The sequence below is a fragment of the Quercus lobata genome, chromosome 9, assembly GCF_001633185.2.
Source record: "Quercus lobata isolate SW786 chromosome 9, ValleyOak3.0 Primary Assembly, whole genome shotgun sequence".
In the NCBI taxonomy this organism is placed as follows: domain Eukaryota; kingdom Viridiplantae; phylum Streptophyta; class Magnoliopsida; order Fagales; family Fagaceae; genus Quercus; species Quercus lobata.
Window position 1 is genome coordinate 37440427 of NC_044912.1, and position 71047 is coordinate 37511473.

Genomic DNA, 71047 nt, shown 5'->3' on the forward strand with positions numbered 1-71047 from the left:
TCAACGTGTTCTTCGTGGTTTTTATATCTCTTTTTCAGCATCACTCACCCGCAAATCCCTACTCTCTTTCAGTTTCATGGGGTTTTCTCGCAGACCCATTTCGCATTCCACCCGAATTCCCACAAACCCAGTTCAGATTAGTGGGTTTCATACTTGTTCTTCGTGCCACTCTTACTCTCACCTGTTGAGTTCTAGCCATGGAGCCGAGTTTAAGAATTTGGGCCGTTTTGAAATGCGATTTGGGCAACTGGGTTTTGATCATTTTCTAGTTTCTACAGTTTCGAATGGTGGGTCGGGTGGCTATAGAGGTTCTAGTGGCTATGGGCAACTGGGTTTTTATTTTTATTTTTTATTTTTTATAAATTCAAGGAGTTAGCCAAAGGGTTGAGGGAGGCAATGGGGAAAACTTCTATCTTTCTTTTCTCTCTATTGTGAACCCATAACCACTGGCCACCGTGATTTCTGCAAAAAAAAGAATAAAGCACACCCATGAATCTATAGTAAGGTTGATCTGGTGAACCTATACCAGTAACTTAATTCGATAGTAACCCATCAAAAGCAAAAGTGATTTATAATGGAATAAACCAGCTGCCTAGATTGAAAAAAGAAAAAAAGAAAAGAAACTTGCAATAACATACAAAGAGATGGGAGTCACCTCAATGTGTAGAAGATATAAATCAGAGTCTATAACCAGGTTTTGTTCCTTATGAAATATCCATCGTGGCACAACTTTATTAATCCAATGACCATAGTTTCTTGGGAAGCTCCATATCAATCTGCTACTCCCTGGACTAACTGGAATGGAAAAATTTAAAAAAAAAAATTCCTTCTGCACAGATGTATCCTGCATCAACCAAGATTTACATAAATAGAAGTACTAAGGAACGAAAAATGAAATACATAAGTAAGAATTAACCAAAAATTTTGTTTATCATCTATGTATAAAAGATTAATCAATCTAATAGATAACCTTTCTGGTTCCAGCTGATGATTCAGATCCATTAGCTTGATCCTTAGGCTTAAGAGATGCATAAACCAGGTATGGGGCAATAAATGTGCATCTTCTCCATTCCTGAAACTATACTATATTGAACCCATTGCCGTCCAACTTTTCAATCTTAAATTCAATCGGTGTGCACCCCTCTCTATCAGCCTCCGCTGTGAAGGTAACTTGGTTTCAGTCATAAATAAAGAAATCAAAACTTATTGGCAGAACATAAGGATTATTCAAAACTTCACTGTTTTTGGATGGTAGAATTTCCTTTACTCCATAATGTGCATAAGGAACATGAGCAGGATCCATAAGATTCTCAATCAATACCTCATATCTGAATTTGTAAAAAATCAATATATTCCCAATCAGATCTGCTAAAGAGAAAGGAGGTAAGATATAAAAAATAAAAAATAAAAAAAAGAAGCAAAGCCCAAATTTAGGTGCCCAACTTTTAGTGATACACACATTTGAAAACCTTCCATATGATATATATGCCAAATGAAAAGAAAGAAGAAACCATTTACAATCAATCAAAAAGATATGAACTTTCTTATGACATTTGCCAAAATGAAATTATAAAATATTAATACTTTGTCCTTCAGCATTACAGGTGCCTAAAAGTTATAAAACATATAGCAGGAAAAAAGGCCAGATATGGTTTCATAAGTAGAAAAAATAGAATCTATATTTTCCAAGATAACAGGTTTTTGTCAGAAGATAGTGGCAGACCATACCCATTAGGAATATCTCTATTTCCCATTAAGTTAGTATATGAAGGATCATCTATTTCTGGAATGTAGGGGAGTTTCTTTTCCACAAGAATATCTTTGTATAAAAAAAAAAATAAAGCACACCCAAATGCAAAAACCAACAAAACCCACAAATGGTGACACAAAACCACCAAATGGAGAGCCACAACTCATTAATGGCGAGAAAATTTGTAACCACTTATGGAGAGCCAGAACCATCGTGATGAGATGAAACCACCGGGCCAGGACAGGCTGAAAAAGAGATATAAAAACCACGAAGAACACGTTGATCTCATCACAAGTCTCTCTCTTGAAAAGTTTCTGAGTTTTGGGTGTTTTGATTCGCGTTATGTTGTGTTTTGGTGTTAAGAGGTGTTTTTGTAACAGCTGGGCTTGAGGTGGGTTACGGAGATTGATGGAAACATACCACAGGTGGGTTAAGTGATACTTTTCAAACCACGGGTAGGCAAAGTGATTTTCGCCCTAACCACAGGTGGGTTATGTGTAATTATCCCTTTTTTTTTAATTCCTTCTTTCTCAAAAAAAAAAAAAAAAAAAAGTCTCAAAATTGAATCGATTTTTTACAATTTTATTTATTTATTTATTATTTTCCTTGGATACTAGGGAAGACATTGTGTAAATGTAGTAGTAGCTATTGCTTTGATTAGGTCGGTTCTGGTGGCTTGGGATAAAAGTACAGAATTTTTTATGTAATTTATATACCACTTCTTCCAAAGTATTCCTTCTAGATCCATTTTTATTGAGAGGCATCTCAAGGTACTTGAAGTTTAATTCCATTGACTCGAGTTTGAAGAATCTTATGATTTGGCAACATAATAGTGGAAATTTACAAATTCACCATTTGGCCTTACAACTCCTTTATATTTAGTCAAATATTCCTACACTTTATTTGCATTATCCTATTCCTGGGTATCCTTTACAAAAATAATTAGGTCATCTGCAAATAGCAAATGACTAAACTGTCTAAATCTAAAACAACCATTGCCTAAATTAAATCCCCTAATAATACTTCTTTCTGATTTCGCCTTTCAAAAAAAGCCTAGAAAGAACCTCATCACTAAGTATGAAAAGGAAAGGAGGGTAAGGGTCACCTTATCTCATATCTCTTTCAATATAGATAATTCTGAATGGTGATTCATTAATCAAAATAGAGAAAGTCATAGTTGAAATACTCTTTTTTTTTTTTGGGTGTAATTCAGCTTTTATTCATTACACAAATTATAAAGGGGGGTCCCAAAAAAAGAAAAAAACTAGCATAGGCTCCCTGCTACAGCAACCAAGATACAAAACTAACTACAAAACCAAAGCCAAAACAAATGGCAAAGCAAAACATACTAACAACTAAAAAAAATACATCATTAAGGCATCCAAACCAACACCTTTAGCACAGTAGCACACCGACAACACAATAGCACTCTGGCAAAACACATCAGCATAGGATTTCTAGGATCAAGTTAAAATACTACTTGGATCAATCCCCCAATTACAACAGATGGTAGCCAAAACTAACTTCTTGAACTTGGTTCTAAACCTTAGCCTAGCTTTGACATCCTTAATGATGCTTCTCTTTAGCTATTCTTTAGTCTAAATTCTTTCTTCATGAACCATGTCTTTCCTTCGTAGCCAAATGTGGTAGACTGTTGCCTACCATGCAAGTTTGCAAACTATTACTCTTAGCCCCTTTCCTTTTAACTCTCTAGCCCCCAAGCAATCAAGTTCTCCCACACAAACAACATTTGAAACTAGACACAACTTCATCATGTCATCCCAAATTCTTCTAGTGACAGAACATTAAAAAGAGAGATGATCTCTACTTTCAAGGCAATTTCTAAAAAAAAAACACATAAGCTATCACCTAAGTATCTCCACTTGGCCATTCAATCTCGTGTGGACAGCTTATTGATTACAACTAACCAACCAATAAACGAATTATTTCATGATAGTTAAATGGAACAAAGCAACTTCCATCACTCAACTTCGCTAGATTTATCTCTAAGCTCAGTAGGGGTGTTCGCAGTGCTGTGTGGTGCGGTGCAGTTTTGGGCCATTTTTAGTACCGCACTTTGTGGTGCGGTTTAACTAAAATCATAACTGCATCGCACCTTATTTTTGCTGTCACATGTGCGGTGTGGTGCGGTTTAGAGTTTAGCCAAAACCATAACCGCATCACACCTCATTTTTGCTGTCACATATGCGATACTATGTATAAGATGCGGTTTGAAGTCGGTATATTTTTCAAATTTTGGGCTTTTCTTACTCGGCCCAAAACTAATTTTTCCCTTTTTTTGGGCCAAGTTTTAAATTATTGGGCTAGTTTTTCTTTATTTTGGGTTGGCTTTTCTAGTCAACACTTGCTAGAGTTATTAAACTTTTTTTTTTAATAGAAAACTAGGGTTATTAAATTATTAATAATATATTTAATATTAAAAATAAATAAATATATTAATATATAGATAGGGTGCGGTGTGGTTATGCCATTTTGTGGGCGATTTTGGTATGGTTTTTGCGGTTTGTGTGGTTTATGCGGTTTGATGAACACCCCTAAAGCTCAACATATGTTGTAGCACAAGAAAACTTCCCAAATTTAGTAACTTGACAAAGGGTTGTATCCTTATCTTTATGCTTAACATGAAATAGTTGACTCTAAATAGTTAAAAGGGCATCAGATCTATCTGGCCTCCAATTCCATTTATTATCTTTTAACACAAAATCCACTTTAGCTTTAGGATTACTTGTAGCATCATAAATGACACAGAAGCTATAACCAAAACCCTAGCAACATCATAAATACTTTTTTTTTTTTTTTTTTTACCAAAGTGATCCAATCCTTACCAAAACCAAATCTATTTCATATTTTTATGATGAAAGACCACTTCATAATTTTTCTCCATGTCTACCTATAATGTCAAAAATCCTTGCTTGCCTTTCATTTTTCTCTTTGCATGGGTAATCTCTTTAGCAATTACAGGTTTGTGTTGGATTACCCTTATTGAGACAAAAACTCATTGTCAAGGGGATATTCATTTTCATGGCTATCAAGGCTCTTAAGATGAGAGTTATCTCTTTTCTCTATAATGGTTTGGGGAAATCTTAGACATCTCAGATGAAATTCATGTCTCTTCGCATCTTTTTAAGTAATGTTTGTTAATATTTGGCTACTAGTCATTGAGTAGAATCAGTCGACCTAAAAATTAAATAAAACAAATTATATTATAGTGATGCTAGTAATATTTAAAAAAAGAAAAATCAATTAATATATATATATATATATATATATAGATAGATAGATAGATATAGATAATAGTAATCTAAGTTATAGGTCTATTTTAGCCAATCAAATAAATCTATAAAGTACGAGGGTGTACAAATAAGTATCAAATTTATATTATTATTTATTTATTTATTTTTAGAAGAAAGACATCCACTTCATTAAATCAAAGAGGTATTGATTGATATGAACTATATGAGAAATATCTGATGGTATATCTTCCATTCAGACAGGTAATATGGGCAATATAAGTGCTCACGTAGTGAGAGAGTGTGCAACAAAATTCCCTTGATAATGTACATAAGAAAAATTAATACAAGAGAAATGAGAAGCCAAAAGTTTTATGTCTTCGATTAGATGACCATGCAATGCTAAGGATGACTTAGGGTTTATAAGATCTTTAAAAATAATCTTTGAATCACCCTCAACAGTTGCATGCGTGAATCGTAATACCTACTTCCAGTGCAAATTTCATAGTATTTATGGCTACTAAAGCTTCAACTTGTGCTATACTACATGGGATGGGAATTTGCTAAGATAAAGATGCTATAACCAGACCCTCAAAATCACGAATGACTACCCTAATTCTTGCTTTGTTCTCCTTAGTAAAAATTGCTCCATTGAAATTGACTTGGAAACAATTTGAATCCAGCGGTTTCTATTGAACTTGCCGAGTAAAAGATTAGTCGAGTAGAGCTCGTCTTTCGTTCTCTTGAAACTCTAATTATTTGATTCATTGGGCAAGCTTCTTGATTCATATGAAGTTGGTTACGCTGATTCCAAATAGCCCATACAATTTATTATTATTTGTATAAGAGTTGTTTAACATATTTAACACAAGATGCCATCTATATATATATATATTCAGGTATATTATTTAAACAAATTACATGACTCGATAGCAAAGTCATATAATTAAAAGTATACGTAGATATTCATTTCAATAGATTGCACGATTTTGAAGAGAATTTTTTTTTTTGAGAAAGTGATTTTGAAGAGATTAGTTAATAGAAAACGAAATTTAATAAAACTAAGGGGAAAGGAAATTTGTACTCATATAATCTAAATTTAATTGGTAAGAGTGAAACGCTAGAAAAGAATAAGAAAGCGGAGGGATTTAAGGAGAAATTTTAGGAGTAAGTAGCAGTAGATGTTCATGAATATGTTGACTTTTTATCTGGCATAATTAGAAAATAATTGATTGAAAGTGGAGATTCAGTAGTTGACTATGTAAAGTATATGGCAGATCTGGCTCCATAAATTAACAAAAAAAAAAAAAAACACATAAATGGGGGCCTGCGCTGTAGACCACTGAAGAAATTTTATGCAATGAAAAAATATGTTATTTAAGTAGACCCAATTATTGTGTCTATCCAAATTATAGTAGATTACAAAGACCTTTAGCAAAATAACCAAAAAAGAAAAGAAAAGTAGACTATGAAGACTTCTTGAGGCATACTATTTTCCTTTTTCAGTTTATTGAAAGAAAAAAAGATTCAACTAATGAAATATTTTTGTGATATTAAAAAGAAAAATGGAACGATCATCTTGAGATTGTGAAAGACTTATCTTTTTTTTTTTTTTTTTTTTTTTTTTTTGAGAAACAAACACACACACAAGGAAGAGGGAAAGATAGTTGTGGCATGCTTTTGTGAAAGACTTATCAGAATGTAAATATAATATGATGAAAACTACAATGAGATCCATCATCTATTAAAAAAAAAAAAGTAATTCACATTTCAAACACTAGAATTTAGGGCCTAAGAAATTAAATTATAGTCATAAAAGTAAAAAATAAAAAACTTAAACTTTCAAAAGTCACAAATTAAATTCTAAGTTTTGGGGTTCAACTGATGAGACATTAATAATAACATTATTTGTGGTGTCCTATGTCCGTGCTTCGAATCTCATCTCCCCCTTTTCTCTTTATTTATTTAAAAAAACCCTAAGTTTCAAAAAAAAAAAAAAAACAAAATGAAGTCTAGTTTGTTATTTTTTTTTTGAAACTTTAAGTTGAATTTATTACTTATAAAATTATAAGGTTTAATTTTTTTTCTTTAAACTCTTTGTTTAATCTCTTACTTTTGAACATTTTCTCAAATTTTTTTTTTTAAAGTTATATGGTTTAATTTGTTACACTCCCTAAACTATAAATTTTAAGATTTTTTTTCCTAAAAATTACAATACCTATTAAATTAGGATTGTTCTTTTTTTAGGCCAAATTAGGATTAATCTTAATGGTTCAAGAAAAAAGAGAGTTTTTACTTAATTAATGATAGAAAAACGACTTATAAACTTTTGAGTATAGTTCGTGGTATAGTTTTATGTTATAACCTATTTCTTCTTTCCTGTAACTATGTTTGTTTGTGTTTCCAACAAAAAAGAAAGTTATATACAATTAAATTAGGTAAATATAAATATAAATACAAATACGCGTAGATTAGATTTTTTCTTGCATCGTTTTTTATTCTTTTTCTTGATTGCCGTTTGTTGAGTTTTTATTTTTATTTTTTTATTTTTTTATTTTTGCCATAAATATTTTAGATTTGTTGGGTGTTGACATCTTTTTCATCAAGCTGCTTTTCAAATAAAAAATGTTAAAGTTGTTACAGAAGTCTTGTAATTGACATAACAATAAATATGATTGATGTCAATTAAATAAGATAATTAATAATTTTTTGAATAATTTTTATAATTAATGATACATAAATTTGTAGTATAAAAATGTTAAAATTATTACAAAAGTCTTGTAATTGACGTAATAATAAATATGATTGATATCGGTTTAATAAGATAAGGGTTATGTTAACGAGTGCCCTTTGGTCACTCATTAATAATTCATTTTAGGAAAGTTTTGATACCACTTTTAAGGGAAATAAAAAAAGTTGTCAAAATATTAATTACTTTTTTTTTTTTCATTTCCCATAAAAATTTTCTTTAAATGGATTATTAACTAGTACCTTAAGGATACTCGTTAGCATTTCCTATAAGGTAATAAACGATTATTTGAAATTTTTTTTTTTTATAATTAAGACACGTAAGTTTGTAGTTTCACTCTTGCAAATATATTTCTAAATTTAGTTTTTTCTTTTCTTTTCTGGTAATGAAATTTTGGTAAAACTATGGTCAAAATTTTTATTTTTCTTTTAAATGTTGTCCCCACTACATCCCCACCTATCCAATTTCATTGATGAGCATGATGATGGGGTTAGTGCTTATTTATTGACTCGAACAGCGCCAATAGCAACCAATCATTCACTAACAAAATATTATAAACTATTAACAAAAAACAATTAAAGGGTACCAAACCCATGTATAAACAGTCTCTCAACTCTCAAGTCTACTTCTCAACGTAATATATATATATATATATATATATATATGTTTTTTTCTTTTTCCACTTATTTATTTATTTTGGGTTTGCCATGGTTTCTTTTTATAGTTTTTACCCTCCCAAACCATTTGAAAACCCCAAGAAAGAGACCCTCCTTGATGAACTCAACTTTGATTCTTCATCATCAGACCAAATCCCAATTTTTTTTAGTATTTTATAAAATATAAATATGTTTCAAACCAAACCCACGTTTTCTCTTCTCTTCTCTTCTCTTCATTTCTTTGCTCTTGTCTTCTCTCCCCATATGGTCAAAACACACACTCCAACTCTCAATCTTTGATTTCTTAACAAAAAAAAAAAAAAAACTATTTTTTAAAATTTTTCTTGGAATGCTCTCTTAGTTTTTATTTTTGGGTCTTAAATTTTTTTTCCTTGCACAGTTTGTTGTGTAATTATATATGTCTGCATGACTCAATCATATGATATGGGTATTGCTTTCTCTTTATTTGGATATTTGTCAGATTCCACAAAAAAAGATAATCTTGAAATGGGTTTGTGGCTTTGTTTGATTCTGATGTGTTCCATTCACTGATTCACTGTCCTTGGCGCTTCTAGATCTGTTTGCGGCTCTGCTCGATCCACTGCTTTTCTTTTTTCTTGCTTTACCATTACCCACAAGGTCAGATCATGGCAAATATATATAAATTTTTTTTCTTCTTCTTTGGAAGTTTATAGTTGTTGCTTTGTTTCTCTACTTTCAGCTTCCTATTTCTAGTTGATGAGAGAATTTAGTTGCTTTGAACTATTTAGTGATGCACAAAAGAGTTGGCTTTTGTGTTGTACACTAGTTCTATGAAAAACAAAACACAATAGGGTCTCTCTCTACTGTTTAATGCTTTGAGTCTGAGAACTTGATGATGCATAGGTACCAGAATAACAATAAGGTGGTTGGGGGGTTTACTGGGTTTTTGCCAATTAGGCTGAATTCTTTGATTCTTCTATATTTGGTCATGGTGCATAGTTACATAAACCCTCCATCTCAGAGGTATATGATATAAGTCCTGAGAGTGTGTTCTAAGTAATGGGTAACGGCACTTCTCGTGTTGTTGGTTGTTTTGTGCCATTTAGTGGGAAAAATGGTGTTGATATAGAGTTCTTAGACCCACTAGATGAAGGATTAGGCCATTCCTTCTGTTATGTTAGGCCATCAATTTTTGAATCTCCTGCCATTACCCCTTCAAACTCAGAAAGGTATACTGTTGATTCAAGTACTCTTGATTCGGAAACGTTAAGTGGGTCGTTTAGACATGACATGATAGATGATCCCTCGGGGTTTCATAGACCAATCAAGAGCATCCCGGAAACCACATTTAAAACCATTTCGGGTGCTTCAGTCAGTGCCAATGTTTCTACAGCTCGGACTGGTAACCAGAGTGCACTGTTTTCCAGTGATGTCCAAGAGCCTGCTGCATCATTTGATTGCACCTCCTCATTTGCTGCAATCCCTTTGCAGCCTGTACCTCATTGCTCTGGACCATTGAATGGGTTCATGTCTGGACCTCTTGAGAGAGGTTTTGCTTCAGGCCCTTTGGAAAGGGGAGGTGGTTTCATGTCTGGGCCAATTGAGAAGGGAGTAATGTCTGGTCCACTTGATACTACTGATAAATCTAACTTCTCTGCACCGCTTGCACATGTTCATCGAAGACCAGGCCTCCAGCGTCTCATGAGGAGTGTGAGTGGGCCAATGAAGAGTGCTTTCTCCCGGACCTTCTCAAAACATTCTGTTGGGCCTGGTTGGATGCAACGGTTTTTCTTGCACCCAGTGTCTCAATTGGCCTGGCATCCCAAGGAGCCAAAGTTTCGATCAGAAGCCTCGCGAAACTGTCCTGAAGGAGGCCCATCGGAAGGGGAGTACAGATGTACTCAAAACTTGCAATGGGCTCATGGAAAGGCTGGTGAAGATAGGGTTCAAGTTGTGCTTTCTGAAGAACAAGGATGGTTGTTTATTGGGATATATGATGGTTTTAGTGGGCCAGATGCTCCAGATTTTCTGATGAGCCATCTTTATAAAGCTATAGACATAGAACTGGAAGGACTGCTTTGGGATTATGAAGATAAACCTCTTAATGATCCTTTGAAACCTGAACTCCATAGCACTGGAAATACAGAAGTGGCTTCAGAGCTCTGCAAGGAGGACCAGCTGAATCCTTCTTGTAGTGGACTTTCTTGTAGTTTAGAGGAATCATGTATCCCAGGAATTGTTAGAGGTCAATCTTCTAACTTTGAAATAGTTGAGGAAAATGAGGAAGTTCGGATCAGTTTTGAACCCAATTGTGAGAAGCCCAGCGTCTCAGGAATACCAGCTACTTCTGTTCCAATTGCAAATTTGACAGGTCAAGGCAGAAAAAGCATGCGGCTCTATGAGCTACTTCAGATGGAACCTTGGGATGGGCAAGGTTCTATGTTAATCTCAGAGGTTGGGAACCGAAAAAAGGTTTCACGGGATTGTCAATCGAGCCAAGAAACTTTGGATTCTAGGGAAACCTTACAAGAAGATCAAGTAAGATCTTGCTCATTGAACCCCAAAGGAGATACTTGTAGCCTTCGGGGTGAAGATCCCACTACTTCAGGTGAGGATCAAGCAGTTAGGGTTGATTCCATTAATCATGGTGCTGTCACTGCTCTTTCTGGTTCAAGACAGAGGCAGAATACTAGAAAGTCATTAATCAGTTCAAAGATTAGAAAAATGTATCGGAAGCAAAAGTCCCTGCGTAAGAAACTTTTTCCTTGGAGTTATGATTGGCACAGAGAGGAGACTTGTGTTGATGAGAGAATGATTGAACCCTCGGGACCTATTAGGAGATGCAAATATGGTGTTATTGATCACGATGCGGTTTTAAGAGCAATGGCTCGAGCTCTTGAGAGGACTGAAGAGGCTTACATGGAAATGGTGGAAAAGGCTCACGACAAAAACCCAGAGCTTGCTTTGATGGGTTCATGTGTTCTAGTGATGTTAATGAAGGATCAAGATGTGTATGTCATGAACCTGGGGGATAGCCGTGTGATCTTGGCTCAAGAAAGACCAAATGACCGTTATCCTAATTCAAGTTTTTTGAAAGATGATGCAAGGCATGGGAATAGATCCAGGGAGTCATTAGTGCGCATGGAGCTGGACAGAATATCAGAGGACTCTCCAATGCATAATCAGCACGGTCAGGTTAGCAAGTTAAATAAAAACAGGGAGATTTCGATGTGCAGATTAAAGATGAAAGCAGTTCAGCTTTCCACTGATCACAGCACAAGTGTTGAACAGGTGTGTTTCCAGTTTTGTTAATGGTTCAATATGATTGTTTTTACTTGCCTTTTTTCTAATGAATTTATATTATTTTGGTTTGTGGATTCTATCTTTGATGTTTCTCAAGTACTCTTTTTTTCTTTGTGATTTTGTAAATTATAGAATAGTGCCAATGGCTTGGGCCAATTGGCATCTCCATCACCCATAAGTATGGGGCGGTGGGTTAGGCTGGGGGTTAGAGTTTCCTTAGGTGTGAGTAAATTACTCTGCAAATGAAAAAAAAGGGACAAAAATCTAAAACAGTGCTTTGTGCCTGTCCTCATTTGTGTTTCTTCATTTGAATGTCACATTTATAGAACTTATGGACTATGGCTACCAAAATGTCCTCTCCATATTACGCTTACATTTTTTGGTTCCGTTATACTGGGAAAAAAAACATATATCTTGTAAATTATTGCCATTTTGGTTCGTGTCTTGAATTTAATTTCTAGTTTCTGTGTACTTTACATGTGATCATGAAATACTTGTCATGCTCTGTAACAGTAATTAGTCATTTGGTGAAAGAACAGTAGTAGTCATTGCACAGTAATTGAAACTAAATGGCAGAATTTCGCTGCCAAATCCATGCCAAATGGTGGTTTAACCAACCAGTTGTCTGGAGTTTTGTTCATAAATTGAGATAAACTTCATATGTAACCTGCTTTCATATAGGTTTTTTTTTTTTTTTTGGTTTGGGGGGGGGGGAATTAGATTAAATTTTAATAAATGGTATATATCTAAACCCAGAAATGGATTGAGGAAGAAAAATTGTGATGAAATTTTGTAATTCTGTACCAACAATTTGTGCTCTTTTATTGCCTGCTGCAGGAAGTAATTAGAATTAGGGCAGAACATCCGGATGACAACCAGGCTGTATTCAATGATCGAGTGAAGGGACAATTGAAGGTCACCAGAGCATTTGGTGCTGGTTTCCTGAAGAGGGTCAGTTGCTCTTGTAAATTTGACGTATTTAAAAAATTGTTTCTTAGCGGCAGAACATTCTTAGGAAGTTTATTTCTTTGAACATTTCAGCACAAATTCAGCTATATGATGGATATGTTATGTCTGTGTACCTTTTGTACTTATGCCTGGCTAACTGATAAGGTTGCTAGATACCTGAAAATAGAGAATGAAATGCAACTGCAGGGAAACATGCATATATTATATTATAATTTTTTGGTTATGTATCAAATAATGATTGCTGTTTTAAATATTCTGGTAACATGATTATTTTTTCCCAAGTTTATCAGTAGGTTTTCTGAATAGAAACTGATCATGCTTGCTTTGTACCTGTTGTCCACTTTGGGCTCTATCTTTGATAGTGCTAGAACTATTATTGGTAAGGGTCACACAAGCATTAGATAAATTACATGGTACTCGCATGTTTTATAATGTTATTATCTGTATTTGACCTCATGTTGGATGGTTTACTCTTGCTGACCCCAATTTAATTGAGATTTAGGCTTAGTCGAGTTGAGTTAGACAGTTCACTCTTGTTTGCTTCAATATGGATTGTGTTTTCTACCAAGCGCTACTTTGCTTATAATGCATCTTAACATAATATGTGACCACAATAAAGTTGAGATCAAGTAACTCTTAAGTGGTGGACAAAAACCACTGTGCATCCTTTCATCTGTGGCTGCCTGAAAGAAGTGTCATTGATGTCTAACTTTGACCATATGTTTTCAGCCCATTTATTTTAGATTTATTTTTGTGTCATTGCATTGATTTATAATTGAGGGAAATTTTTTAATATTTTCGCTTGTTGGATGCAGCCAAATTGTAATGAAGCTCTGTTGGAGATGTTTCAGATTGATTATGTGGGAACTGTTCCTTATGTCAGCTGCATTCCTTCCATTCGTCACCATCGACTGTCTTCAAGTGATCGATTCCTGGTTCTCTCTTCTGATGGACTTTACCAGTACTTTAGCAATGAAGAGGTAATTGCCCATGTAACTTGGTTCATGGAAAATGTTCCTGAAGGTGATCCTGCTCAGTACCTCATTGCAGAGCTTCTCTTCCGTGCTGCCAAAAAGAATGGTCAGTTGATTAACATTAACTTACTAGTCCTTGTTTTAGCAGTTCATGAAAGCTTAAATTGAATCACACTTGTTAAAAAGAAAAATGAAAAAGAAAAACCTTCAATGCGATGAGAGGAGTAGAATGTACACTCTTTCAGTTTAGCATGCACAAGGGAACACCTTGCCTTTGTATGTTCCAGCAAGCACAGTTTCGGGCTGAAGTAGTGGCAAATTTCTGACACAGCCTGATAATTTGTTAGATTATTTTGGAAAGGTTCAAAGCCAGTTTAGAGAAAGTTGATATTGTTGTGAATGATATTTCCTCAGATTGAGGTGCTTTTGTATATTTGCTGCAGGAACTTTTGTTTTACAGATTGAAGACTAATTGGGGAAAACACCATGAAAGAGAATTTTTATGGAAGAATGGTACTAATTGTTATTTGATTGTATTAGCTTTCTTATTCTTATGAATGCTTCTTGATGATTGTAGGAATGGATTTTCATGAATTGCTGGATATTCCTCAAGGGGATCGACGTAAATATCATGATGATGTTTCTGTTATGGTGGTTTCACTGGAGGGAAGGATCTGGAGATCATCTGGATAATTGTTTCACATTTACTTTTTTTTTTTTTTTTTGGCTCCTCTCTTGGCTAGGCTTTTTTCACATTTGCACATTGCATCAACAATGTCACAATTTTCGGGCAAGGGGTAAATCATTAATGCATTCAGAATCTGAATCAGAGTCTCAACTTTTTGAGATAGAAGTTTTTTTTTTCCTTTCTTCCTCCTTTATGTTTAAGATTGGTATACATAAGGCAGGATGATCTAACCATGTTGCTAAAAGGCTGTCATAGATTTTCACCATTCAAGGATACTGTATACTTCATATTCATCTTAATGATACTTGGACGGTGGTTGGGCATTGACCAAGAAGCCATGAATACATGGTTGTTGCCTGGCTTAATTTCACTTCACCTTCACTACATGTACACTTCAGTTCTTCATTCTGTTTAAATTTTTTTCTGATTGTACTTCAAATCAATTTGATTTACCAATTAAAACAGTCTGGAAAGACTGTGGCTAGAAGATTGACAAACAGTCTTTATTACCTTTAGTACTCAGAATTATTTGTGGAAATTAAGACCAGAATGTGCAGTTAAAATAATGCCATTGATGGATTCTCTCTCATTCACTCTGTCTCTCTCTCATTAGTGTTACTCCATACTTGGAAGGAAATTTTCACCTATATTTTATGTTATTCATCTTTTTCTTTTATATTAAATGTATATATCCTCAGGACCTATGATGAAATATTCATGCCTTGTTTATTAATTTGGAGACCGTAAAACAGATGGGTGCTTTTCCTAATATCTTTCTCAGATGTTGACATCTATGTGGCTTCCATGTAACAACTTTTGTTAATTGACTCATGAGGTGTAGTAGTTTGGTGAAAGACATTGCTTTGCCTATACAGCCTTTTTCCTATTATCTGTTTTGACATATGCCCCCTTTTCTTTTTGGGTAAGTAATCAAATTGCATGGATTGCCTCTTCAATTTCCTTTAGTAATGCTACTATATTCTCCAGTAAATTGTGGTATCAAAAAAAAAAAAAAAAAAAAAAACTTCAGTAATGTAAAACAATGTCATTGCCACAGTAATTTGTACCACTCTTACTCTAGATGCAAAACATTATGATTTGGCAAGAAGCAAGTTCTATTAGTTTGTCTTCTACATAAAGAATAACTGCGGAATAACTGCAGATTACTTTATCTAAAGATTGTATTATTACTTCTCTTTTCGAGCTGAACCTACAAGGCTACAACACAAGATGCAAACAGCTTGACCATCCAACTACTGCTGAACGGAAGCTTGTTAACCAACTCTGTACGTTTCAACTATACTCGAAGTCAACTTTTTCGTTGAAAATCACACATCAATTACTCTAGAGACAAAAAAATTTCGCAAAAAAATTCACAGCATGGTATGTAAAATTTTGGCGAAAGTTTGTGGACAACTTTTATTCACAGCTTTTGATGCAACTTTGACGTGGTTGACAATGAGTGATGAAGAAAAAATAATTGATATATATATATATATATATACGGTTTTTGATGCAACTTTGACGTGGTTGACAATAAATAATGAAGAAAAAATAAAACAATAATTCATTATAACATCAAAGTTAAATAAAAGTTATGATACTAAAAGAACTTGTCAAAGTTAAACAAAATTTATGATACTAAAACTAAAAGAAATTAAAAAGGTAATGTCAGTAATGAGATTAGATGAGAAGTAATATAAACTTATTCATTTCAAGTGGTGCGAAAAATGTGGTGTTTTTTTATTTTATTTTTTATTTTTTATTGTCATCTTCAAGCAAGGTAAATTTTTGTTCGAGTAAGTTGGAAAAGAAAATTCATAGTACAACGAAAGTAAAAGCTAACCAAGCGGTAGTGGTGCTGTCCCATCCAAAGGGCCCATTCCTCCAAGGTAAGTTGAATTAGATTTGGTGAATGCTGCAAATGTTTACTACTATGTCTATATGTCTTGGCCAAAAAAAAAAAAATTGCCTCTTTTGACTGTACGAACGTGGCAAACATGCTCATCGTCCTTATCACATTACCATCTCTAGCGAACCTCACCTCATTGAATTGGCTATTTGGGTTTGTCACTTTGGAAACTTCTCTCTTGGGTAGCAAGTTTACTCTTCTATAAACCCAACAGGCAGTTGGCTGTGTCCTTTGATTTGTCTAGTTTAACTTACATATATAAACCTTAACATGCATTTATGTCACTTTCTTTTCCATCAATTAATTTCTCTGTCCCCATAATAAAATAAAGGTAATCGGTATGGCTATCCACTCGAGTTGCTTGAAATTAAAGTTGGAATCCTTATTATTCTCTGCTTAAGCATTACATTATACTCTCTTTCTCTCTATCTATAACCATACTTTGTTTACATGTATGATGTGTGTATAAATAAGCAGCTGGCCCTCCATTCTCCATATTCATTCCAAACCAAACATTCCACTCTTTTCTTAGTTTCACTACTATATCAGTCTCTGTTTATTTAGTATTAACCATTGCCACCTCTTAAAATTCCAAACATGGTGGCAAAAGTTCTTGCATATCTGATCCTCTTTGCTGCAATCTCTAGCACTGTCACATCCGATCCTGACACCCTTCAGGATCTCTGCGTCGCTGCTCCTTCTTCAGGTATGGTTAATGTTGCTTTTGGTATCACTCACTCAATGGATTAGACCAAATCTAAATATTCTCTCTCTCTAATTAGTGTAAAAGTCCATACATTGTTAGATTCAAGAAATCAAATCTTAACTAGGAAACGGATTCCTGTTCCCCAAATCTTGTGGTTGTTTATTTATAGTTTATACATCATTGACTTGTTGATTAAATGTACATTTTGGTGTATGTATGCATTATATGATAGGGGTAAAGGTGAACGGGTTTGCATGCAAGGAAGAGGCAAATGTTACAGCAGCTGATTTCTTCTTTGACGGCCTAGCTAAGCCAGGAGTTGTTAATAGCTCAGTTGGATCACTTGTTACAGCGGCCAATGTGGACAAGATTCCAGGCCTTAACACACTAGGTGTTTCACTGTCCCGTATTGACTATGCACCTGGTGGCCTTAACCCACCTCACACTCACCCTCGCGCCACTGAGATTGTGTTTGTGTTAGAGGGAGAATTGGATGTTGGGTTCATCACTACAGCAAACAAGCTCATCACCAAGACCATCAAGAAAGGTGACATCTATGTGTTCCCAAAAGCTCTTGTTCATTATCAGAAAAACAATGGTGACAAGGCTGCTTCTGTGATCTCTGCCTTTAATAGCCAATTGCCTGGCACTCAATCCATTGCTGCTACACTTTTTACGGCAACACCCGCCGTGCCAGACGACGTTTTAACTAAGGCCTTTCAGGTTGGTACCAAGGAGATTGACAAAATCAAATCAAAGCTTGCTCCCAAGAAGAGTTAGAGTTAGAGCTCACCTAATTTGCTCCCGGAAATTGTTTGCTCTACTCTTTTTTTTTTTTTTTTTTTCTCTCTCTCTCTCAAAAATAAAATCTATATGTGAGTCTTAAAATGGTACTCTGTAATAAACTAATAATTTGAGAAAAGCTGTTTATTTGTAACGATGTGCAATGCTATCTAGAATGGAAATTATCTAATCCAAAACCAAAGAAACTATATCGATTTAGCATACAAGGAGTTTAATTCATTTTCTTCAGGTTTGCTATGATTTGATATTCAAATCAATAATTGTTTTTTAAGGTATGAACAAGCATTCGACATTGTTGCGTACAGTACGGGCGAATTCTAATTATATAATTTGGGAGTGATTGGTTGAATGATAACTAGTCTGAAGTCGCTTATCAAAAAAACTTGTCTGAAGTTTGGTAGAACAACTTAAGAGAATGGAGTCGGTTAAAACATCAATTTATGGTAGGTAAAGACGTAAAAGTGTAAAAGCATTATGTGTTGCAGTCAGCAAGAACCCCTTTTTTTATTTTCTATTTTCTTGGCTTAGCATTGCAAAAAATAGAAAGCCACAAAGAACTCGATGGATAAAAAAGCTGTTACACACAATTTGTCTACATTTTTTTTTTTTAAAAACTAAAATTATGAGTTGAAAATACGATTTTAACTTGAAATTGTGTCATTAATTCACAATTTCAGTTCAAAAAAAGTATGTAACAAAGTTTGTGTAACAAACACTACTCTTTAATCTATATGTACTGTGATACGAGAACCCAAAATAAATCAATTTAATGGACTTCTAGTGGGAGATAGTAGTAGGCTAATAGCTTGGAAACAAATTTGTTCTTTTGTTTTTTTTCCCCACGAATGTTACACAAATAACTCTACCATATATCGCTTATGTGTGTGTAAAATATTCAGTTATTATGATTTATTATCTTGTTTATTATCCTTAATTTATCTAATTACAGTTTAAAAAAATCTCATTTTATGTATAATTATTTAAATACCACTTAAATCCCACTTATTAAAGGGATGTCACCTTTAAAAATAAACTAAAATAAAATGTCCTAAAAAAAAGGGTGAAATATAATGTAAAATCATTCACATCTAGTTGTTTAAAGGTTTTTTTAATCAAATTATATCTAGTCATGAAAAATAACCACTACATCCAACTAGCTAACACCCTTTAATTTTTTCAAAAAAGTTCCAATGCATGTCTATAGTAGGGATAGCAAAAATGCTCCACATATTGCCGATGCAGGTTTTTCCCATCTCAAAGAAGTTATTTGTAGAGACATGTTTTGCTCACCCTACCCTAAATTAGTGTATATATATGAGTTAAAATATATCTTTTATATGCATATTTTATTTCTTTAATACATATTCTATTACCATTAGACAAAACACTAGTTTTTTTTTCCTTTCTTTTTTAAGATTTTCACGATTGTTCCTCTCTTATTAGAGAGGAAAAATACCCCCAATCTAATCTACTTCCAACTTGTCTTGCTCCCACCTTGAATGGGTTTTTTCTTGCCTTAAAGAGAGGACGGGGAAGGGCTAGGGCACTCTTGAGCCAATCTCGCCCCCACCATGTTGCCATACCTACTCTATAGAGGCCAATATCATGCGCTTTCCATTTATTTTTATTTCACTCAATCTATACTTAAAAGGTTGTCTATTGAGATGGTGGACTTGGGTGTTTTAAATGGAAGGGTCAAAATCCCCTTCCCCATTGTAACTATTGAATTATCTAGAGGGAAAAAAAGATTAAGCAAAAAAATTGATAATAATATTTTAATAAAAATACATAAAACGTGAAAAGTGAGAAACAAAATACATTTGAAAAGTGAGTAATTAAAAGAGAAATTCTAAAGATACAACAAGATCTCACAACATTTTTATTTTGAATTATGGTGGGTTCAAGTATAATCTTATTTTATTTTGACTTATAATTAGTTGATAAATCAGCTTGTTGTGAAAAATGTTGTAAGATTTTATTATATCTATAGAAGAACTCATAATTAAAAAAAAGGATATTTTATTCTAAAATTTAAGAATGAGTCATAAATGGTTTTAGAGGAAGGAGACCCAAGAGTCTTGAGATACATCATTAAGCTCTAATCATTACTACTTGCTAGCTAGGCATTTAGAAAAATAAAAGGGGAAGGGGGGGGGGGGGGGGGGTTACACCCTATCAACTATTAGCCCAATCACATATAACCACCTAAATTATTAAAATGCACGATTGACCCCCTAATTTTATAAATACATTTCACTTAAAAAACCAATTTATCCATTAACCATATGTTTTGAAGGGAGGCGTAAATTTGTCTTTCAGTACTAAATTCCATAAGATTTAACACCAAAACAAATGGTAAAGAGGACATTAAAATAGAGTTATAGTTTTGGGATTAATCATGCATTTCGAACTTTTGATAGTTAGGGATCAAGTGTAATTTAAGTGATAGTTTAGGGTATAAAAGTGTTATTTAGCCCAAAAAAAAAGAAAAAAGAAAAAGAATGTGTGCGTTTTGGGAAGAGAAGGGAAAAAAAAATGTATACCAAAACGAAGCGTTGTAGTTGTAGATCAGATTTTAGTTTTTAGCCAAAAGGGTTTGAATTGATTTGGAAAGACGGAAGGAAGAGCAGAGAGAGCAAAAGAATCTAGTCGTTCGATTTGCAAAGGAAATCCCTTTTCCCTCCACCAATCTGACAGAGAAAGCTTCCAAACTCTCTTCCTTTTTCCTTTTGAGAGGTCGAGATGATGCAGCAGCAGCAAAAGAAGAAGAATTTCAGGAAAAGAAGCAGTATTCAAGAGGAAGAAGTAGAAGGGGAGGAAAACCCAGTAAAATCCGATGACGAACAAGAAAGAAGGTACCCCATCTCTCTCTCTCTCTCTCTTTCCCCCTTTTTTCTTTTCTTTTGGTTGTGTTCTACTTTCATATACTTAGTGGATTTCCTTTATTTTTCAATAAAAGTATAGAATGGCATTGGAGGAAGTGAAATTCCTGCAGAAACAGAGGGAAAGGAAATCAGGAATCCCTGCAATTTCTAGTACTAGTAATAATGTAACATCACAAACAACAACAAGCGGTGGCGCTGTCATTGGTGGTCTTGGGTTTGGACTTGGTTTTTCTAAAGTGGGTAACAATCGAAATATTGTTAACGACACTAATAATAAAAATGACGCCACCGATGCCGAGAAGGAAGACCTCGTACTTCAAGACAACTTTGCTCAAGAAACTGCTGTCATGGTTGAGGATCCCAATATGTAAATTTCTATCTATCACTTAAAACTTAGATTTTGTTGCTTAGGTTTAGTACATTAAGTTCCCTAAAGTGTTGAACAATGCAACCAGTTGTTTAAGTTTAATCTGGGAACCTAATGTAATGCGCCTAATGAAGTACCTAAGTTTTGCCAATTTTAAGATTAAAGCTATTGATTTTCAAAATTTTATTAATAGGGTGAAGTATGTGGAACAAGAATTGGCCAAGAAGAGGGGCAGGACAATTGAATCCACGGATCAAGTTGAGAACGAATTAAAGCGTGCTGAAGATGAATTGTACAAAATTCCTGACCATCTTAAGGTGACTCTATGACAAATAGATCAAATTCAGATATTTACGTTTCACATATAAATGTTTATTCTTTGTTCCATTATCTATGGACCAAATGGGTGTGATGATTTATGTGTATTGAACCAAACTATGCATAACTAAACATGTTTTGTGTTTACTATGGTTAGCTACTAATTTCATTCCTTGCTATTTACTTAATGTAAACATTGATCTTTTTGGGATTCTTTGCTGGCAGGTGAAGAGGCGAAACTCAGAAGAGAGCTCTACTCAGTGGACCACTGGAATCGCTGAGGTTCAGCTTCCCATTGAGTATGCCTAGTTTCCTTTTCTTTTCCACATGATATTTATTACTAGTGTTAGTTATAACCATCTGGTGTGCTCATTTGTTATATTTGCGGTGCTACTTTTGTACTCTATTTTCTTTAGCTGAAGTGGTTGATTGGACCCTGGGTGCATTACTGACATGATGACATGGTCATGTGTATAACCACTTCATAAAAGAAAGAAGTTATTATAGACGTGTTCCATGATAGATGAAAACTTAATATTTGCAGGCGTTTATTAGGATTCATTCTTTCTTTGAAATGGTTGCAGATACAAGTTGAGAAATATTGAGGAAACAGAGGCTGCCAAAAAGCTTCTGCAGGAGAAGAGGCTCATGGGTAGGCCAAAATCAGATCTTAACCTCCCCTCAAGCTACAGTGCTGATTATTTCCAACGTGGCAAGGATTATGCTGAAAAACTTAGAAGAGGTTGTTTATCTAACTTTTTTTTTATATTTTTAATTCCCTACTTTTGCCATTTGATAATATGAGTGCATTACCTTTTATTGACTTTCTACCAAATTGGGAAGTAGAAGGCCAGGTGAGTCTGGACTCTGGAATGCTTTGGTTTGTTGTGTTAACCATTTATTCAACTTTGCTATATTGCATGTGTTTCATCATATCTGCAATGTTCTATGGGCTTTTGGCCTTGTTCCTTGTCATATTTTGATCCCTTTACCTTCTACTAACGACCAATGAGAAACTTGCAGAACATCCTGAGCTGTACAAAGATAGAAGTTTACCAGATGATGGTGCTGGTTCCAAACAAACTGAAACTAGCACAGATGCAGCTGGACAAAGGCAAGCTGCAACAGATCAGTTCATGCTAGAGCGCTTCCGTAAACGAGAACGCCACCGTGTGATGCGGAGATAACATGCTCTTGATTCTTGCAGCAGCACCTGTTACAACTAAGTTTGAAGAATAATTTCTGTACTGTGTCCGATGATGTCATTTATGCTACATTGCAGTTGGTTAAATTTTGACACTTAAGTCATGTTGCAGTAAAATTGTTGTAATCATTAATCTTTTTGATGATCTGTACATTATTTGAATAGGTTTACATGCCTATATTCTGCGGATGACAACTGACAGTCCTTTCATTAGGTTCCAACTTCTTTCTGTTTTTAACAACTAACAAACTTTCCTAAGGGAGAAAGATTGTCTCTATTTATCCATTATGCTTTTGATCTGCCACTCTGCCATCTGGGTTTTCTAGGTTGATTAAGCAGTCCAGCATGCACTGGATCTATTTGTGCCTAGCTGTGTTAATTGTAATTTATACTATTTTCTGGGTGTTGATTATGGGGTGTGGTAGATTATAAGTTTAAATGTCTTACAACCAGACATACACTCGCACATGGACACATGCACACTCGGTTCATTTATGCATAGCTCCATTGATTATAACTAGCTGATGTCTTTTAAAGCAGTATTTTATAGCCTATGTAGTATGTACAATATTTATGACGTGTAATAAACTTCAAATATTTTTTTAAAGCATTATTTTATAGCCTATGTAGTATGTACAATATTTTTGATGTGTAATAATAATTAAGGAATCAATTTCAATTATATTGTATGTCATTAGACTTCCTTTCAATTGGTGTTAAAACAAATAAAGTTAAGCAAGAATGTGATATCTCTATGCATGGAAAAACTGTGTAAAAGTATAATCTGTGTATGCATAAAAATAATGCATGCTATGTAGAGCATATATCACCATATAATTTATAGGAGATTACAAAAGTTGGAAGAGGGTTGGGGGAAAACCTCAGTAGTGTTTTTTAAAAACCCCTTTGGGCATACTAATAGGTTTATGTTCCTCAAAATTTGCCTGTATAAACAGCTAAGGTAAATCATTACTTGTCACAGATTTATTAATCATGTATAACATTAAACCTTAAATTTATTTATATAGATAAACATGGAACATAAAATGTCATATCCAAGAGGAATGTTCAAACGTTTATATGATAAAGATGCAAATAATTTAAAGAGCTACCTTTCTTCCAAATGTCTTAAGAGTTTTATAATGAACTTATGTTCTTCCAAAGCTCAAATGAGTTTTATAAAGAGCTACTATTCTTCAGGCAGGATTGGATCTAATTCTACAAATGGTGCTTCAAGAGGAATTTGAAGACCATGCTATATAATCTCATAGAGACAATGTAAAAATAAAGCACCACCCTAAAAAATTGCAAGAATCAAACTCTGCTTGGATACAGGACCATTGAGAGATATTCAGAAGAAATTCATTTTAATATGAGGTTGGCTAGCTTCAAATATCTCAAACCTCCATTGAAACATATAATTTTAGTCATTTTCCTCGCTCTAAATTTCCCTCAATAGCCATTTCAATATCTAAATTAGCAATTTCTAGGAACCCAGTTGTCCACCATCCACCCTTGCAATTCTTTCAACCCTTTCTTTGATAGCTCTTTGCACTCTAGGTTCTTTATGTTCAGTACAGGCTGTCTGACATAAGCTTGCATGTTTTCTTTAGTCAACTATAATATACAGCCCAAAAACCCATAATGGAGTTAGCTCTGTTGAAACTTTAGCCCAAAAAATAACGTTAATTGTGTATAGCTTTATCATGTCTTAGTGTGCGTTTTGGCCCTAAATTAAAAAGTCAGATTATTTTACTATTTAACTTACTATTCATGGGTCTTATTGTACTTTTTGGTATTATTCATGGGTTCTACTGTACTATTTCAGCTAACTTTATTTTTATTTACAGTACTTTCAACAAAAAGTTTTCAATTTTAGCAAAATAAGCGGATCCCAAACAGATCCTTAATGCATTGAATTTATCAAAATTATGTGATACAATATGAACGGAATTCAAGAGTTGCCTCAAGTCATTGTATGATGCCAAAAGTCTGCATTATATGAGATTGCAGATGGTTGTGCTTGGGGTAGTATTGCAAGTTAAGGATTGACCTTTATGATTATAACTAAAGTCCATTCAACTTTTTCCCTATTCAAGAAATGAATTGCAACTAAATCTTCAATTAGAATTGCTTAATATTTCAATGAGATTCACTAATCAAGTACATGCTGCATTACTACAATTTTCCATTGACATAACATTTTATCGCTGGCTCCCTAAAAAGGAAGCAAAACCTTTTCTAAGAAGTTGAATAGGTCAGCACTAATTTTCATTGAGCAAAAACAGAAAAAAGAATGAGTTGGAATTAGGAAAGTACTAACTGCATATGCTGCTTGTGATCTCTTTCAGTGTTTAAGATCATTAAGCTCCACCACAAGTGATTTATCTATACAGAAACAAAAGAGGAAAAATCAAATGAGAATAAAAAATTAAATTACTTATTGGAAGCCTTTTGTTGAACATCTAGTAGATATAGTCATTTGTTCGAACTGACATAATTCTTATGGAAAACTAAACTTTGCACAATAAATGGAAAAGAAAAAAAAAGATGAAAAGAAACATTAAAACATAACATAGAAACATTGAACAAATTTGAATCCAACATATTAGTGATCATCTTTTGCTCCGTTTTTTTTTTTTTTTTTCCTCTATATACATTCAAAACTGAGGCCTATTGTTCTCTAATACCCATAAACATTTGTGAGTAATTCTAAAATTTTCCAATTAGCTAAAGAAAGTAGGGAAAGAAACAATATTGAACATAAAAATTAGTTCCTTAACTGTCTGAGATGGTCCTGTTTTCCATGATTCTTGTAAACATTAGTGAGCAAAGTCATTTCATGTAAAAGGTTTATTATTTCATATTCTGACATTCTATTCCATTCATAAATTAAATCTGGCGAATAAGATGAATTAACATAAGTATGTCTTTCTTCAAATTGTAAATCAGGGGGAGTAGGTTTAGGATACCAATTCTTTCTGGGGTATAAATCTTCAATTCTTCCTTTTTTACGATCTTGCGACGAAGATGCTAAAGTTAATTTATTAATTTGTAATTTATCTGTGAATTGTGATTCCAAATTATTTATATAAGATAAATCTATCAAATCTGTCAATCGATTGTCTTCTGATTCTTCATCCTCCGAAGAGTCTGTTGTATTTAACGTTATAATATTCTTGTTTTTTAATAGCTCCATATCCTTTAATGATTCTAATTTCATTAAGTCTAGTTTATTTATTTATTTATTTCATTAAGCAAATTATCAGTTTTCTCTGTCATGGGTTTCTTTAAAGGTGCTCTAAGGTGAGGAGGTATTTCATGAGGGATAAACAAAGGGGTATTAGACATATTTTCATTTTTTATAGAAGTAGAAGGGGGTATTATTCTGTCCTCTATGTCTTGTAGCTTTTGACCTATTGTTTTCAGATAGGTATTGGTGTAATTGTTCTATTGAATTATACTATCTAGGTTCTTATTATCATCACTTAGGCTAGGTCTTTTGATAGGAGTAGCCAACACTTGGAACAAAAGAAAGACTAGAATAGTCAACAAAAGTAGGAAATGTTTTTTTTTTTTTTTTTAAAATTTTTAATTTATATATATATTTATATATATGTATATATATATATATATACACACATACTTAAGAATATATATACTTAAGTACGGTGAATTTCATTATTTGTTTCATTACTATCTGTCAGTTCTATTATACTCATTAGTCTATCCTTTAATTTTCCTGATATATCAAGTTTATTTATCTTTTTTTGAAAGTTACAATATCTGCTAATGTGTCCCTTTTTCCCACATTTGAAGCAAGTAATGTCACTTTCCCTACGTCTATCATGTTTCTTTCTTTTGGATTCTTCTTTCTTGTCTTTAGACTTACCTTTATAATATCTTCTATTGTTGTTCCACAACAATAATATAGAAGCATAAACAATGATAAAATAGATGATAAAGAAGAAAATAGCAAAATAGATATAGTCAAGATAAATTAAAACGAGTATGGAATATGACAACAGAAACTAGTAAAATCTTACTTGAATAAAACTTCTGTCTTTGATTAAACTTGAAAACAAACTGTCTTTGATACAAGCTTGAAAATAAACACTGTCTGAAGAGTTACAAGATTACAAAGTAAAATCTATAAAGGGTTACAAGATTATATCTGTCTAGAAGGAAAGGGTTACAGGATTACAAGAGAGGAGAGATTACAAAAGTCTTTCTAAGAGGGAGGGAGAGCTATCTTAGACCTAAGCTTTGAACTTGAGAATTGAACCTTAAAATTCTGACCTGTCTTTTGTCTTCAGAGTTTGTCCTTTTATAGATAGAGTGAACTATGGTGGGTCTCCAAAAGTAACCTGAGTTAAGTAAAATGAACCCGAGTTAATCTGTCGGTAGAATCTTTTAGAATTCTGAACAGTAAAAGTTTTACTATTTGTGAATTGTACTATTTGGGATTCTGTCAGGGAACGCATGTTAGTGAACAGTAGTGACTTAAAATCTGTCTGTATTTGTTTGGACTGTAATGGGTCTGTCTAGAAGCTATTCATGCATGTTGGTGAATAGTGATCTATCTCCAGTGAATAGTGATATGTCTCTAGTGAATAGTGATCTGTCGCCATTGTTTGTTCGGGACTAGTGAATAGTGATTTGTCGCCGTTGTCTGTTCAGGAGAGCATTCTGTCTGTCTGTGCATTTTGTTGCCGTTGTCTGTTCGAGAGAGCATTCTGTCTGTCTGTGCATTTTGTCTATTTGTCTATCAATCTGTATCCGCGTAGTTATCATAATCTAGCGGATCAAAGTTGTCCTCATACTGCTCATGCTCGTGGAGAACTCCATAATCGTTACATAGAGCACAATATGAAATAAGAAGGAAAACAGGAACATGATCCTTAGCTGTCATCAATCTGGGATCCTTAACAATCCTTCTTTTCCCAATAAGCCTTCTTGTTGAAGGTCTTGGACTATACACAGCTATCCTGTCGGTGTAGCCATATAAATGGAAACCTCTATCTAATTCTTTCTGTACTTCATAAATCTTGTTACACATGAAATTAGACAATTCTTGAGCCAGAGCACCTGGATCATCAAATGATAAATAAGTATCTCCTGTATACCAGTTATATTCAAGAATACAACTCCAATCATGGATAAGGACTAAAATGTGTGTTGGCTAAGCTTCCATATAATAGCTAGTGTCCCAAACTGGAAGAGTACTCTAGATTTCCATCTTCATATAATTAAGTCCTCCAATCTGTGTTGCTGCTTCTTGGATGACTTTGGGGAATAAACTAATCTGAATTGTAGAAGTTATAATTAATTTGCTAATAAACCTTGCTTCTAGCATTTTAGATAACCATAAAGGATCATAGATTACTGGATCTTCTGTCTCTATGTTGATAAGTAATCCCGGGTAGGGATTATATCTGTCTCTTGTTCTTTCATAAACCCTGTCTGAATTTCCAAAGCTCTCATACCATGTAGCCTTATGATATAACCATATTTCACCTGTCATGTCTTCTGTTCTGATAAATGTTGTAGAGACTAATACTTTAAAAAGATACATCCATCTATCATAAGAACTTGTTATAGCTTTATGAGTTAATATATTCTATTGGATTTCAGGGGGTAAGTTTCTAATAGCAAGTCTCGTTTTTTGCTGAATCTTAGGGTGGAGTTTTGAAAAGCTTGTTCCCATAAGATAGCTTTTTAGAGACTGTAGTTCTGTCTTTGTGGAGCTTGAATCTCCATCCTCCTTGCCAGGGAGTTGACAACCGAGTGCTTCAATAAATGCCCCGGTGCTAACAAGATGTAATTCCAAAGCCTGAAGGGTCATTTGGAATAAGGGTTTCTGTCTGAGGGTGAAGGCTGCCTGTAAATTATCAAGAAGTAGTTTAATATGAAGAGGAAGGTCTGTAAATTCTCCGTCTTGAAACATGAGATCAGTGCGGAGCACTTTTTGCAGAATTACACTGTTTTCACCACATGAATACATTGCCTCTACTAGCAACGTATCCTGAAGGGATATTGTCTCTATCGAGACGCCTTCATGCATATCCGAAATTTTTACTGAAGGCTTTTGGATACCTCTGGGTTGCACCGCTGGTGCCTTGCCCTTGTCTTTTGGAGAGGATCTTTTATTCATAGTAGTCTGTAATTGGGTTTTGGGAAGAGGATTATATTTGGAACAAATATTTTCTTGCAAAGCTTCTTTGAAATTTATTTTTGAAATTCTTTTGAAATATTTTATATGAAAAGTATATATAATAAAACAAACTTTTTTCTGTACATCTTTGTGCTCATGCTGAGTAGTGGTATAAGAGCAATCATGATGAAGTCTTTTAATGTTAGAGGGGCTAAAATTTAAAAACTTTACAAAATTTGCCATGATTCTATCCGTTTTGTAAGTATTACTAAATGTCTCATTTTGTGAGAATATGTGAAATAAAGCTTCTCCATAAAGTCTTTCATCAACTACTGTAATAATTTGGGGGAAATCTATCAGGGACGTATGGTTAACTTCATTTGTTAAGAAATTAAATCTGTATTTATTCAAGAAATTACCACAATTAATATGTTATGTAATAGAATCTGTCAAAGCTTCTTTTATTAAATTATCTATTTTATGAATATTTAAGGATACTATAAAGGGTGTAAATATGTCATTTAGTACTTCTATCATACTGTCAGTCCATATACTATTAGTCCATGCATATTGATTATAAAAGATTGTATCCATATTTCCGTCTTTTATGTCTTTTCTACTAAGTTCTTTTGTAGATTGGACTTTATGTTGGTACTTATGCAAAAAAGCAATAGGAGAATAAGAACATATCTCTGTCTCTTTGTCTTGTTTATCTTTCTTTTTGTCATTTTATGTCAATTGATCAATAAGTAATATTTCTGTCTTTAAAGATGATCAATTGATAGTTTTTTGGACCTCTATGAAAGAATGAAAGCTCTAATTCACCTTTGAAACAGGAAAGCACATTTGAACCCCATCATAGATCACCTTTAACAAAAACAATGACAGATAATTGGTATATAGATAATAATTCAAAAGAAGATATAGATAAGAATTTACAGACGTTAAAAGCAACTGATAGAAGAATTGACATTTAAAGACAACATGCATTATGAGAGAGAACTTCGAAGCCATAGTGTTGTTATCTGTATAGTACTTGGGGTTTATTGTAAGAGTTATTATTATTTATTATTCATTAGAGTTTGGCTGGGTTTAATGTAATTTATAAAAGGAAAATGTTAATGAATGCTCTAAGAGCATTGGTTTAAGAACTATTTTTAGAAGCATTTTATAGAAATATGATAAAGTAATTAATTTTTCTAACAACTTTTTATTTTTCTCATGAAAGTGGTGTTAAAATTTTTTTCTAATATGGTTTATTTATAATTACCTTAAGGGCATCCATTAGCATGACCCTTTATAAAAATGGGCTTGGGCTTGCTATCAACTTTAGTCTTGGACAAAACCTTTTGTTTATTTTTGATGTCAGCCCATGTTTTGTGTGCAAAATCACTCTATTAAGGACCACTTAGTAGAACTTCATGCTCTCCTGTATGAGGTCTTTGCTTTTATATATATATATATATATATATACTAGTCGTAGATCCACACGATGCGTGGGAATATACAACTATTTTGTAACGTGGTATAATGTATGATTTATTCTATAAAATGTACTGAAGATATTATTTCTAAAATTAATTTTTATATCTCCATCTCTAAAATATATCATTCTATTATTTTGAGTTTTTTTTTTTTTTTTTTGGGGAAAAACTTAGGCGCATTTGATTGATATTATTATTATTTTTTTTTGAAATAAAAAGATAGAAATATTATTATTTTTTCAAGTGATCTATATTATTCAAACTTTTGTAAGTGTGTTATGGTTTTTTTTTTTTTTTTTCCTACAACTAAAATTTTTAAGTTCCAAAATTAATTATTTGAATTTCTCATTCTCTTAAGAAGATTATTATGATAACCAAACCTCATCATAAATTTATAATTGATATTACTCAAATAATTTATAGAGACATTCAAATACATAATCTTCTAACTTCTAAAATATCTAAAAATTAACTCAAACCAAAACTATAAGAGGTATAGAGAGTACATGTGATAAATAACTCAAAAAACACACCACTAAAGTGTATCATCCAAAAGTAGAGACAAAAAAAAAAAAAAAAAAATCATCAATCTAAAATAGAGTTGCAAGAAAGAATTAATAAGAGAGAGAGAGAGAGAGAGAGAGAGAGAACAATCACCTTTTTTCGAAAAGAATGTGAGACAAATAACAAAATTATATAAAACTAGTTGCTAACCCATGCTATGCATGGGAACCTACCTATTTGTGAAGTAGACTAAAATAATTTAATAAAATTTTAAATTGATTCAGAAACTACACCATTGCATGATTTGTTCTTGTATGACTTCAACTTGTGTTACAATTTGATAAAGAAGCCAATATAAGAGAAAGATGAGTTATATTCAAAAAAAATAATCCATGGCTATAACCATTGAAAGGAATAAAAAGATTCAAAACCTACAAATTATTAAAAAAAAAAAAAGTGTGTGTGTGTGTGTGTGTGATTACACAATAGAGAAATATATGAAAAATATGTGTTACCATCAAAAGAATAATTCAAATGTTAAAACTTATGAAATAACAAAAAATATTAAAGAATCATAAGATTTACTTTCTACAAATTTTTGAAATAAAACAAAATGTATATGATTACACAATAGAGAAATATAAAAGAAAAATTGATTACCTTCAAAAGAATGATGCATGGTATAATTATAGAAATCTACTAAACATGTTCAAATATTGCAAAAACTAACATAAATTCAGATGTTAAAACTTCCAAAATGCCAAAAAAGATATATAATTAAAGAATAAGTTATTGAAACAATTCATAAAAAAAAAATATGACTATTGAAAAGAGAAATGTAAGAAAAAGAAAAAAGTACACGAACCCATGAAGCAATAAATTTTAAATTGTAATGGGTCTAAATTTAAAAAAAAAAAAAAAAGGTTTGCCGCAAACCTGTTTGTCATATTTGCTTATCGCTTTACGTGAAGAGAACTACATTCACCCAAACTTGTTGTAACCATCTTAGGCTTCTTAGCATCTTTGATGATGTGTTTGCCCATGAGATGTTCTCTGTAGGTTCCTATGGTGCTATTATGACATAGAGGCAATCTCCTTGAAAGAGAAAACAAAATAACATAGGGTTTCAAAAAGAACAGAGGCGGCTACAGATAGTTTGAGAACTATCGAGTGTTTACAATTTGGTGTTTTCTCCTTTAAAAAGAAATCGGTTTGTAAATTAAAAAAAAAAAATTAATTCTTAAATGAAATTTTACAAATTTAGAGATAAATTACCAACGTTTGAGTTTGAGTTTAAGTTAGACTTGTTAGAGAAATAGAGTTTTACTCCTTGTTAAGTTTGTTTTACAAAAATAATTTTTAAAATTTTTTAAAATTATCATTTTTTATAAAATAATAATTTTATTTAAATATTGTGCTGACGTGAAAAATTGTGAGAGCTTCAGAGGCTAAAAAATAATTTTTAAATTTTTTAAAAATTATCATTTTTTATAAAATGATAATTTTATTTAAATATTCTGTTGACTTGGAAAATTGTGAGAGTTTCAGAGGTTTTGGCTATATATATAGATAAGATGCGTAGAAGAATATTGAAAAGAAAATGTATAGTTGTAAACACCAAATTATCCAAGTTATGTTATGTAATAGAATAATATTAAATTATTTTGTAATTTTATAGGATAACATGTAACAAACAAAGAAAATAAAATTAAAAAGATAAAAAATTAAAATATAACCTGTAAGGACACGATTTACGGCCTAAAATGTATAGGATCTTGGCCCAATGAGCCCAGTACAATAAATTTGTAGAGAGTGGGTCAAAGAATTAGGCTCTAATGAGTTGGACAATGGCTAGTACTAAATTAAATGACAATCAAACATAAATAGAAGGTTTTGATATCAATGGACTTTCAGTCCGAAGAGGTCACCCTTGTATAAATTGATCACAATTGGATACAAAGATAATTTAAATTGCTACAGTGTTTTCTCTCCTTTTCTTATGATCCCCTTCTTATGGAGGATCTCTTACATTATATAGCTCCATTAGGATCATCTTGATCCTACACTTGTTGGTCGTCTGAGCCCTTACTTGAGTACCTGTCCCATCAGACACCTTCTTTGGCTTTCTGTGAGTTGTGATAGCCAAGGCAACACTGTTTAGAGGTCTTCTCCATATAAATGTGGCCAGAAAAGTAGCTACAGTGCATTTAATGCTGTGGTAGTAGCTTTTTCTTAGATATTTTTGGGTTTCCTTTCCTTCATTCTCGTATGTTCATGAGGTACGTCCCTATCATTGGAGCTTTCTGGAGGGTCCTGGAGGGTCATTCTAATTGCTGGAATAAATACTTGAGCTGCATTCATAATATCTGAGGAGGAGTTCCTCCTCGGATCACATTCTATTCGTTCCTTACTTATGAGACTTTAAATTGGCACCCCTAATAACTATTTGTTCCTCCTTGGACCTTTTAATGTCTTCGGACAAAGCCCAAGGCCCAATATATGATCTTAGGCCCTTATCCTTACAATAGCCTCTCAAAATTCCGGTTTTTCCCTCTTATCCGAGGAGAAAAAGTGGGGTTTTGATTTTTAAGAGATAAGACCAACTGATTCCTTGATTCACACGTGTAGGAGTGCGGTTTTATGTGCCTTATAATTGCTACTGACGCTTCGTAGCCCATGAGGCGTAATTAGTTTCTCCAAGCGACGCTATGTTGCCCGCATCCAACGGTGAGGTGCCAATCCAATGGCTGATATTTTTCCTAGACTTTTGAGTGGGAGTATTCCCACTCATTTTCTCCCTCTATATAAAGCATTGAGGAAACTCGTTTTCTTCTTTACTTCAGAAATCTTCAAGTACTCTAGAGAATCCCAATGCTCCAACTCACAAAACACTATAAATTCCTAAGCCTCTATAACTCTTTCCTTAAGAAATTTTCGAAAGATTATTTCTAAAGGACCAGGATTAACACACTTACTTTTGTAAGTTTCTATTTCTTTAAATTTTTCTTCTTCTCCTCGACCATCTCTTCGGCCTTCTTTCTTTCCAAAAAATTTCTTTCGTGTCTTCTTAGTTTGTTCAAATGGCTAGGTTTAAACATCTAGTTGACTCTCCGTTGGGCATGGAGGGTTTTAGGGCCAAGTACCATATCCCCCAGGGGGTGGTTTTAGAATATTGTTCCCCAGACTGAGTATTTATGGACCGAAAAGTGGGTGAAGTTGTCATTCCCATGATTGCTTTTATAGAGGGAGGAATGACACTCCCCATAGGTAGGATAACCAGAGACTACCTGCTTAATCATCGACTGTGCCCCCATTAGTGCGCCCCCAACATGTTTAAAGTATTAGGAAGTGTAGATGCTCTGAATGACTAGATGAACCTAGGACTCATGTGGCACGATGTCGTTCATATGTACGAGTGTCATTCCTTCACCAGCACGAGATATTACCTCAAGTCCCGATCTGAAGTGGTCAGATTGATATCCTGTCTTCCTAAGTCCAACAAGGACTTGAAGGACGATTATCTGGTCATCTCCGGGGAGTGGCACGACGGTCTTCACTGTCCAGTTCGGGTGGGAACACCAGGTGGGGTACCGTAGGATTAGATCCCTTGGCAGGGACTTTAGTCTTCTAAGCTTTCCTTATAATCGTGCTTAGCACTTTCTCTTCTCGGATAGTGGCTTTTAGTGATCTAACCAACATTTTCTTCTCGAATGTTTTTGCAGATAAAAATCATACTGCTCCTAGGCTTAGTTTTGTCAATGCACCGGGCCTCAACAAACTACCGTGCTCTGAAATATTTGTAAGCGAAGACGGGCAACTCTGAGTCGCTCATTTGATATTAGAGTACTAGCCTATCTCATGTATATACCAGGAGGCTGTCAAGCAATAAAGGTTGGTGACTCTAGGCTAGCTCAGATAGACATATCTAAGCTGGGATTCTTGTCCAGGAGAGACCTTCTGCCCGTTGAGCTGCCCATTCAACGTACTCCTCCTCAGGTAGCTGCTTTGAGAGAGGAATCAGCCTCTTCTCGTCATACTCTTGATGCCGAGATCGATCAGTTCCATTTTGAGGACGCAGAAGAAGCGCCAGAAAGGCCTGTGGAGCTCTTAGATTCTGAACATGAGTCTGACAGATTCTATATAGCCCGTCCTCCGAAGCTAATTATCGCTCGGATCAACACTAGCTAAGAAGTTGAAGAAGAAGGAATGAATTTGAAGCCAAGGCAGGCTTAAAGGGGTTGCTAGCGAACAAGAACAAAGGGTCAACTTCAAAAGAAGTTCCCAAAAGCCAAGTTCCTCACAGTCTTTCTCTTCTTCCTCCTTCGCCTCCTATTGACCTTGGACTGAAGGCCATTCCGAACTTGAGGAAGAAAAGGCCAGTAGAAGATTTGGAGGAAGGTGAGATGGTGCCTCAAAAGGGGTCCAAGCAACAAAAGAAGGCCAAGGATCCCAAGGACAAAAGGGCCAAATCAGTGGAGAGCCAAGATGAAGCTGAAGTACATCGAGGGCAGTGCTCTTGGGCCCCTCGGCTAGAGGTGGAGGGTGCTCCCATTCCTTGGGATGCCATTATCTGGGAGTCCCAAAGGGGGTACACCACCGTCCTCACCGAGGCCCTAGAGCAACCCCTTCTTCTCCCCTGGGACATGGAGGGCTTTAGGCGTACTAGGCAACCTGACATTTTCATGTCATTGAAGAGGGACCTTGCCATGGTAAGTCAGTCAATACTCTTCTGTGTTTAACGCTAGGATTCATATTCATTCATATGCATATATTTGATCACTCTACTATTGTCATATAGCTTACTCAACAAGTTTCCGTGGCCAAGGAGTGGGTCAGGAATGCTCATGACGAGGTTAAAACTGAGGCCCACTCTAGCTTTGAAGTTAAGAAGGCTCTCGGGACCCTTAAAGAAGAACACACCTAGTTGTCAGAGAAATTAAAGGAAGCGGACAAGGCTCGCCTAAGTGCTGAGGCGAGCCTAAAAACCATGGAGAGGTAGATGGAGGATCAGCGCTAAAAATTGTAGATAACTGAGATAAACCTGGCTACCGAAAAGCAAACTATTTTGGATCTTAGGGCGGAGCTGCAGAAAGCCAATGATGCAACTCGGGTGGCCAGGGAAGCTGCTGAGGCTACAGTGAAAGCATCTTATGAACATGGGGTGCTAGATACGAAGACCAGGTTGTCCGAAGAGGTGGTCGTAGTGTGCAGGGACTACTACACCGAGTCCTGGAGGGTAGCAGTGGACTGGGCAGGAGTCCCTGCAAACTCCAAGCTGAGGAGGGTTGAGAATATCTTCTTCCCAGAGGATATTCGAGAGATTCTGGATGCGGTCCCCCTCCCTGAGTAACTCCCCACCACCCAAGCTCTCCTTCCAGGGGTGGGTGAGGAGACTCAGCCTCCGATGATGGCCAAGCCTTTCGAGGATGCCCTTACAATCAAGGATGTGGTTGCCCAAGCTAAGGATGCAGAGCTTAAGTCTTAGGCTGAGGATTCCCAATCCAAGAAGGCTGATCTTAAGAAGGACCCTTCGCAGGCGAAGGCCTAAGTATAGGATTTTCTTTTGCAGCTTTATATGTGTATATATTTCTTTTGTAATGGTGTTCTGCCGTCATTTGTAATGCACTTTTCTTTGATTAATGAAGAGACTTTTATTCTTATTCTATGTGTCTTTATTTTATATGCCCTTAAGATTATGACTATTGCCAATAGACTTGACTTGTTATAACTCTTTCTTTAATAACGTTTAATGACAGCAACTTGTCATCAACTTAAATAATTTGACTAAGTATCAGTAGTAAAAAGATTTGCCATATAATTGCACTGTGACTTGATCTTTCTGTAATGAAGATCGAATCTATTATAGGTAAGTAATTTACTTTGTAAAAAGTAGAAGGGGCAAACATCCTACATTCTGCCCGACACTTAGACAAACAGATGAGGACTTTTTGTCCGTTTAAAAGTAACAATCTGAGGAGTTTATGCGTAATCCTGGACCTGTTTCACCAATTAGTACCCCAGTATTAATACTTAGCAATATACCATCAAATATTGATTTCCCTTAAGTATATGGTCTGGGGGATCAGATATTAATGTTAATTTTAACCATGTATGTGGTCCGAGAGACCTGACATGCATTAGGATCTGTTTAACGTTCATAAAGATTCTAGTGAGTATTAATTTCACCCAAGCATGTGATCCGAGAGACTTGACATAACTTGAGATCTGTTTAACACTTATAAAGATGCCATTGAGTGTTAATTTTACACAAATATGTGATCTGAGAGATTTGAAATAACTTGGGATTTGTTTAACACTTATAAAGATGTCATTGGGAAGTATAATGCATTTATACAACAAATGAACATATTGACAAAGGAAACTTTCATTAATAATAATACTTTTTTAGGTTGTTTACATTCTAAGGATGCGGTATTACATGCTCATCTAAGTCTTCTAGAAAATATGCCCTTATACTAGCTATTGAAGTGATGCGATATGGTCCTTCCCAATTGGGCCCTAACTTTCCCCCTGTTGGGTTCTTTGCAGTGCCCAGAACTTTCCTTAATACCAAGTCACTAGGCGCTAATGTCCTCAACTTTACAATGGCATCATAATCTTGCTTGAATTTGTGTTGGTAGTATACCAATTGGACCATTGCACTTTCTCTTCTTTCTTTAATAAAGTCCAAGCTCTTTTCTAGCAACTTATTGTTACTGTTCGGACTGAATGAGCTGGTGTTGACACCTCATTTTGCAACCTGCATTTAACCTCACTTGGAGTGTAAAAGAGTAATTCTGTATTGGAAATATACATCTTGATTCTGGTCACTAGTCCTTAATCTCACTTTACCAAAATGATCTTGATGTTGTAATGATCAAATCGACTGGTCATAAGCCCTAATCGGACCATTAGATCAAAAGTTATCATCAAATCAAGTTTTAATGGCCGAGATGCACTATCACAAATTGAGTTCGACCATATGTGATTATGAACAATTGATTCCAATTGGTTATAATTGTAATCAATTTGAGATTAATGATGAGTCATAATTTGATTGTTTAAAACTACATTTTATGGTGAGGTTGCATACACCTAATTAATTAGATAGATAAACATTAATTATTTAATGAGTAATTTGTGCAATTATTTTTTAATTATGGCAAATTTGGAACCAATTAAGTCTTAAATGGGAGTGATTGGAGCCATTTAATGTTAATTGGGAGCTAATTTGGGACCTATTAATGTTAATTGTGCTGAAATAATTTTCTAACAAATGACTGCTGCTCACCATTTCATCGATATCTCTCAGAATATTTTGAATCTGTGAATGAGGTTAATTTTTCTAGAAACTAGACATCCGGAGCTTCAATTTAAGCATAAGAATGAGATAATTTCGATTAGAATTGAGTCAGATATGATTTTTTGAAGTTGTCTCTATAGGCTATTACAGCAATTACAGGAAAACCGAATTTTGGCTTGTTCCTTACTCTCACCAATCTCCACATTTAATGCACCAGATTTCCCCAAAGGCTAAAATGAGGTCTAGGTTCATGATTCTTTGTCAACCCTCATTAAATGACCTTCCATTCATATTTCCTCCACCATTACTATATAAATCCCCATTTTCCTTTATTCCAAGACACACAAAAAATCCCATCTCTTCCCATTTCTTGAGTTCTAGTGAAGTTGAGTAGTCTTGTTATATCTTGGTCTTCCTGAGACTCAAGGTATTGAGTAAGACTCACTCTTCCTTTCCTAACTCTTCTTTTTCTCCACCCTTAGGACCTCTACCAAGAGTCTCTTCCTCCATAATATGGATCTTGCATGAAGGTATAATCTCTTTCCCTAACTTGTTTTTTTGTGTTGCCATTATGAGAATTTAGGATTAAAGCATGATAGTAACTATTTAAATTCTTTTGAATATGTTTGAATGCTCTTAAATGTTTTTATGTGTTCTTTATATGTTCTTTGTTGTTCATCACATGTTCATGCATAACACTAGTTTCGATCTTAAATCCACATAAAAAAACATGAAAAAGATGTTTGTTTAATAATTCTTTTAAATCTTGAATCTAGGATATCACCATCCACACACATTCACTAGAGTTTATTTTTCAATCCCAAATGCAATGCTTAATAAATTGAATTAGGCTTATCACATGCACACACATTAAATTCAACATGTAAATTGATTGATAACATATTGGATGATATGATATGAATGTTGGCCACTATAGTCTAAAAGACCGGTGTCACCGGGCAAGGTAGTTGCCTAACACCTTCCCACCTTGTAACATAACCTTCGAGCCTAGATTAAGAGTTAGTAGATCAAATACTTATACATGTAATTTTCGATTTTTAGATTGTAACTAGGAAATAAAGCCATGTATTTTATCTTAGATTGTATCTAGAACCAAAACCATGTAATTTCCTATGTCAATGTAAATTCAATTTCAAATAAATAAAATGAGGAATTTTTCAATTTTGGTTTTCTTATTTCTTCCAATACTTAAATAAGTGGTGACTCCATTGTAAAACCCTTAATCTAAAGGGGAAAATATAATCAGTCGAACCTCCATTTTGAGAGGCAATAACACAGCTCCATCTATTCACGTGAGTTTGGCCCAACATCTTAAAAAAAAGGGGACGCGGGTGCGGGCGCGGTCTCTCACAGCTAGTCTTTAGCGTTGGGAAATCCATTTCTAAAGGAATAATTGCCTCGGCACCATAAGTCATTGAAAAGGGAGTCTCCCTTGTTGATCTGCGAGGCGTGGTTCGATACGTCCACAGGACATGTGGCAGTTCTTCCACCCACTTTCCCTTTGTATCATCCAACCTCTTCTTGAGTCCATTCACTATGACCTTGTTAACAGCCTCGGCTTGTCCATTCCCTTGGGGATAAGCTGGGGTAGAATATCTATTCGTAATTCCCAATTCACAGCAGTATCTCCTGAAAGATTCACTATCAAACAGAAGGCCATTATCCGAGATGAGCGTGTGAGGGACCCCAAACCGGGTGACAATATTTTTCCAAAAAAATTTCTTGGCGTTTATATCTCTAATGTTTGCCAAGGGTTCAGCTTCAACCCACTTAGTAAAATAGTCAGTGTCGACCAGCAGATATCTTTTGTTCCCTGCTGCCTTGGGGAAAGGGCCAATTATATCTAAACCCTATTGAGCAAATGGCCAAAGGCTGGATAGGGGGTTAAGAACTCCTCCTGATTGATGTATATTTGGTGCAAATCTTTAGCATTGTTCACACTTCTTCACATATTCTTGCGCTTCTTTCTACATATTTGGTCACCAGTAGCCCTGAATGATGGCTCTGTGAGACAAAGATCTGCCTCTTGTGTGGCTTCCACAAATCCCTTTATGTAACTCCTTAAGGAGTAGCTCTGATGCCTTAGGATGAATACAGAGTAGATATGGACTGGAAAAAGAGCGCTTGTACAATTTTTGGTCCTTAGACAGCCAGAAACGAGGCGCCTTTCTCCTTACCTTATCAGCTTCTGATTTGTCTTTCGGCAAAATGTCCTCTTTTAGGAATAGTATTATGGGATCCATCCAGCTAGGCCTTACTCTGACCTGGTGAACATGGACCATCTTTCCCTTTACTTTTGTGGGTTTGCACAAGTCTTCTATAAGGATAACCCAAGGTAAGCTCTGTGCCGAGAAGGTTGCAAGCGTGACTAGGGAATCAGCATGTGTGTTTCCACTTCTAGGGACGTGCAGTAGGCTGAAGTACTCAAATCCTGATTCCAAATGCCTAACTTGACTTAGGTACCCTTGCATTCTTTCATCTCTTGCTTCTAGTTCGCCCTTCACTTGGCCGACCACTAGTCTTGAGTCCAAGAACATCCTTATTGCCTTTCCTCCTATTCTTTAAATCATGGACATTCCTTCCAACAAAACTTCATATTCAGCCTCATTATTTGTGGCTGAGAAGCCCAATCTTAATGATTTCTCAATGGTTAGATTTTCGGGTGAGATCAGAACTAGCCCCACTCTGGATCCCCTTTGGTTTGCTGCTCCATCAACATATACCTTCTAGAATGAAGGTTCTTATAGCGAACTTGGCCACTAGGTTCGCGACGAACTGGCCCTTGACAGAGGTACGAGGCATGTATTTGATGTTAAAAGCCCCTAGGATCGTGCCCCATTTAGCGATACTCCCCGTGTAATCAGCAGTTTGAAGTATATTTCTAAGTGGAAGCTGAGTCAGGATGACAACTGTATGTGCTTGAAAGTAATGGGGGAGCTTTTGTGTGCCATGCACCACCGCTAAGATGGCCTTCTCCAGTGGTAAATAACAAACCTCGACCTCATGCAGTGATTTGCTCACATTATAAACTGGTCGTTTTACGCCACTGTCAACTCGTATCAATACCAAACTTACAGCATGAGGGGTTATAGCGATATAAGCAAACAAGACTTTATCTACTTGAGGACTGGACATGATAAGTGGCTGAGATAGATATTCTTTAAGTTTCTGAAAGGCCAAAGCACACTCCTCGGTCCACTTAAATCCCTTCCATTTATTCATCAATAGGAAGAAGGGTTTACATCTGTCTGCTGATCGAGAGATAAATCGGTTCAAAGCAGCAGTCATTTCGGTTAGCTTCTGAACTTCTTTGGGATTTCGAGGTGGTTGTAGACTGTTTATCGCCTTAATTTGTTCGAGATTGACCTCAATTCCCTGGTGAGTCACCATATAGCCCAAAAACTTGCCTGATCCTACACTAAAAGAGCATTTGAAAGCGTTAAGGCATAGCTTGTGCTTCCTTAGAATTTCAAAAATGTTTCCGAGATCTTCCATATGCTCAGGCACCACCTTTCTCTTTACCACCATGTCATCTATATAGACCTCAATATTCTTGCCCAATTGGGGTTCAAATATTTTAGTCATCATCCTTTAGGTGGATCCCGCATTTTTCAAGCTAAAAGGCATCACCTTGTCATGGTAATTTCTAGTGGGAGTGACAAAAGCTATCTTTTCTTGATCGTCTAGAGCTAGTGGTATTTGATGTTATCCTTGAAAGGTATCTAAAAAACTCATTCGAGGTCGGCCTACAGTAGCATCTACCAGCTGGTCTATTCGAGGCATAGGGAAGGGATCTTTTGGGCAAGCCTTGTTTAAATCCATGAAATCCAAACATACTTGCCATTTCTCATTCTTTTTCTTCACTACCACAGTATTGGCCAGCCACTCAAGGTAGAAAACTTCTTTGATAGCCCCTGCCTGCTGAAGCTTTGTCACCTCATCTTTGATAGCATTAGAATGATCTCTAGATGAGCGCCGCATAAGTTGTTTTTTGGGAGTAACAGATGGATTGACATTCAAATGGTGGTAAATGAAGTTTGGGTCCACCCCTGGAGCTTCATAAGCACTCCATGCAAATACGTCCACATTTTTTCTAAGGAACTCAATTAGCTCTTCCCTCTCTTAGGGAGGTAGCTGGGAGCCGACCTAAACAATTTCTCCGGATCATCACCAACAATAACCTTTTCTAGATCTTCACACTTCGCTTCTTCGGTTAATCCATTATTGGGCAATACCGGAGTTCTTGATTGCTATAAGCCCTTTTCAGCAAAGGCCAAGGACTCAGCTTTGGGTCGATGTAAAATGGTAGCCACCATGCATTGCCTAGCCATGGACTGACTCCTTACAATCTCTTTAACCTGACCCTTCGACGAATATTTTTCCTTCTAGTGTAGGGTAGAAGAGACGGCTCCTAAGGCATGAAGCCAAGGTCTAGTCATAATAGCTGTGTAGGGTGAGTAAGCATCCACCACAATGAAATCCACTTTCACCACGTTCGAACTGGTCTGTATGGGTAGTCTAATTTGACCTCTTAGAGTAACAGTCTTCCCTCGAAATTTACTAAAGGGAAATCGTACGCCGTTAGGTCCTTGGGTTTCAAATTCAGCCCCTTGTACAGGTCGTGGTACATTATCTCGACAACACTGCCCTGGTTTACCAACACTCTCTTCACATCATATCCCCCTATCCTGAGTGTGACCACCAGAGCATCATCATAGGGTTGGGTGGTTTCGATCTTATCTTCGTCCGAGAAGCCCAGAATCTGTGGGGCTTCTTTCTTGGCTCTTTTTGGCTCCGAATTGTTGTCCTCGGTGGATAGCCTAGACACAGACATCACTCTGGAAGGACAAGAATCGGTCCTCCCAGGAGCAGCAAAGATGACATTGATCATTCCCAGAGGAGGTCTTGAAGAAGCATCTCTCCGGGGGTTCGAACCTATCTGCTCCGCTTGGCTACTGGAATGGTGCAGCAGATGCTTCAACTTCCCTTCTCGAACTAGCTGGTCCAGATGGTCCTATAAATTCCTGCAGTCTTCTTAGTGTGCCTCTGGTCCTGATGGTATTTGCAATAAAGACTCTGGTTGCACCTCTTGGGGTTTCCAGTCATCTTGTTTGGCCATTTGAAGAATGGCTCGTTCTTAATTTTCTCCAAAATTGGGGGCACCGGTTCTTGGAATACTGCATTAACTGCTTGGGTATTAGTAGACCCTGACTGTCCAGCGAAATCTCTCCGAGGTCGGTTACTATTAAATTGGTCCGACCTGAAATCCCTCCTTTCCTAAGGGGTAACCTTTACTTTACCTTTCCCTTACTGTTGGTCTTCCTCCACCCTTTTGTACTTATCGATTCGGTCTACGAGTTGGATCACACTAGCAACAGGTTTGCTGGTCAGAGACTTCCTTAAATCGTGCTCGGCTGGCAGGCCGACCTTAAAAGTGTTGATGGCCATGTCATCAAAATCACCATCTATCTCATTATACATCTCCCAGTATCTATCTGAGTATGTTTTCAGGGTCTCCTCTTCTCGCATGGATAAGGAAAGTAGTGAATCCAAGGGCCGAGGTACCTTACTACACGTGATAAAACGAGAGCCAAAGGCCTGGGTGAGTTCCTTTAAGGAGTCTATGGAATTGGCTCTCAGACCATCAAACCATCTCATCGCCACAGGTCCTAAATTGGAGGGAAATACTTTGCACATCAAAGCCTCGTCCTTAGAGTGGACAACCATCCTCTGGTTGAACTAGCTCACATGTTCTACAGGGTCTGTTCGACCATTGTAAATGGTGAACGTGGGCTGATGGAACCGCCGATGAAGTTTTGCCCTCTCTATCTTGCGCGTGAAAGGTGATTTGGAGATTTGATTCAATGCGTTGCTCATAGCGTTTTTTCCCAAGCCTTTACGAGGCGGGCTCTTGTATTTTTGTCTGTGGTGGTGCTCTTCATCGTAGAAGAAAGACTCGCTTGATAGAGTTCTTGACCTTTGCCTATAACTAGCATTCTCTTCATTATTGGAGGAGACGTCAGAATTGGAAGAGGTTCGTTTCCGTTGTTCATGACGTAGCTTCTTCTTTATATCGTCAATCTCCCTTTGCATGGCTCTTTCATTCTGTTCTTGAGAGACATGACTCCCAACCTGAGAATGACTTTTACTAGCATGTGTGGTGTGTGCACTACCTTCTAGATCTCGCTTGCGTTCAAGGTTAAGGAAATCATCCTGTCGCCTAGAACCTATGGATTCTTCTCGATAAGGACCTGATCCTACCATATTTAGACGTTGTACTCACTATCACACCAATTCTTCCCACAGACGGTGCCAATTGTAAGGACATGATTTACGACCCAAGATGTATGGGATCTTGGCCCAATGAGCCAGTACAATAAATTTGTAGAAAGTGGTCAAAGAACTAGGCCCTAATGAGTTGGACAACAGCTAGTACTGAATGAAATGACGATCATAAATGTGGTATTCTCCACATAAATGTGGCCAGAAAAGTAGCTGCAGTGCATTTAATGCAGTGGTAGTAGCTTTTCCTTAGATATTTTTGGGTTTCCTTCCTTCTCGTATGTTCATGAGGCACGTCCCTATCATTGGAGCTTTCTGGAGGGTCATTCTAATTGCTGGAATAGGTACTTGAGCTACATTCATTATATCAGAGAGGAGTTCCTCCTTGGATCACCTTCCATTCGTTCCTTACTTATGAGACATTAAATTGGAACCCCTAATAACTATTTGTTTCCTCCTCAGACCTTTCAATGTCCTCGGACAAACCCCAAGGCTCAATATATGATCTTGGGCCCTTATCCCTACATAACCAAATCATATCAACCTAAAGTAAAGTTAAACATAAAAATTCATCAATCTAAAGAATTAAACATCCACCAAAAGAAAGAATATATATATATATATATATATATATAGAGAGAGAGAGAGAGAGAGAGAGAGAGAGAGAGAGAGAGAGAGAGAGAGACTATTCACCTTTTTGTGTGAGCAAAATATGGATTGAATGGAAGAGAAAATAACAATTTTTTTTGTAGTAAAAAGAATTGGAAGAAGAAAAGTCAAAATAAAAGGAAGATGAAGGGTTAGAAAAATTCTAAGATTAATGTGTAGAGTAGTAGAGAGATAAAAAAGGTAAAAGTAAGTAAATGTTGGAAAAGGTGTAATTGCAAAGTGGCAAATTAATAAGGAGAAAAATAATTAAAAATGAGAGAGAAAATATTGAAAATAGGTTGATGATGTGGTGCTAATGTGGCTCAATAGGAGCGTAGTAATATTAAATTCTACTATTCAGTTTTTAGATATATATATATATATATATATATAGAGAGAGAGAGAGAGAGAGAGAGAGAGATTAATTGATTAATGATTTATATTGCTGTGAGGATGTCGATCATGTGGTGTTGTAGAGTTTTAAGTTTAAGCAGTATCTCACAAACCCACATGCACATATTCATATGTGCCGTGCTCTACTGAGTCTTCTTATTGTAATTTATTTTTTTGGCTGGATGTTGATTATTGGGTGTGGTAGATTTTTAAGTATAAGTATCTCACACACAAGGTTTCATTCACTAAGAAGAAATATGGGGTATGTTTAAATCAATTGTTTCTCTTAAACAGTTGAGATTTTCTTGTCTTCGATCATAATATAGCCATGATTATGGAGATAAAGGGAAGAAAAAAAGTCCTGTAGTATTTTAAAGGTCGATTTGCTATAATGTCAATCTTGCTACGTATGAAACATAACAAGCCGTGAACATTGGTTATATATTGATGATGCCGAAAAAGTCACCAGTGAGCCACAGGTACTTGCGCACTCAAAATAGCACCTGCACAACATAAAAGAGAAGACCTTGCAGAAAGCACCGGTGTGGTGCTGGCCAAGTACCCTCCGAAAGTCAAGTTAGAACTTCTTACAACTCTAGAGTGCTAGAGAGGGGTGAATTATACGTACCTTGGCTAGTGAGGGTACTAGGGCTTTTATAGTAGTAAAGGGTTGAAATCTCTTCCTTATAGGAGTCTTCTTGAGCATATTTGGCGGGATCCTTTCCTTAGAGGGATCCTTTGAGTAGCATTAAACGTGGAGGGTAAGGCATTTCCTTATATATGCAATCGTCGGCAGCAAGTAAACTTGCATCAGGGTCGTCAGCTTATCTTATTTCCTTCAGCCTTACTGGCATCAGTTTGTTTATGTCATCAGCCTTTAGGTATGCCTTGCAGACTCCTCTCATTGCCCCAATTTAGAACATCATTCGTTGACTCCTACAAGAGGAAGCTGACAGTTGTAACTGTACCTGTCAGCTTGATGGCTTTATCTAGAACTGCCAGCTTTATGCTTTATATGAGTAAGTACTATTTTTATCCTTATCAGCTGTCCCCTACTCTACATCCTCATCGTTTTAAACTGACAGGTTGTGGAAGTTTTTATTGGTTAACTATCTTTTGGTTCAGAGGAGTGGGAAAATCATTTATGAGTGATTCCTCGAGTCGCCAGCCATTTAATGCTTGGACACGTGGTGCGCTCTCATTGGCTTCGTTTTTGGATGAGGGCGTCGCCTCGCCTTCTGCGCATTTTTCTTCCTATATTTAACGCGCATCCTTCTCCTTATTCCTCTATTTCAACCTTGCTGATATTTCAAGAGAGAGAGAGAGAGCTTGTCGCCTTCGCTTTTGTTGATCCATCACTTGCTGCTAATGCCATCACTTTTTAGGTCGTTCTTTCCTCCAAGACTTATTCACCTGTAAGTTCTTTTTCCTTCTTTCTTTGCATTTTTGCTCTAACTGAACAATTTCTTAGTGAGGATGTCAATTTAGGTACTTAGAATGGATCCGTCACTTATAGTTAGTTAGATGTCAAGTGACGCGTCGAGTGAACAGTCATCAATCCGTGATGGAGCGGGCTACGACGAAGTTTTTGGCTCAGGTCAAGAGTCTGACAGCTTTTCTGGGTCGTCAGGTAGGGCAATGTCAGTCCAGTCTCCTAGCGACGGCGTAGAAGACTATGTTGAGGGAGTTGAGGAGAAAGTAGTAGGTGAGTTGAAGGGGAGGAGAGAGTGACGGAGATGAGGAGGAGGATGAGGGTGACGAGGAGTCCTATGAAGAGGCTTCAGTAAGTCCTGGAGGAAACCGTCCCTTTATCCTTCCCGAGGATTGTGCCGTCAACAAATTTTTGCCTAAAATGAGTGAGAAGGTTTTCAAAGAATTACTTACCCGTTTCCAAATCCCAGATCACATCTCAATCCGTCTGCCTAGGAAAAAGGAAAATTGCTATACAGGGAGGATTGTAGATGTCGGCATGTATGACGCCATGCTTGCTATCGGATTGAGGTTAACACTGATGGCTCTACACCGTCAGCTTGTTGAATTTATGGGGCTATCCGTCAACCAGATTGCCCCCAATGCTTGGAGGACTTTTATTGGAGCTGAGATTTTATGGGGTCGTTTGAGCGGTGGGAACCGTCAGCTTTCCCTAGATGAGTTCTTCTACTACTACAAACCCCGTCAGATTGTTTTGTCCAAAGGAACTTACCATTTTTCCGTCAGGGAGAAGGTCTTAAGACCTATATCTGATATGCCAGATTCCAACAGGTATTGGAAAAGTAGATATTTTTTTCCTTGAGGGGTCTGACTGGGTATGCCGCCCAGAAGAGTGGGTTACCATGCCTCGTGGTTTTGATAACACCTGGGCATTAGTTAAAGCCTCAGGTTTTGATACTGACAGCTTTTGTTTTACCGTCAGCTTTTAGCCTTTTATTACTCCATTTAGTGTTTTAATGTCTTCGTTTTGTCTCTTCAGCCTGTAGCCGTCCACATATAACTGTTGAGCAGGAGGCGTTCATCCGTCGGGTTCTTGAAATTTCTTTGGAGCAACGAAAGTGTAGGGACTTGATTACACTTGACACTCACTTGTATTGCGAGGGTCCAGAGCCGACGACTGAAGCTCGTAGACTGGACGATTTTTCTCGTCGTCGTGAGTAAACTCTTTATTGCCTCCGTCAATTTACTCATCCCGTCTGTTGTAACAATTTTTAGTTATTTTGTGTAGAGATGGAATCTACAAAACAAAGGGTAAGGGATGCATCAACCCATAAAAAAGAGGAAAAGAAGGCGAAGGACACAAAGGGGGGAACCTCGCTAGCCCCTAAAACCGTCTTTATGGTTTCGAAAAGGAAACCTGACGGGAAGGACAACCGTCCATCCAAAAAGGCTGCCGTCACTCCTGGGGACGTGTCTCCGAAGAGGAAGTCACCCCTTAAGCCAAGCAATGGTGCGGGCAAGGGGGTAATGACTTCCTTTAGTCCCGTCATCGAGGGCCCTCGTTGCCTTTTGACCCATAAGGACTATGCCATCGGGGAAGTAGGGTCCTTTATATAGCCGACGGATATAGGGCCTTGCAATTTTTTAGGGATGGAGGACTTAGGGGCGTCAGCTTTTTTCGATCTTGCTAAGGTATGCTCACTCCCTCAGGTTAAGTTGGTTTCGTTTCTTTCTGATTCATTTGACTGACGCCTGCATCTTTTTCAGGCCTTGGTGCATGTTAAGGAGGGGGTCATCAATAGGGTTAGGAAGCATAATGCAAATTTAATGAATGAGTAGGGGAAATATAAGGAGGCCGTCCGTACTCTAAATAATGAGCTGAAGGAGGTAAGGGGGAAGTTGGGGGAGGCTGATCGTCAGAGGGAGAAGATGCAGTAAGAGGTGACGGCTTTGCGCGAAAAGGTGGAGACGGCCGGGACTGACAATTTTCAAGAATTTAAGGCGTCACAATTATTTATTGACTCTTGTACCGACTATTATGGCACTGGGTTTGATGATTGCCTTAAACAAGTTGCGTCAGTTTTCCCAGAGTTGGACCTATCTGGGATTACGATGGATGATGAAGGTGACGGCTCCCTTGAGTTCAATCCTCCTCCCAAGGATGACGATGTCGTTGTTCTCGCATAACCTACTGCCAATCCTCCTCATACTTCTGCTTCCAACCTTCCAACGGTGTTTGTAGATGTTGAAAATCTTGAGTCTCAGAAAGATGACGGGAACCTTGCTGACGCTCCTGCTACCTAATTTATTTATGTGTATTTCACTATTTTGCAAACAATTGTTTAAGTGCCCTTTTGGCATTTGGGATTTTATTTGTAGACATTTTATTTTGTTATATGGCATGTTACTCCCGTCGTTTTCTACTTTTTAATCGATGATTGTGTTGGATGAATTTGTCGGCTTGTAATCCCGTCTGTTTTGGGAAACCCATTAACTTTAAGGGTGGACTTGTTTATTAGAAAAATCCGGTGATACGGGCTTTGTGCCACTTATGTTCTTTTTGAGCCCGTCCATCTTTATCCTTTGAGTTTGATAAGCTCGTCGGTTTCATGAGCTTTACCTATGGGCATTTGATTGTGTTGCTAACCTTATGACCTCGTCCACTTTGTAGACTTTTAAGGAATGTTATTTTTCATAGGCCCGTTGGCTTTATAGCCTCGTCCATGTTATGAACTTTAATCGACTTTGTTATTTTTATAATCTCACCAATTTTAATGAGACCGTCGGCTTTTTAACTTCCATCCACGTTATGGACTTAATGACCTTGTCATTTTTGTAAGCCCGTCGGTCTTATAACCTTGTCTGTGTTATGGACTTTTTGACCTTGTCATTTTTATAATCTCACCTATTTTAATGAGACTGTCGGCTTTTTAGCTTCCATCCATGTTATGGAGTTAATGACCTCGTCATTTTTGTAAGCCTGTCGGTCTTATAACCTTGTCCATGTTAGGGACTTTATGACCTCATTTTATAGTCTCGTCCATTTGGTGAGACCATCGGCTTTTGTGAACTTCAAACTGTCCATTCTTGTGGACTTAGTCGTCTCCTGTAGTCGTCCACTTTTGTAAATATAATTGTCCACTTTTGTGAACTTAGTTGTTTACTTTAATCGTCCACTTTTGTGAACTTAGTCGTCTACTTTTGTGAACATAATCGTCCACTTTCGTGAACTTCAAACTGTCCACTTTTGTGAACTTAGTTGTTTACTTTAACCGTCCACTTTTGTAGACTGTAGATTTGTAAATAGAAACTTCAGCAATTTTTGAATAAACTTCTCTTATGCATTCGTAAATAAAAGTAGTTCGAAAATCAAATCCTGCCCTTTGGGCTTAAAATGAAAAAGAGGTATTGTTGCGAAAACTAAAGTAAATGATAAAACTGAGGAGTATAACTAAGATTTGCTATGGTGAACTGTAAATAAAAAGGGGAGTTGGTCTTCATGCCGCCATCTCTACTGGTAATAATTCCGTAAGTGCTCGATGTTCCATGGATGCGGCAGCTTCTATTCGTCTAACGTTTCCAGGTGGTAAGTGCCTTTCCTTTGCCATGACGTGACTTGGTAAGGTCCTTCCCAATTGGGGCCGAGCTTCCCTTGGGTAAGGTCTCTAGCGGTTCCCATGACTTTCCTGTGAACGAGATCTCCAACCTGGAAGTCTCTATGTCAGACTCGGGAGTTGTAATGCTTGGCCATGCGGTTCTGGTACCTTGCGAGCCTTTGTTCTGCTGTCGCTCTGACTTCGTCCACTAGGTCAAGCTGTAATCGCATGGCCTCATCGTTCTTGCTTTCGTCATGGTTGTGTATCCTGTAGCTTGTGAGTCCAACTTCAGCCGGGATGACTGCTTCGCTCTCGTATATTAGTTGGAATGGTGTTTCTCCTGTGGGCGTTCTTGCCATTGTCCTGTATGCCCATAGTATGCTAAGCAATTCTTTAGGCCATATACCCTTTGCCCCCTCGAGCTGAGTCTTGATAATTTTGAGTAAGGATCGGTTCGTGACTTCGACCTGTCCGTTAGCCTGAGGGTGGGCGGGGGAGGAGTAGTGGTTTCGTATCCCTAACTGTGAGCAAAAGTCCCGGAAGGAGTCGTTGTTGAAGTGCTTCCCGTTATCCAAGACTAAGACTCTAGGGATGCCAAACCTGCATACGATGCATTTCCAGTTGAAACTCCACACGTTCTTCTCCGTGATGGTGGCCAAGGCTTCAGCTTCCACCCACTTTGTAAAGTAGTCAATGCCCACTACCAGGAATTTCAGCTGTCGTAATGCTGTAGGGAATGGTCCCATAATATCTAATCCCCACTGAGCGAACGGCCATGGGGCCGTCATCGAGGTCAACTTTTCGGTTGGTTGTCTAGTAATATTGTTGAACATTTGGCATTTGTCGCAGGTCTTGACATAAGCCTCGGCATCCTTCTGCATGGTAGGCCAATAGTACCCTGCTCGCACAAGCTTGTGTACTAGTGACCTTGACCCCGAATGGTTTCCGCAAATCCCCTCATGTACCTCCTTCATGACGTAGTCTGCCTCTTTCATACCCAAGCATCTCAGATATGGACGGGAGAAGCCTCTTTTGTACAGGACATCTTTTATCAAGACGAATCTCGTTGCCTGGACCTTCAGCTTTCTTATAGCCTCCTTCCCGTCTAGTAAGACCCCGTTTTTTAAGTATGAAACTAACGTTGTGGTCCAGTTACTTTCAGAGCCTATCTCCTGTATGTTGCCGAAATCTATTAGTGGAGAAAGCTGAACAAAAGAGAGTACATTACCGGGGGTGATCATATGTTCTACTGAAACGGCTTTGGCAAGACGGTTGGCTTGCTCATTTTCTCCTCTGGGGATTTGGATGATTTTGGCCTCTAGGTCGTCTACTCTTTTCCTTACTCGATCAAGGTATCTCTTCATCCTTTCGCTCTTGCACTCATAGTCTCCATTTACTTGGTTAGCAACTACCTGAGAGTCACAGTAAATGACTATGCTTGCGGCTCCCGTTACTTTGACGAGGTCAAGGCCTGCTACTAACGCTTCGTACTCCGCTTCATTGTTGGTGGTAGGGAAGTCGAGACGGACTATACATTCAACCGTGTCTCCTTCGGGTGACGATAGTATGATGCCAGCCCCCCTGACTTGTCTGTTGGATGATCTGTCTATATGTATGCTCCAATGAGGGGACTCTTCTACACCCTTGTCTTCGTCGTGAGTGAATTCTGCTATAAAGTTTGTGACGACCTGTCCTTTGATGGCAGTCTGTGGGCGGTACTGGATATCAAACTTACTAAACTCTATAGCCCATAACGCCAGTCGGCCCGTAGCTTCAGGGTTACCAATCGCCTGTCGTAGGGGCTTGTCGGTCAGGACGTTCACCGTATAGGCTTGAAAGTATGGCTTGAGCTTGCAAGCTGCCGTAACTAATGCAAAGGCAAATTTCTCCATAGGTGGGTATCTTTCTTTGGCATGGCGAAGCGCCCAGCTCGCGTAATATATGGGCTTTTGTACTCTTTCTTCTTTTAAGGCAACGCTGACGGCTGCGAGGGAGACAGCCAGATAAAGGAAAATCTCTTCTCCTGGCTGCGATGGACTTAGTAGCGGCGGGGAAGAGAGATAAGCCTTTAACTCTTCGAATGCTTGCTGACACTCGGCAGTCCACTCAAATGATCTCTTCAGTGTGCAGAAGAGGGGCAAACACTTGTCTGTTGCCCTTGACACGAACCTATTTAGTGCTGCTATTTTTCCATTGAGGCTTTGTACTTTCTTCACATTTCTTGGTGATGCCATCTTCATTATGGCCCAGATCTTGTCCGGGTTGGCCTCGATGCCCCTTTGAGACACCATAAATCCTAGGAATTTTCCCGCCATCACTCTAAAGACCCACTTTCCTAGATTAAGCTTCATGTTGTAAGAATGAAGGGTGTTGAATGTTTCCCTGAGGTCTTCCAAGTGATCTTCCTCCCTTCGGCTTTTTACCAGCATGTCGTCAACATAGACTTGGACATTCCTCCTAATTTGCTGTGCAAACATTTTGTTCATAAGCCTCTGGTATGTCGTGCCCACATTTTTCAAGCCAAATGGCATCACTTTATAACAGAAGAGGCCTTGGCTGGTTACGAACTAAGTTTTCTCCTGATCAGCTTCGTAAATTTGGATCTGGTTGTAACCCGAGAAAGAGTCCATAAAGCTTAACAGCTGGTGCCGAGTTGTAGAGTCTACTAGAACGTCGACCCGCGGGAGGGGATAGCTGTCTTTGGGGCAAGCTTTGTTAAGGTCGGTGAAGTCTACACACATCCGCCACTTCCCGCTAGCTTTCTTAACCATCACTACGTTTGCTAGCCAATCGGGGTAGTAAACTTCCCTAATGACACTTGCCTCCTGTAGTTTGCGGACTTCTTCTGCTATGGCCTGATCTCGCTTCGGGGCAAACACCCTCTTCTTCTATCGGATGGATGGGAAGGAGGGCGACACATTCAGCCTATGTACCATGATTGAAGGGTCTATCCCTAGCATGTCTTCGTGGCTCCAGGCGAATACATCCTGATTACTTCTGAGAAAGGTAATGAGTGCCTGACGGAGCGTGGGACTAGCGAGGGTTCCAATTTTGGTTGTTTGGTAGAGATTGGAGTCGTCGAGAAGTATTTCTTCAAGCTTCTCTACGGGCTCCGTCGTCGTGTGGTGTTCTTCTATGTTCATAGCTTGGAGGTGGTCATCCATTTCCATCATGGCTACGTAGCATTCGCGTGCAGCCACCTGATTTCCGCGTAGTTCTCCCACTCCATACTCGGTAGGAAACTTAATCATTAAGTGGTAGGTTGAAGTTGCAGCCTTCCACGAGTTGAGGGTAGGTCGTCCGATGATAACATTGTAGGCGGACGAGCAGTCGACCACTAGGAATGTTACGTCCTTGGTGATTTGCTAAGGATAGTCACCTACCGTGACAAATAATCTAAATACGCCCAAGGGGAACACCCTTGTTCCTCCAAAGCCGACGAGCGGGTCATTTGTCGGAATCAATCGTTCTCTGTTGATCCCCATTTGCTGGAACGCTGGGTAGTGTAGGATATCCGTTGAGTTGCCATTGTCGACCAGTACCCGGTGCATGTTGTAGTCCTCTACCTGAATGATTACAACAAGTGCGTCATCATGCGGGTGGTGAAGCCGCCGCGCATCTTCTTCCGAGAATCCAATGATAGGGCCTTCTGTCCGCACTATCTTTGGCACGATACCCGTCAGCTGGACGCTTTGGACTATCCTGAGGTAAGTCTTGCGGGCCTTTTTTGACGACGTAGTAGTTATTGTTCCCCCTATGATCATCCTAATGTCTCCTATGGGGGGCTTAGGGCGCTCATTATCCCATTGGCGGGGCTGCTCTTGAGGAGGTGGATCCACTCTCTCCTTTCTAACGAACTTCTACAATTTCCCTTGCTTGATAAGGGCCTTGATCTGCTACTTTAGGTCGTAACAATCGGCCATGTCATGACCGTGGTCACGGTGGAAGCAGCAATATTTGTCTTTCGATCGTTTGTTAAGATCTCCCTTCAGCTTTCTAGGGTAGGTCAGGGCCTCCTCGTCCTTTATTTGTATTAGGACTTGGTCTGTTGGGGCAGTTAATAGAGTGAAGGTTGTGAACCTTCCTCCCGGGGGCCTGGAGTGCCTTTCATCCCTTCAGTCTCCTGTTCTTGCCTTCTTCTGTCCTTGGTCTTGTCGTGTGTCTTTTTGTCTCTCCATTTTCTTGGGCTTTTTTTCTCGAGCTAGCAACGCGTCTTCAGCATTCATGTACTTGGTGGCCCTGTAAAGTACTTCTCTGACATGGTCTTCGGGTTGTTCTTATATAGGGAGAACAAAAACTTTCCCTTCCGTAGCCCATTCGTGAATGTCGCTAGAAGTATCTTGTCGTCGGCTTCGTCGATCGAGAGTGCTTCTTTATTGAAGCGGGATATGTAGGATCTCAACTTCTCATCCTCTCGCTGCTTGATGCTTATCAAGCAAGCCGTAGACCTTTTATACCTGTGTCTCTTGATGAAGTGCGCAGTAAACTGAGCGCTTAACTCCTTGAAAGTGCTGATGTAACCGGGCATCAAGCGGCTGAACCAAATTCTTGCTGCACCCTTCAGCATCGTGGGGAAGGCCTTACACATGATTTCATCAACTACTCCTTGAAGGTGCATCAAGGTCTTGAAGGTCTCTAGGTGATCTAGAGGGTCCTTGACTTCTTCATAGTTATCTATTTGTGGCATGCGAAACTTATGTGGTAGGGGGAAAGAATTGAAGGAGGCGGTGAACGGTGAGTCAGTTCGGTTAACAAGATCGTCAAGATCACTGGACACTCGTCCCTTAAGAGCGTTCATCATAACTTCCATCTGTTCCTTTATAGCCTGTATCTCTGCGGCAACCGGCGGCGGAGTCACATCTGTGAGGGATGGGAGGCTTACATTTTGTCGCTCCAGTCTGCTTGGGTCGTTACTACCCTCTGGTCCCTCCTGATCTCGTCGCTCGGCGCTGGTATCCTCTTGGTCCTCTTCCTGAGCACCGTGTCCTGCCTTCCGGCGTAGCTGTTCTTCCAAAATCTGGTTTTGCTTGGTGAGGCGCTCCACGGCCGCGGCTAGAGTCTGCACTTGTCTCTTAAGAGCAGATGGTTGCGGCTCGTCTTCATGAACGTTGTTGGTGGTTGCCATTGATTGAGTAAGTACCATGCAACTCTTTGTCCAGGAAGCACTTGCTATGACTTATAAATTCATTCAAACCTTTCCCACAGACGGCGCCAACTGATAATGCCGAAAATGTCACTAGTGAGCCACAGGTACTAGCGCACTCGAAATAGCACCTGGACAATACAAAAGAGAAGACCTTATAGAAAGCACCGGTGTGGTGCTGGCCAAGTACCCTCCAAAGGTCAAGTTAAAACTTCTTACAACTCTAGAGTGCTAGAGAGGGGTGAATTATATGTACCTTGGCTAGTGAGGGTATTGGAGCTTTTATAGTAGTAGAGAGTTGACATCTCTTCCTTGGTGCAGAAGTCTTTTCCTTATAGGAGTCTTCTTGGGCATATTTGGTGGGATACTTTCCTTATAGGGATCCTTTGAGTAGCATCAAACGTGGAGGGCAAGACATTTCCTTATATATGCAATTGTGGGCAGCAAGTAAACTTGCATCAGGGTCGTCAGCTTATCTTATTTCCTTCAGCCTTACTAGCGTCAATTTGTTTATGTCGTCAGCCTTTAGGTGTGCCTTGCGGACTCCCCTCATTGCCCCAATTTAGAACATCATTCGTTGACTCCTACATGAGGAAGCTGACGGTTGTAACTATACTCTTCAGGTTGATGGCTTTATCTAGAACCGTCAGCTTTATGCTTTATATAAGTAAGTACTATTTTTATCCTTATCAGCAAGTCAAACAATCTGCTTGTCGGTTTTTGATTTTAATTTTGAGCTTTTCTGATTTTCTGACATTTTTGTTGCTGGTTTACTTAATGTTATCTATCGCTCATTGTAGAATATTCTGCCAGCTTGCTTCTGTGTTACAGAATGCTGGTTCTTAGACTCTTTAGTAGTAACTAGTAAGTCTGGGACAACTTTTTTATCGTTAGAAGTAGGCAGTAAATTGCACATTTCATTTTGATAAAATAAGATAGTTTAGCTACTAAATAGTTACTGCCCCTGAGTTGCAAATCATTTGCTAAACTTCACGTATCAAATAACCAATGCTTATTCTCTCAATTAAGGCCATGAGAAAGAAAATCTATAACTTAGCAAGTCTTTTTTTTTTTTTTTTTTTTTTTTTTTTTTTTTTTTTTTTTTTTTTTTTTCTGAGAAGATAGAACTCAGCAAGTTAGGAATAGGCATGTACATGTAAGGCTGAAGTAAATTAATTAAGGACAAAGTTTATATACAGTACCTTATGTGCTGTTTTTTAGGTTTCATTCTTAAAATTTTGTCATGTGGCTACTTAACTTAAAAAAATATACTTCCATCCATGAGAAAAAAACCACATGGCAGAATTTTAAGAGAGGAATCTCTGGAATAGCACCTAAATACTGTACCTAAGTCTTGCTCATTAATTAATTAGGAGAGAGAGAGAGAGTAAAAGAGATAATAATATAATATTCTCTCAAATTAGTTATATTAGGTGATGCTCTGACAATAAATTTAATGAGGACATGGGTAATAGTGTTTTTTCATTTATTACATCTCATAGCGTGTAATTTTTGTGAAGTTACACTGGTGTAACTTGAGTCCACAAGTTGTTAACGGCCAACAATGAAGTGGTATTAATATTGGATTCATATGAAAATTAATGAGAACTTACAAATTCAACAATTGTGAAAAATATTGTGAGAGGTCAATGTTAGAGCAATATATAACACATTGAGAAAATCTTCATTTATAATAGATGAAAATTTTACATTCAAATTAATAAGCTTGAAAGAGTAGTTCCAAAGTCCATTTTAGGATTGCCTTAACCATAGTTGTCAAAATCCCGATTTAGATCTTACAATCCTACAATTTTATGATCCTACCTGTCCAAAACAATCCAGATCTTTCAAGAATCTTTACGATTGTTCAAGATCGGTAGGATCGTATGATTTTGACGATCTCAAACGATCGTGATTTCTTGTAATTTTCTTTAATTTGATAGAAGGTTTAGTTGGACCCAAATGAAAAATAACATCCTAATAGACCAAGTTTTGCTATTCTAATGCAGAGAGATAGAGTGTCAGTTGGATCTAAATGAAAAATAACATTCCAATAGTGTCACGTTTTAAGGTTTTTGACCTCTTTAAATGATGCTTACAAATGAATGTAGTGATGTATGGTAATTACATCAAATAGATGCAAATATTTTGTTTTTTTATAAATGAATGTATAATTTATATGATTATTTAAGATACCAATGTGGTTTTTTTTTTTTTTTTTTTTTTTTAATGTAGGATCATACGATCCACGATTCGATCCTATGATCCACGATCCCATCTACCTCCCACGATCTTACGTAGGAGACTTTGACAACCTTGACCTTAAGATACAATAGATAACCCAAATTGCATTTAAGATCTTTGGTAATCAAATTGCATTTAATATAAAACCATTTATTTCTATCTTTCAATCAAAAACTATCACATTATTTTTTTGCAAATAAAACAAATGACTACCTTATACAATCATAATCCTATTAAATATATATGAGTTTTGAAGCATTTTATATGTTGCTTGAGTGTCTCTTGTTGTATGAGTATGTGTTTAGATACAACTCATTCTCAATAAATTATTTACATAATTGAAAGATAAAAAAGCTAATATCTAACTTAAAAAAAAAAAAAAAAAAAAACTAAATGTTAAATAATTTAAGGTAAAGCTAAGTCAAAAAGCAACAAGCTTAAAGTTGTAGCCAACTTAAAAAGTGTTTGCCTTCACCACTTCCGCTCTTTTTAGTTTTTATTACTTTCTCATGTCTCAAGTTTGACCCCGCACCCCCAAAATTTTTTTGTTAATCCACCACACATTAGGCTGGCAGACTATTGGGCCAGGATGTGAACTGTAGAGTCATAGACAAGTGAAAATTTGGTAGCACACTCGGAAAAAAAAAAAATGTAGAGAGGTTCCAACAATAATTTGGGGTTTGTTTAGGATCTGCTTATTTTGTTGAAATTGAAAACTTTTTGCTGAAAGTACTGTAAATAAAGGTAAAAGTTAGTTGAAATAGTATGTAAGGTTGAATTTAATCAACCGTGTGTTGGCTTTATTCCATGACAAATCTGCTTGTAATACAGCACTTAGAAACCTTGTATTTAGGTGGGAATCATGTAAGGGTAGTGTGTGAGAGAGTGTGAAGAAATGCTCAAGACAGTGAAGCAGAGATTCACGGTTAGGACTCGCGAGAGGCTCGCGGCTTGCAAGCCGCCAAAAGTTGCACACGCGTAGAGCATGCAGGGGAGCTGAACAGTCATCCCACCTGGAGCACTACAGGACAAAAATTCAGACTGGCCATTAAGTTAGCTCGCGGCTTGAACTCGTGACTCAGTCAAGTCACAAGCCGACCCTGTTTTGGGAAAAACTGACTCTTCGCATTCCATTCTCACACCAGTATAAATACCCCTCATTCCCACAAAATATGGGTGGCCATTCAGAAAGAAAAACTCTAAGAGAGGTTTCTTCAAAACACCCACCCAATTAGAGACAGCTACTTATTCTTTGAGAGAAATCTTTGTAGTCTCTTCTCATTCCCTCTCTCATTGTCATATCTATTGAGAGGAGATTTCTATCCAAACATTACCCACATCCATTTAGAGTGTTGAGTGTTTTTGGAGTTTTGGGAAGTATTGGAAGATGCCAAGGATGGCGGATGCTATGGATTATAGCGGAGTCTGGTAAACTAGAAAAAAAAAAGGTTTGGTGCAACCTCGTTGGAGCAAGAAGCTTGGAGGGCTTAGGTACATCAGATAGATTAGGCTTGGAGGGTTTATTGCTGTTCATGTATCCCAACTACATTTTCTAGTGGATTATTGACCGCTTGGAGGGCGGTGGAGAGGTTTTACGCCGAGGGTTTCGGTTTCCTCTTCGATAACACATCGTGTGTTGTCCTTGTGTTTGCATCTCTCTTCCCTTTATCTTTGCCTTTTATTTTCTGCTGTGGATGTGATTTATAATTGGCTTAGATTGATTTCCAATTCTGTTTATAGCTTATGTTCATTTTTCGCACACTAGTTGTTTAACATAAAGCTTGAATTGGTTAATTTGTTTATTAGGGGTCTAAACGTTCAAAGGTGTTTATACACATATTTGAACTTTCAATTGGTATCAGAGCGGGTACACTTGTTGTGGTTTAAAATACCTAAGTGTGATCCTTGACCCCTTGTGCTTATTTGCCATGGATTGTGCTTTGTATGCCTCTTTGTATGATTTGGTTGGTGATGATTGTAACATGCCACGTGTTTGTGAAAATGCCTCTATGAGTGTTAATCCTCATAAGTGTGATGACATGTTATTTGAATCTATGGGTGTTGTTGACAAACTCTTGAAGAAAAATGCTAAGAAGTTTCAAAAGAATTTGAGCAAGTTATTTTGTGAAAAGGATGATTTGATTGTTAAGCTCAATGAATCCAACAAATTGGTTGAGAAATATAAAAAACTTATTGAAATTTCTCTTGAAATGGTGAAAGAGTTTGAATGTTTGAATATGGACTTGGATGCTAAGCTTGTTTTGTCTAACAAACTTGCTGATGATCTTAAATGTGAAAATAAATCTCTTAAGATGCATGCCAAGTGTTTGATTGTTGAACCTATTGTTAAAAAGGATAAAAATATTTGTTGCAATCATGTTGTGGTACCCGATTTTGTGCCTAGTGTGTGTTCTACCTTAAAGGACAAATCGGTGTACATTCCTCCACATAAAAGAAATCAAAAGGTGGAGAGAAGGGCTGTTAAGTCAAAGCCTCCATTTAGGTCTCAACCTAAGGTTTGGAATGGATCTAAGTTTGTTCCAACTTGCCACCATTGCGGTGTGATCGGTCATATAAGACCTCAATGCTCCAAGTTGAAAAGGGAACAAAACAATGTTGCTAGATCTCTTCCCAAAAAGCCTAGTAGACCTAAACGCATTGTTTGTTACCATTGTAGTGCCTTTGGTCATCTAAGACCTCATTGCTCTAAGTTTCAAGCTCTTAAGAGAATCAAAAGAAAAGAGAAACTTGAGCTTTTTAGAAGTTGTGCTTTAAAAGCTAAACCGGATTGGATGGAAAATGGTAAGTTGTTGAAGAAAGTGGTTAATGCTCTTACCTCCTTGTCTATGTGCATCTCCGGTTTTCATTCTTCCAACCCTCGTCTCACTTCCCATGAGACACTCATTCCAAACAATCATTCCGTTTGGATGAGGAAGGGTTCCTATGGTTAAGCTTTTGCTCTTTTTTGGTCCTTGATCTAATTCTTTCGATCTTTGTTGGACCCTTCATGCATTAAATGTCAAATCTTCATGCATTTTGTGCATCTTGCATTTATTTGTAAGCATTGTTTTGTTATTGATCTTACTTTTATGTTTTTGCTTTGTGTGAGTAAAAAATCCAAAACCATATAAAAAGTGAAAAATTCAAAAAGTTTGATCGTATATGTTTGAGCACATATCACATGTGAGTTTGGCCTTGTACCTTTGTACAAATGGCTTTGTGCATTTACGAGCTTAGCTTGCTATTTTTGCACTTATATCTTTGTGAGAAAAATCTTGACATCTTTGTGTGATTGTTGTAAATCTATCTTCAAGCTTGTCATGAATGATTAGTCGATAGTCATGTTGGTTTTGATACATGAGTAGACTTGTGCTCATATCTCTTCCCACTCTTTTATTTTTATTGCTTAAAGAGCTCAATAAATGTAAATTTCAAAATGAAAAGAGATAATGAGCTGCAAAAGCTGTTACACATACTAGTATTCGACTAGGAAAAAGGGAAAGCGACTTATATGAAATTGTATGATGCCCAAAAGGCCAAAGGCTTGTTCATCAAATTGAAATATCACAAATTTCAGGCATCAATCTCAAAATGAGATGTTTTGATTCAAAATGATCAAATGTTATGAATTGTAAAGAAGCCAAATGAAAAGCTTCATCGTATGTAATCATTTTCTTGTGGGAGGTCATATATGTTCATTTCTATAATTGAGATAGACCACTTGACTTAGTACTAGTTGTGTATGACTTGATTGAATTGATCATTGAAACTTCACACTAAGGATTATTCCACATTTGATACACATACACAATACACATGCCTAATGTTCAATGAATGTCTTATTCATTTGTTAGATTGTATTTGTCTAAATGTGATATGTGTGTGCTCAATATTATATGGATTAATCCAAAAAGATTTTTGATCATTTTATATGTATTTGGAAGTGATTTTTATCACTCTTTGTGTTTATGTTTTAGTACTTTGTTTTTCATTGTTTAAACATGTTCTGTATTGAAAAACAGGTGTCAAAGTTTTTTGCAGCTTAGCTGGCGACTCGCCAGTCGCGAAACTCCAGTCGTGAGTTCATCCAGAAGCTTTTGGCGACTCACTCACGGCTTGCTCGCGACTCACTTGCAACTCGTGAAAATTTTCCCGACTAAACCTAGTGACTCGGGAAAATTTTCGCGACTGAACCTAGCGACTCGCCCAGTCGCAAAACGCCCAAAATTAGCTTTTTATAGAGCTTTTTCGTGGGAAACTTTTTTTAAACCTCTCCCATCCTCACTAAAACCCCTCTTTCAATATTTTTACATCAAAACCCAATCAATTTGAATGATTTTTCATTCCTTTAACATCTCTAAGATAATTATAAACTTTTTTCATTGATTTTGACCCTTAGATTATGTTTTGGAGAGTTTTGTGCTCTTGGTTGGGATTTTCATCATAGGGGTTGGGAAAACTTAATTTTTGTCAAATTTTTTCATGGGATTGGTTTCTTTTGTTGATTTGCATTGGTTGTTGGCCCCTTATGACAGAAAGAACATGTATTAAGGGTGGATTTCATGATGTTCATGCATTGTTTCACTTTATTGTGCATAGTGTGCATGCTAGGTGTTTGATAAAATGCCTCTTAGACATTTTCTCACTTGTTTGGACTCCGATGAGTACCAAACTTTGGGGTTTCTCATATTTCCTCATTAGAAATATGTTTGGTTCATTGGTTGTGTATTTAACACACCTTGCCCCACATGTGTATTTTTCATGCATTGGTCATGCATTGCACACAGCCACCTCTTGCACACACCTTTGCTACCCTTGTCATGCATTGTTCTAGACCTTGCTTCTTCATCTTAGCATGTCTTGTCTACCATATGCTCTATAGCACTTTACATTGTCTTAGGTTTGAGTTTCATTTTCTCATTCATCTAGCACCCCTTATGCATCATTAGCATTGTTCGTACCTTCATCTCTTGCCCTCATTTCTTCTTGACCCTTTGTCTATTCCTGAAAAAAAGGGGGAGAGTATACTCTAGAGAGTATATCAGAGTGCTTTGTCATTTCTATATGACTCTTGTCCACATCCTTAGGGGGAGAAATTCTATTTCTCATGCACATTTGTAGGGGGAGAGATTTTCCATATGGAGATGCATCTACCAAGGGGGAGAAGACATTGTGTTAACTAGAAAACTTTGTTCTGTTTGTTTTCTTGTTGGCTTTATGGTGCTTTGAGTTATGTTTTGTTGTTCTCATTGCATCATGTTTGTGCTTTGGACATGCATATATCCCTATGCTATTATGCTTCATTGAATGCATGTTCAGTTGATCATTTGCTTTGCTATGTGATCATTGCAGTCATTTCTATATGACTTTTTTGGTGTTTAATCAAGTTGCTCACATGTTTCATATCATGTTTACTTGATCGCAATTTACTTGTTATATTATACTTGTCCTTTATTACTTACTTTACCTTGAAGGTCTAATGTGTTTCGTGCAAGTGTTTCAGGCTACAAGTATATATGTTCCAAGTGCATTACAACTTCTCATCATTCTGAAGGGGAGAAACTTTAAGCACTTTTAGTTTATATTGTTTAAGTTTTTATTCAGTATTTTGTGGTCTGTACCCATATTGCTTTTGTAAACTTTTAGGGTTTGTTTTCATTATCTGTAGGTTTTATGGTTTGTACCATGCTTTATGCAGCCTTTATGCTTTGTTAAATCAGTACTTTTAACTAAATGTCATGCATTTTCTTGTTAAGTACTGTCACTCTTGTGCCCTTGTAGGATTATTCCTAGATGCATATACTTAGTGTATTATGCTTTGGTTGAGTGTTTGGCATACAAGTAACTTGCAGTGTTCTTGTTAGCTTGTATGTTCAAGTGTTCATTCCAAGTGTGAATGAGCATTGTGATCATTACCTTGTAGTGATTGCTTGTTTGATCAAGCCATGATTTGTTTCTTAACTCCATCTTTGCTTGATCACATCATGTTTGCTTCTTATGCATTTCATGCTTTTCTGCATACAATGATCATAGTGTATTGTTGTGTTTCAGGAAATTCATGTTCATATGATTCAAGAACTTCACAGCTTTTAGATTTAGGTGTGAGTGAGTTTTGCCATTGTTCTCAAACTCACGTTTAAGTCTAGAGTCTGTTTTAGGGTGTTTTGTCACGGAATAGCCAAAGGGGGAGATTGTAAGGTTGAATTTAATCAACCATGTGTTGGCTTTATTCCGTGACAAATCTGCTTGTAATACAGCAATTAGAAACCTTGTATTTAGGTGGAAATCATGTAAGGGTAGTGTGTGAGAGAGTGTGAAGAAATGCTCAAGACAGTGCAGTGAAGCAGAGATTCGCGATTAGGACTCGCGGGAGGCTTGCGGCTTGCAAGCCTCCAAAAGTCGCACACGCGTAGAGTATGCAGGGGAGCTGAATAGTCATGCCACCTAGAGCACTACAGGACAAAAATCCAGACTGGCCATTAAGTTAGCTCGCGGCTTGAACTCGCGACTCAGTCAAGTCGCCAGCTGACCCTGTTTTGGGAAAAACTGACTCTTCGTATTCCATTCTCACACCAGTATAAATACCTCTCATTCCCACAAAATATGGGTGACCATTCAGAAAAAAAATACCCTTAGAGAGGTTTCTTCAAAACACCCACCCAATTAGAGAGAGCTACTTATTCTTTGAGAGAAATCTTTGTAGTCTCTTCTCATTCCCTCTCTCATTTTCATACCTATTGAGAGGAGATTTCTATCCAAACATTACCCACACCCATTTAGAGTGTTGAGTGTTTTTGGAGTTTTGGGAAGCATTGGAAGATGCCAAGGATGGCGGATGCTATGGATTATAGCGGAATCCGGTAAGCTAGAAAAGAAAAAGGTTCAGTGCAACCTCGTTGGAGCAAGAAGCTTGGAGGACTTAGGTACATTGGGTAGATTAGGCTTGTAGGGTTTATTGCTGTTCATGTATCCCAACTATATTTTCTAGTGGATTATTGACCGCTTGGAGGGCGGCGGAGAGGTTTTACGCCGAGGGCTTCGGTTTCCTCTTCGATAACACATCGTGTGTTATCCTTATGTTTGCATCTCTCTTCCCTTTATCTTTGCCTTTTATTTTCTGCTGTGGATGTGATTTATAATTGGCTTAGATTGATTTCCAATTTTGTTTATAGCTTATGTTCATTTTCCGCACACTAGTTGTTTGACATAAAACTTGAATTGGTTAATTTGTTTATTAGGGGTCTAAACGTTCAAAGGTGTTTATACACATATTTGAACTTTCATAGTACAGTAAGATCCATGAATAAACAGTACTACAAAGTGTAGTGATACTCATGAATAATAGCAAAAATAAGCTGAATAGTAAAATAAGCCGGCAAAATTAAGCCATGCCAAACGCACACTTAGTCCTCGAACTGCATGAGATTTGCATTGCTTTCGTACTTTGAAATTCTTTCACATTGCCTTTCATTAGTCTGTATTATCTCTACCCTTTCCTCTTCCCATTTGTTTTTTCTATTCTTCATTCTCTTGTTATTTTAACTTTAAACGTCAATGATTGGAATGGCGCAACCGGAGAGGTTGCTTACATTTTGAATGATTTCCAATAAACCCCTATTTAATAGGATTGTATTTTGAGGGCGAATCCATATTTTTCTATTTAAAATAAATATGATGGGGGGTGATATTTGATTGGAGAGTGTAGATGAGTGTTTTGAAGGTGAATCCATATTATTCAATTTTTCAAAACGTAAAATATGATGGGATGAGGCCATGAGGGTGATACTTGATTGGAGGGTGTAGATAGGAAGCTTTATATCGAATTCTTATAGATTCCTGTCTTGAAGGAATAATCATAACAATAATAAGAGTAATAATAATAACATAACAATAGCCTTGTAATAAAAGGAAGAATATTAGTTTCTTTATTGATTCTTTACCCGTAGAAAATATAAAATATGGTAGCAAAGTGAGATTTATGAACAAGAATACATGACTATGTTTATATGTCAAAGTAGCATTATGGTCCGGACCAACCATTTGGACCTACAAATCTGATGGGCTTCACCGTAAAATTCTGAGCCACAACCGGAAACAAAAACATTGTAACATATAGTGAGGAAACAAACAGAGAAAATCAACCTAGCAAGGCATAAATCCAAGACTGACTCTGCTATATGAATATTATGTATGATTTGTATAAATCACTTAGAATTGAACGTTGCTGGTGAAGGACTGGCCAAAACTCCAATTGGAAGGTGCAACATCAAGAGCTGTGACGATCTTTCCATTGCTGGATTGCACTCTAAAGGACAAGCTCTGACCATTGTAATAACTTAGACTCTGCCAGTTGACACCCCAATTTCTTGACATGGTTTCCCATTGGTTTGAATTAGACCCTTTGATCCAAACATTTGAGATATCTCCAGCTCCCCCTACGTTAGATATGAGCACTAGCTCGAAGTAATTTTTGCCATTGATGGTAAATCTAATGCCCCCACTCTTCTTGCATCCAACTCTGGTACAAACAAATAGCATAAAATTAATGTCAATGTTATCATAATATAAGCAAGACTACAATTTGCACTTAGGTTATCATTTGCTAGAACAATTAATGCTACAGCTACAACAAATTTTATAACTGCTGAGATGACAAATTGTGATTAGTGTAATACCATTTTCACATGGGATTATCATTCACATCACTTTTAATCAGCAATTGTGAATTATATTGTGAAACTAGAAGACAGCCAACCGAATAGGTATGTGAAAGAAAGTTAACATACTTCCTATAGAGAATAGGTACAATTCCAGCCTTGTATAAGGCAATTGTCTGGAATGCAGGTTGAGACATGTCAAAGTGTGGCAATGGAGGATTGCACCAACCACCATTGTCACTAGGGAGATCATAGTTTGGAGGACAAAAGTTTGTAGCAGTAATTGTAATGGAAGTTCCCCTGAGGCACCACTGGGGATCCTTGGTTCTGTCACACACTATCTGATAGCACCCACCACATGACTTGCCATCGTTGAACAAAGCTGTGCTAAGTGCGGCAGTTTTTGTGCCATAACCATCGGTGTTAAGATTTCCATAACCACAGGCACCCCCTGATAAAAGAGAACCAATATTCGTCACCAAATGTTGTAACATATATTTATCCATGTCAGTACATATATATGGAAAGGTTGAAACTTGAAATGTTGCTAATAATCTATATAAAGAAGGAAACATGAAATAAGAAAGTACTTACCCATTGTTCCTGAAGCATCACTTCCACCGTAAAAAGTTGCATGGGCTTGAATCCAAGAAGCTGCCATTGTTACACTGAATTTCGTGGTGAACACCCCAAGAAACAATACAAAACTAGCAAATAAATGGAGCTGTTCCATTCTCTCTCTCTCTCTCTCTCTCTCTCTAAAAGAAGCAACTGTTTTGATACTAAAGATGGCTGAGTTCCTTGTTATTTATAATTGATGTTAAGGGACGACTATATGACTTGCCCAAAAAACCAAAAACGAAAAAAAAATAAAAAATGGGACGGCTATCTGACAAGAATTATTAAGGGAAATTTTTTATTTTTTATTTTTTATTTTTTGGAGAAGAAAATAGGAAATTGAGATTGCAATAGTGTGATCACAAATCCGTTGACTCAGACTGGTCATATATGATTTGTAAATTGCATGAGCAAATGATTAAGACTCTCCTTCTTTTAATTAATTTAAAATATGCTGCTTACTTTCAAATCTCTCGAGGGTAAATATGATGCTGTAGGTTTTGACATATATACTATATGATGTTAAGCTTATTTGACACACCAAATTATCGGCATGTGGTGATGAACAGGTTATGTAAAATGTGGGTTGTAAAGTCTTTTATTGTCAAATAAAATATATGGGTTCAAATAGTGGGGGTTCTAGAAATTTTGTTCAAGGGGGTCATTAAGAAACTTAAGCTAAACAAAATTTAATAATAATAATAAAAAGAATTTGACTATATTGAGTTCTCGAAAAAAAAAAAAACACAAATATATGAAATTTTATAATTTTCTTCTGAGTTTTCATATTTTAAAATTATTACAAGATAGTTTATTATCAATTGTCATTATTTATTATCAATGTTGGTAAGTGTGACCATTTTATTTTATTAAGTTTGTATAACATTTTTAATTTTTATGAAGTTGTCATTATTTATTTGTCATTTTTTTATAAAAAATATTTTAAATTAAATGACAAAGCTCAACCCATTGTCACCGTATTAAATTGGCCCACACATCCACATTCATCCATACATAAATAATACATTAAGTATCTACATAACTAATAAAATGCTTAAACAATTACTAATTTTACTATTTTTGGTTCTTGAATCACTAACTTTATAACAAAAAGTTATTATAACTTGATAATAATAGACACATGTAACAAACCCTCCATATTTTCTAACTATTAAATTATATAAAGTTATATTATATTTGTAGTAACACACATTCACATACATTACAATTCACACAAATAACATAATAAAAAATAACACACACAATCAGTATTAGACACATACTCACACATATATAATATAAATTCATTATAAAGAGAGACACCTACAACTTACAAATATTCTCTTTTTACTTTTAGAGAGACCTGTGATCTATGTTATTGTTTGATTTTGGGCTGGGCTAATATGTGGTTAGGGTGTGCAAAATTTAAGTCAGAGTATACAAACATATCTTCAAGAGTAAATTATACTAGTAAAAAAATTATATATATAAATTTTTTTTTTAAAAAAAAAATATTCTAGTCAGGGGGTTCAATTAGCATAAAGTAACGCCGCCCATGGGTTCGAAATCACCTGAAAAAAAAAAAAAAAAAAAAAAAAAAAAAAAAAAAAAAAATTGGTTCCATACGTTTCAATTCTACCATATTTATAAAAAATAAAAAAGTTTATGTCAGCACTAGAATCTATAACTAATGCAGTTGAGGATTATCCGTAGTACGGTCAATTGTATAGTTGAGCTGCAAAATGCAAATGGCCAAGCATACTATATAATACGTAGATGAATTATTCTTTATTGTTTCTGGTCACATGCTTATAGTTCAGACTGAAATTCTTTGATTTTAAGTAATGATTCATATCAAAGTTTAAAGTCAATAATCGAATTTATATATTTATCATGTTTTCATGGTTGCAGTAACATGCAACAGCTAATGCACATGCATTTTCCATGACTTGTTTATCAAGCAATTACGATTTAATAAAGAAAAATGCATGAATTATATATATAGAAGGGTTAAGATACAATAAAAGTCAGCTCTGACAAATGGGTACTAATCATAAATTTGTCATGAGTGCCATGTACTATGCCATGTCTTATGGGATTTCAAGTCTTCAACCCGTATGGCACATGGGTGATGCAATTCTTGATGACCATCCACGCAACTAGTGATTCTTGAGGCCACAAACGAATGAAAGTGGCTAAAGAAACCAATATTTGTCTTTACAATGACGAGGAAAACCTTATCTAGTTTAGCATCTTCTAGAGTTCTCAAGATAATTTAATTTTGTGGAATTTTCAAAATTCTATATATAATTTTTTACATAGGTAAAATTTAAGAACAATACTTTAGGTGCAATATATTAGAATCTCTTATTAAATTCAAACATATGATTGTTTGATAATTAAAGAATCTAATGTTCTACATCTATGATCCTAACTTTTGCCATTTTAAAATTAGTTAATTACATTGTACCATGCACATCATCAACATATAACAAACGTGAACTATTTCCATTAAAAAAAATGCTAAGTATGTACCATAATTTTATTATCTATTTATATTATTGATGATGAGACAATATATTATCCACTCATTAAAAAAAAAAGGATGAATAGAATTTTAAAAATTATAGGATAGAATTACTCAAAGTACTGTAAAAGTTTCTTTTTCTTTTTGAAGCTAACTGGAGAGATTAATATGTAATATACCACTTGTATATGAAAGACAGAATTTAAATAATTGGAAAATTATCATGTGAAATTGTGTTAATTAACTATATATATATATATATATATATATTTAAAGCTAAAGCTAAGAGAAAATTTAATTAGATTCTCTATCAATTTTGCACTATGTGTTCATCTTTTTTTTTTTTTTTTTTTTAAATCAAGTGATTTTTTTTTTTTTGGTTGAGTCAAGTGAGTTATTGCTGATAGAATTCGACGCACTTCATGAGTTACATGCTAGTGTGTGTGTGTATATATATATATATATTTAAAGTAAAAACTTGAAGAAAATGACTCAAATAGTTTAGCAAAAAAAAGTTGCAGACTAAACTACTTCAATTCGATGCAGTTCATCTATTTTTTCCATTTTAGAAAAATAATAGGACAAATTACAACTTACCCATATGTGGTTTGGTTAAAATTTAAGTTGCTTATCTGTGGTTTAAAATTTGACACTTTACCCCCTGAGATTTGACTGAAATTTAAGTTGCCTACCTGTAGTTTGAAATTCCATAATGCAAGTGTTTCGTTAGATTCTTTTTTATCTTATTCGATCTTGTACTTTTATGTGTTTTGTGTTTTTGGAGGAGAGAAACATAAAAGTGAAGCAAAATCACATATTTAGCTATGTTTTTAACAGAGATGGGTTAAAGAAATCTAACTGAACTAACCTTAGGTGGGTAAAGTGTTAAATTTCAAACCACAAGTAAGCAACTTAAATTTCGGCTAAACCACAAGTGGGTAAGTTGTAATTTGCCCAAAATAATATTAATAACATTTCCTGTGTATTGCATGGGTTACTTGCTAGTCTCTCTCTCTCTCTCTCTCTCTCTCTCTCTCTCTCTCTCTCTCTCTATATATATATATATATATGTGTGTGTGTGTGTGTGTGTGTGTGTGTGTGTGTAGTCAAAACTTAGAGAAAATTCAATTAGATTCCAAATAAGAATTCAATTACTTGTGGGCTAATTTTGTGTCATGTGTCTACTTAATTTTGTAATATTTGTGCCAAGTGAGTTAATGAATGCAAAATACTAAGAGTTTAATATTGATGAACTATAAAATAAAAATAAAAAACCAATCATATTTGCTCAATAAAAATCACCACACAACAAAGATCATCACACATTCTATCTTATTAAAAATTAGGAAAAAAATTTATCATAAGTGGTATTAAATTTGGGAAATAATTTTAACTTGTAACTAATTACATTTACTTTTATATAATAATTTGACCAATTATTTTTATTTTTATAATTAATTTTTTTTTAAATGCATCAATGCATATACATGAGTTATAAGCTAGAATATATATAGGCAAAGCTGA

At 36.4% G+C, this 71047-nt stretch overlaps 6 protein-coding genes across 7 annotated transcripts; 3 read left to right on the forward strand and 3 right to left on the reverse strand.

Annotated features, from left to right (window-relative positions):
- The first annotated feature begins 8449 nt into the window (after positions 1–8449).
- On the forward strand, positions 8450–14911 carry LOC115958957 (protein phosphatase 2C 32). Of its 2 annotated transcripts, none has more exons than XM_031077241.1 (4): positions 8450–11679; positions 12529–12642; positions 13476–13740; positions 14212–14911. In XM_031077241.1, exons 1-4 carry the CDS (start codon positions 9448–9450, stop codon positions 14325–14327), a joined length of 2727 nt encoding a protein of 908 aa, XP_030933101.1. In that variant the 5' UTR covers positions 8450–9447; the 3' UTR covers positions 14328–14911. The 2 variants fall into 2 exon arrangements, with proteins under 2 accessions (XP_030933101.1, XP_030933102.1); XM_031077242.1 differs by having other exon boundaries at positions 14078–14304.
- Positions 14912–16677: 1766 nt separating this feature from the next.
- Positions 16678–17942, forward strand: LOC115958958 (germin-like protein subfamily 2 member 4). The gene is made up of 2 exons (XM_031077243.1): positions 16678–16940; positions 17173–17942. Exons 1-2 carry the CDS (start codon positions 16832–16834, stop codon positions 17718–17720), a joined length of 657 nt encoding a protein of 218 aa, XP_030933103.1. The 5' UTR covers positions 16678–16831; the 3' UTR covers positions 17721–17942.
- Positions 17943–20249: 2307 nt separating this feature from the next.
- Positions 20250–22822, forward strand: LOC115958910 (protein COP1 SUPPRESSOR 2). Its single transcript, XM_031077176.1, has 6 exons — positions 20250–20599; positions 20709–20996; positions 21190–21313; positions 21540–21613; positions 21899–22056; positions 22338–22822. Exons 1-6 carry the CDS (start codon positions 20487–20489, stop codon positions 22499–22501), a joined length of 921 nt encoding a protein of 306 aa, XP_030933036.1. The 5' UTR covers positions 20250–20486; the 3' UTR covers positions 22502–22822.
- A 13794-nt stretch (positions 22823–36616) lies between these two features.
- On the reverse strand, positions 36617–41512 carry LOC115961686. The gene is made up of 4 exons (XM_031080623.1): positions 40708–41512; positions 40162–40538; positions 39336–39834; positions 36617–36657 (listed from the first exon to the last, which is right to left on the reverse strand). Exons 1-4 carry the CDS (start codon positions 41510–41512, stop codon positions 36617–36619), a joined length of 1722 nt encoding a protein of 573 aa, XP_030936483.1.
- Positions 41513–50459: 8947 nt separating this feature from the next.
- On the reverse strand, positions 50460–52649 carry LOC115961687. Its single transcript, XM_031080624.1, has 2 exons — positions 50857–52649; positions 50460–50697 (listed from the first exon to the last, which is right to left on the reverse strand). The coding sequence occupies exons 1-2, from the start codon at positions 52647–52649 to the stop codon at positions 50460–50462; spliced, it is 2031 nt and encodes a 676-aa protein (XP_030936484.1).
- A 13280-nt stretch (positions 52650–65929) lies between these two features.
- Positions 65930–67111, reverse strand: LOC115960547 (putative expansin-A17). The gene is made up of 3 exons (XM_031079483.1): positions 66973–67111; positions 66508–66829; positions 65930–66239 (listed from the first exon to the last, which is right to left on the reverse strand). Exons 1-3 carry the CDS (start codon positions 67109–67111, stop codon positions 65930–65932), a joined length of 771 nt encoding a protein of 256 aa, XP_030935343.1.
- Positions 67112–71047: the final 3936 nt, after the last annotated feature.

Bases quoted from the DNA above. Each gene is read 5' to 3' on its own strand.
- LOC115958957 (XM_031077241.1), top strand. From the start codon at position 9,448: ATGGGTAACGGCACTTCTCGTGTTGTTGGTTGTTTTGTGCCATTTAGT. The intron at 11,680-12,528 runs GTGTGTTTCCAG...TGCCTGCTGCAG, and splicing joins ACAGCACAAGTGTTGAACAG to GAAGTAATTAGAATTAGGGC. The intron at 13,741-14,211 runs GTCAGTTGATTA...TGATGATTGTAG, and splicing joins CCGTGCTGCCAAAAAGAATG to GAATGGATTTTCATGAATTG.
- LOC115958958 (XM_031077243.1), top strand. From the start codon at position 16,832: ATGGTGGCAAAAGTTCTTGCATATCTGATCCTCTTTGCTGCAATCTCT. The intron at 16,941-17,172 runs GTATGGTTAATG...ATTATATGATAG, and splicing joins CGTCGCTGCTCCTTCTTCAG to GGGTAAAGGTGAACGGGTTT.
- LOC115958910 (XM_031077176.1), top strand. From the start codon at position 20,487: ATGATGCAGCAGCAGCAAAAGAAGAAGAATTTCAGGAAAAGAAGCAGT. The intron at 21,314-21,539 runs GTGACTCTATGA...CTTTGCTGGCAG, and splicing joins AAATTCCTGACCATCTTAAG to GTGAAGAGGCGAAACTCAGA. The intron at 22,057-22,337 runs GTTGTTTATCTA...AGAAACTTGCAG, and splicing joins TGCTGAAAAACTTAGAAGAG to AACATCCTGAGCTGTACAAA.
- LOC115961686 (XM_031080623.1), bottom strand. From the start codon at position 41,512: ATGGTGGTAAAGAGAAAGGTGGTGCCTGAGCATATGGAAGATCTCGGA. The intron at 39,835-40,161 runs GTAAGGAGAAAG...TTTGCTCAATAG, and splicing joins ACAAATCAGAAGCTGATAAG to GGTTTAGATATAATTGGCCC. The intron at 36,658-39,335 runs GTGAGAGACCGC...TTGGTGAAACAG, and splicing joins CCCAACGCTAAAGACTAGCT to GTCCAGGATTACGCATAAAC.
- LOC115961687 (XM_031080624.1), bottom strand. From the start codon at position 52,649: ATGGCGGGAAAATTCCTAGGATTTATGGTGTCTCAAAGGGGCATCGAG. The intron at 50,698-50,856 runs GTTAGGGATACG...ATGGGCATACAG, and splicing joins TTCCGGGACTTTTGCTCACA to GACAATGGCAAGAACGCCCA.
- LOC115960547 (XM_031079483.1), bottom strand. From the start codon at position 67,111: ATGGAACAGCTCCATTTATTTGCTAGTTTTGTATTGTTTCTTGGGGTG. The intron at 66,830-66,972 runs GTAAGTACTTTC...CTCTTTTATCAG, and splicing joins TGATGCTTCAGGAACAATGG to GGGGTGCCTGTGGTTATGGA. The intron at 66,240-66,507 runs GTATGTTAACTT...TGTTTGTACCAG, and splicing joins GTACCTATTCTCTATAGGAA to AGTTGGATGCAAGAAGAGTG.